The following is a 70499-nucleotide window of genomic DNA, read 5'->3' on the forward strand; positions in this document are numbered from 1 at the left end:
AAATGTACTGTTTTAACCTCAAAATAGCGTACCACATGCTACATTTCAATTGTCAACGCTGTGCCACACCACCGTCAATCCGGCAGCCACACAGCACAGAGAACACATAAAATACATTTAGTTGCAACTTTTCACCTCCCCCCCCCCCCCCCCCCCTCTCCATTGCTCCATAAGGTTGATTTGGTGACTTTTTAATTGAAATTACGATGTGTGTTTGTGTGCAATGGAATAAATTGTTTCCCTGTGTCTGATAGTCTCTCTATCGGACTGTGTTGGTGTATGTATCTCTATTTTTGGGGACGAAAATACACCACAGCAAAAGTAGTGAACACCACCAGTAAGTGGAACTTATTTTTCGGACAGTGAGGGAACGAGAATGTGTATCGCAGCGGCATGTCCTCCCCTGGTCCCCTGGATGGCACACAGACAGCAAAATTTCGATACAAATGGGAAAATTTTGTACAATTTCGCCCACCAATAGATCCGGGAGAGACATGGCACATATCGTAGCAGCAGCAGACACCACCGTGTGGTAAATGCATTCATCTGCCCGTGCACATTTAAATTCGACCGAAAACGGTCTGCGAGTGTGTGCATGGAGGGCGAACCCAGCGGACGGCTGAAAGGGCTGTCCATCACCAAGGGATAAAAAAGGGAAGAATCACAATTGAAATCAGTATCCGGAGTGGTTTTGCAAATTGAAGCAACACATATTCACACACACACCCTGGTTGGCTTTGACGTGGGCAGAAACAGTTCCCAGTTCCCGTTGACATGTTGTATATGCAGAGAGGCGGCAGAGGGATAAGGAACGGTTATGAATATTTCATTTCGTTCACCGAAATCAGAAACACGTAGAACGAAGCAGCAGAATTGTGGGCAGAGAAAAATCCAAAACCCCCAAAGCAGAAGAGCAGGGGTACGCGGTGGAAAATCGGAGCAAAACCACGGCGGACAGTTTTGTTGGGTTTTTCGGTATAAGTTGTGGTGCCGTGACAGGTTAGCCTGAACGGTTGTGGGAGTTGTTTAGCTGATTTTCGGCTTCCGAGAGTTTGTGGGTGGAGTATTGATATTGATTTTTCATTTAAATCAGTTCGAAATTGCATCTAGAAGTTTGTTTGCAACAAGTTGCAGTTGGCAAATTTGGATACTGCAACAGATAAATCATTCAAAGCTTTGGACAAATTTTCCCAAAATTAAACTTTATAATTTTCAATCTACAAAACAAATATCTGACCACGCTGTGTGTCATTGAGTTTACAGTAAAAACCAAAAAAGCTGTTCAATGGAGGAAAAAATCCCCCAAAACTGACAGCCGAAATAGAAATTTAATTCACCTTCAATCCAAAATGGACGCCAATCTGCCAAAGGGTCCATCCTGTACTACTGCCAGACAAATAGCATTCATTCTTCTCTTCTTTAAGATTTTTCCACATTTCAAACAAACCAAACCGCAAAACCAGTCCCCCTTCGACGAAAACGAGCCATCGGATCACGGAAACGTGAAATCTGTCGGCGTAATTTAATCCTTGCTCTCTCTCTATCGCCAATTGGAGACTGCCGGTTCCTGCAGGCACTGTTACCTGCCTTGGTTTTTGGTAAGAACTGTGCCGTTCCCTTTGGTTTGCGCCCTTTCAACAATTAAGCCTTTATTTTTTGTTGGATTGTTGCGCGCAATGAATCCGCTAACTGGGGCCGGGCTGCCTTTTTCCGCGGCAAATGCAATTGGTGAAACACAAACAAAAAACTGAAACACAATGAATGCCGCCATTTCTAACTAAAGGATATGGGATACGGGGAAAAGGATTTCCTGTTCACTGTTGTTTTGGGACGAAATGCTTTGCCATTCTTTTATGCCATTCGATCGCGATTCCGTGTCAAGTAGAGAATTGAATTATAAAAGCTCGTATGATAATAATGTATAATTATATATACCCTCGGGTGTAGGCAGTGCCCTACCGGGAGTGTCCTGTGTGATAAAAGCACCCAAAAATCCAGCCCATTCCTCCCATTCCCCGTAGAATGCTCACAAAGTCCCCCGAATGTCTCTTTGTTCGCTCTGTCTTCGACTAATTGTCACCTGCGAGTGAAAACAGGACGACCGGACTGTGACTGTGTTCGGCGGCTAGGACTCACCGGCCGTTCAGCCCTCGGTGTGTGTTGTGTGCATGCCAGCAACACCATTGGGCAAGCGAAAGGTGAACCCAAAGGCCCCGTGCTCTGCTTGCTTCATTTATTTTGTTTATATTTTTCCACACCGTACATAAGCCAAGCGCAAGCGGAAAGGGGAACAGCAGGCAAAAGTAGAGGGGGGGGGGGGGGGTGCTGTGGCACCACGCAACAACATTTCAACCCTCTCGATGGCACCAACCCACCACCGCTGCACTACAATGGCGTCTCGGGCGGTATCTCGGGGCGTAAGGGAGATCTCCATCTCGGTTGCGCTCCGTGCGCGCCCGTACGCCAATCGCAATCGCGCTGTCTCGCTCGCCGTTTGCGCGCCACACGGGCGCTCTCGTTCGCTCTCCCAAAAGCGGTTAGGAGCAACGGCAGCAGCAGCAGCAGCACAACACACACTCGCAGCACGCATTCGAACGAATCGGTGTATGGGCGCGAACCCCGGGCGAGACCGAGGGCCAAAAACCCGGCACACCGATTCGTGGTGCGCGTCGTCGGCAACGCTTTGGTGGCGTTCGCGTCCCAACAGGGCTCTCATTCACCTTTCGGCAAGGTTTAGGTGATGATGTTGCGCTTCGCTCTCCGGTCTGTGCTGCTGCCTGCGTGCTAGAGCCCGGGGATACACCACCTTGACTATCCTGTATATCGAGCTGGGTGACCTGTGAATGTGTGCGTTGGTGTATGTGTGTTGATGTGTGATACACAAGTGATGCTGCAGAGTGACTTCAACGGTGGCGTGTTTCGTTTGAGCGATTGATCAAAATTTTGCTGGGGAAAAAACAAAATTTTATTTTTCTCGATTTTTTCCCCTTTTCCCGAAAACCATTAGTGTCCTTATTTTGGGTGCCCTCCGTCGCGCGTTGCCTTTGTGTGTGTGTGTGTGTGTGTTGTTTTGTTAGCAGTTTTACTACAAGTGATCTCGTGAGTGTATTTCTTAGAGAATTTGTTTTACTATTTTACCAATGTTACTGTTACTTTGTTCCGTGTGTTGTGATTTGTGTTCGTTGTGAACGTTTACAAGTACAAGTTGTGAAGCGCCTTTTTGCCACATTTTTTGCTTGGCCCATCATGTTGTGGGTGCGTGCAGGTGGTCCCGCCTGGTTCTGTTACAACGATTCGGTACTGTGCTGTGTTTCCGTGTGCGCTGTTAACTCCGTGCGCCTCGCTCCGTTGCGATGGCGCTGAAGATGCTCTACCGTGGCCCGAGCACCAGACTGGAAACGTTGATCGAGAAGATACAGCAAAACACGAACGCTTTCGGTGTCGGCGGCATGATTGCGCCCGGTGCATTGGGTGGTGGTATCGGTGCAATGAAGGAGTTTTCCCTCGGACAAGGTAGGATTTGTAGGGTTGTAATTATGGCACAGAAAAGGTCCTCCGGTGTATTGTGGTGCGAGCTAAGGAAACATTCTAAATAGTGCAAAAGACTTCAATGCCCGATAAAAGAAGACATTAATTATGTTACAGGAAATTTTACTGAAAGTTTCCAATTTTTCACATCAAATAAAACACTATTAATTGAAGGTGACATCTAGCATGCAACTGATCATAAATAATCTCTTTGTCATTCGTGATTGGTCCAGGTTGTTTGTGGTCTTCACCTCACTTGGTCTGTGCAACTCGAGGCGAATGTTATACAGCCGGACGATACTGCCTTACGACCGATTCTATAGATCAAATTCCACATATAGGAATTTTCATATTCCATATTTGTGCAACTAGATCTAGTTGGTTTATCAGCATTGTTGATATGTCCAACTGTTTCTAATAAGAAAGGAATTGTTAATAGCTACACTCTTTCTTGTTCAATCGAATGCTATTATCTGAATAGGAAAGGATCGGTGATGTGATCAAAAGATGCGACGGCACATACCCAGAGCCGACCAGTTAGGTCGATTTATAGATCGAGCTAAGGAGAGATCTATTCATTACTAGGACTCTGAATATTTGGTATTTAGGCAAATGTGTACCTTCTACTTTTTCTTCTTTTGGTGTTACAACCTACTCGGTCAGGTCAGACTATTTTAGGCTTCGTAGACTTATTACCATTACATCATAACTGAAATAATAGTCACAGTGCTTCCGTACGAGAACAGGAAAAAATTGGAAGAATTCCTACCGGCCTTGTGAAAGTCGGCGCTGCTAGTTTATATCACGCTACTATCAGGCAGGCTCAATCTTAGAATTAAGGAGCCAGAGATACAGAAAGGAATGTCCGTTTAATTTACTCCAAAATGTGTTGCTTATTGTATAGTCAATATGTATTATTCTAATTATTGTGAAAATTGTTCTATGTATCATTGTCTACGTCTCTATTTTTAATATTTATTTACTTGTTAGGATTTAGGATCTATACAAATCACAACCTTGAAAGCAGACTATAGTATCCTCTCCTTTCATATTTTGTGTCACGTACATTCAAGGTATACATTTGCGTTCTTCAAACCGGCCTAACCATTATTGAAGGCAAGAAATCTCAAACAAATTTGGAGGTTCGTTTTTCGTTTTCTGTTTTCTCTTCTCCTTCCTTTTGAGTTGAGTTTATTTCTGCCTAATAGATATCTCATTGCGTCTAACAATAGGATCATGTGATGTCTTTGAAAAGTCAACTATTATGTCGTCAGTAACACAACTCAAACTCAAGGTTTTTGGCAGGATTAGATGAAGAGCTTAGGCACAGCATCATGGGTACACTTTGCAATTATGCTTTGATGTAATCGTGCTAGATCTGGGCGTACCAACATTTGTGATCAATCAGTATGTTTGAGGTAATACAAACCGTTATGTATTATTACAAAAAATATACAGGAATAATAAGTAGGATCCATTTTATGACGAAGAACGACATGAATCGTCTTTGTTTTAAATTTGTGAAACGAGGAGTAAAATAGCCGAAGTACCATAACTAAATAAATAGAGTGCAACAACTTCGTTTCCAAATAAAACAATTAATTTGTCCCAAATATTTAATCTAATGTGCCTCACTCCAAACACCGAACGACGCACTCGTTTCTTACCCTACTGAAAACCCTCTAATCATTTCTATCCACTACACCACAAAACCCTCGAAAAACTCCCATAAATCAGTTTAGCCCTTTATTAACCGGAGCGGGATTCATTTACACAAACGCCACACGACTTTAATAATGCCACTGTGTGGCGACAAAACTCGCCCTCTCTCGACACAACACAGATCCAACCAACCTCCTCGCGAGCAGTATGATGATAGGGACAAAATTTAAATAAAAAATTACCGCCCCACTGTAATTACACCACGCGGCAGGGTCCAGCCAGCCAGTGCCCAGCAGCACGCGAAAGGAAGTTTCAATTAAAACGCAAAGCAAAACGCTGTCATCGCAGCACCACCAGATGCGCCACGGCGCGACGGTCGACGACGGCTCAAAAAGATCCGTTCCGCTGATCGTATCGCGCCACGGTGTCCCTCCCTGGGACATGGGGCCAGTGGACGGTGGTCAGCAATCATCAGAGCAAGATCACTCGCACAGCCCCGATCGGTAGCCGGAGGGAGACGTTGCGAGTTTGAACATGAAACAATTGATAATTCCCCGCACTCGGAGCGTTTTATCCCACTTTGCCACTTGACTGACGGCTAGGGGGCAGCTTTCTGGGGGTGGGGAAGAGCAATTATGACATTAAGGTTTTAATATCAAGATTAAAGACGATTTATCGTCACATCAGCACACCCGGTCAAACATCGCTTTTGCACATCGCATCGCACTCCTCGGTGCCGCGTGTGTTCTGTCCGTCACCAATGGGATCGGGCACGGCGGGGCCCAACATGCCCAACATCAAAACCGGAAACAGGGGGGCCACCAGGAATTAGAGTGTCCACGCGTGGTTGCAAGGGAGCTGCTGCTGCCGCTTCATTAGCAATATGCAGCAGTAAGTGATAAAAAGAAAACCGGATATACCCTGTTGACCTTTCGGTGCTGCGCGGATTAACGAATCCCGGGCGGCCACAGCACCAGCTGCAGCTGGTGTGCTGTGGTGTGGTGGTGGCGGTGGCCTCCATGAACACATGCACACACATGAGCGCGCTCTCGGAGGCAATTAAATTAGAAGCGATTTTCATTAATTCATTTGCCTCCTGCGCGGGTAGCGTGTGGGGCGCGCAGACCATACGCATCATCAACACCTACTGTGCGCGTACACACATGCACGCCTACTACGATTGTTGTGGTTTTTGATGGAGAACAAACGAATAGTTTGAGGTTAATTCTGATCATTATTACAGGATTTTCCAGGAGTTCTCATAACTATGGGACACTTTATTGACTCTTTCTTATGCGAAATGAACTTAATGTAATGGGAATTGGACTATATAGTACCCTTGTTGGACAAATCTAACAGGAATTTCCAAGCAGCCTGTCCAAAAAGGGTTCATTTCCAATAAGAAAGAGTCAAGAAAGTGTCCCACAGCTATGAGAACCCCTGGAGAACCCTGTAAAATAATTATGATATCAGTTTACATGGATTAAATCTTGAAAGAGAAGAAAAATCCGTAAGTAATGCAATAATTTTAAAATGTTTGTACTTTTCCGAAGAACAAGACAATCATCTTCCACAACCAAAACCTCCACCAGAAGGCACCACTTTAGCGCACAATAAAACCCTCGCAACAAGGTTCGCCTTTTATCAAGCCACCCCTAATTGGCCTTAATGTGCGGAAAATGGGGCCTCTCTCCAACTGAAACGGGCGGGGGGGGGGGGGAGGGAAATGGGTTCACACTTAACCTCACACTTCCGAGGTCCCTTCCTTTTGGTATCGCGCGTTTTAGGGCGCACGCCAGCTCTTTGCGCATGGAAATGAGGCAGTTTAATTTGAACGAGCGAGAGAGGGCTGTTCGTGTTCGTCAATTGGCGGCAGTCCATCAGTTTTTTTTTTTACTTCGTGTCCCTGGTCCAAAGTGATACAATTAGGTGGTAATGAAGTGTGTGGGTGGGTGAGAAAAGTAAAGGGAAGAAGAAGGGGAATGGTTACTTAAGATTAATCAAGAGCGAAATCCCCACCCGAGCGGCGGATAAAGAACAGAGCACGGTGCAGTAGCTTGGTCGGGGCGGCCTCCAAACAGGATGTAAATAATTGTACTTGAGATGTGTGTTTGAATGAGTGTTTGTTTGTTGTAGGTGACGCGGGCCGGATAAGGAAATTAATTTACACTTGGAGTTTGGTGTGGTGCATCTGTGATCGGCGACTGTCCGTCAATGATAAGACAATATAAATTAAGGAAACATTTTGTAAGCTTTGTGCGATACTCAGCATACTGTGAAGGTCTTGAATCTTGAGTTCAACCGTCTGTTATACTCAGAGAGAGAGATTCAAAAAAATTTATGTATGCGAAAAATGATAAATCACTGTTAGCTTGCTGAACACATGCTGAAGCGTCCTCTGAAAGTAAAGCCAAATATGCTCCACAAATCAAGACATCAATTTTCATGTTAGCGTTAGGTTGTTAGTATCATGATCTCTTATCCTTTTACCGCCGCTAGCGATGCACATCAACAGGTCGTAAATTTAAATTTCTCCTGCTTTCGGTTCCGTAAAAGGTATTCTTTTTACTTCGCTCTTTCCACCCAATGACATCTTGAGGAAAGAAAACAACGCACGCTCGAGAAGAGCTCAAAAAACAAGCTCCAAATAACGAATACGAATGACTGGATGGATGGATAGATTGGTTGATGGGATATCATTTGTTGATGGCATTGCAAATGAGGGTGGAAGAGGAAAAGATACTCAAAACACATAAACTCACACACAAGAACAAAGTTGCAGAGGAGGAAAAATTGCAACTCTTACCTCCTTTCTTATCTTCCCCCTGTTTTTTTTGTTATATTTACAAGGATATAGGGCAGAGATTGAATTTATTATCCCATCGTATGAGCAGGAGACGAACCCCTTCCAATAGCATTGTTGCTGGTTGGAAGCACACAATAATAGAAATAATGCAAATTCATGCGTGAAGTGTGTTGCGAAAATTGTGATTGATAACATTAAGAAATGGTGTGTCATTATCCTTTGCCCTTTTCATTATTATGTGTGTGTGTGTGTGTTTGTGTGTGTGAATTTTTAATCTAATATCTAATCAATCAATTAACCTAATTTTTGAAAACAATCATTGAATTTTTCTTCACCCTCTCTTCACTTCTTTACAGAGCTATACTCGTCCCACACTTCGTCCAGCTTTTCGCCCTCGATTTCGGACGGCATGACAACGCCCAACTCGATACCCGAGCCAAACGATGGGCCAACTACGCTCGATTCGGGCGCCGCCGGTGAAAAGCAGTACCGGAACCATCACCCGCATCATCAGCTGCACCCGCGGCATGTGCATCATCTGCATCATCGCCGAGCCGGTGGCATTGGTGGACATTCTTCGACCGGCGGCAAGGAAGGTGGTGGCAAGTCGTCCTCGAAACACCATCAACAGCATAATAACAACAACAGTAGTAACCACCACAATCACAACAATAACAACAACGGCAAGGGCCTGGGTGGTGGTGCCGGCAGCAGCACCTACCATTGCCAGTTCTGCGAGAAAACGTTCCCGCGGCTCGGCTATCTCAAGAAGCACGAACAGGTAAGCGATGGTTTGCTTTGTAAAACTGATAAGAATTGTTGCTGGTTAGCTCGAAAAGGGTTGTACTGTGAATTCTTGCTGATAGGACGTCTTCCCAAGATGACTTGTTTCTCTGGGATATTGATCCCTGAAGTCTCTAACAGAAGTATGTTCTTCTGAGTTCAAAAAATGCAATAAGAGGTAATTTGCTTTAAAAGCTAAACAGAATTGTTACGTATAAGTACGAAACGTTATGAAGACTAGCTGGTCACTAGTTTCTCTAGGATGACTTGTTTCTCTGAGTTATTCATACCTGAAGTCTCTCTAAGGGTAAGTTCTCTCAGAAGTATGTTATTCTGAGTTCAAAAGATGCCATATTGTATCAAATCATACACAGGCTTGTTGAATGGAGCGTCGCTAAGCTGTAGTCTCCGCCAGATGGCTTGTTTCTTTGTGATATTCATCCCCAAAGTCATTCGAATTTCTCACCGAAATATGTTATTCTCAGGTCAACGGATTTATTCTTCAACAATATTGTCCCACTTAATTTACAGGGTTTTTGAAGATTATATAGACATGTTCAGCGAGTTCCAACGGGTACGAAAGTGACGGCTCTACAGTATAATCGAACATGTCAACGCCTACTGCCGAACAATTCTATATTTCGCTGAGAGAGTCTATTATATGCCTGAACAAAACTAAAACTCACTGAACATGTCTATATAATGCTCGAAAACCCTGTTTTGGATGCCTCACAGTACACCCTTCTGTAAGGTTCTCTACGATGAATGTCCCTCTATGCTGTAGAATCTTGTGAGGATCACCTTACCAAGACTAAACAGAAGATTCAGTTGTACTAGAAGAACTTACTTCAGCGTATTTAATTACCAAAACAATCATCCTCAAGGTTTCAAAGCAAAGACCTGCTGGACACTTATTACAAAGTCCACTAGAATGCCCTTCCCCGCTTTCGACCACCTCACAGAAAAGACACCTTATTGGGAAGTGTTTAAAAACCTGTTGCACGGTAATCGATCGATTAGTCGCTCTGATGCTCGGATCGGTAAAAGAGCATAATTGCGATTCGCGTGATTGCTGGTATTACCCCGGTGAAACAGGAACAAGAAGAAAAACCAGCCCGCTCAAAGTCAAGGTAACGTCCAAGCAGCCCTGTGTCCTGTCAATCCCTCAACACGTCTCCCGTGATGGTCTGGCGATTGGACATTGATTTGTGGTGGCGCTACCACCACTTAACCGTGACAAACGGATCAAAAGCTGTCGTCGTCGTCGTTCATGTTCCATCACACCCTGCCAGAAGCGATCCGGAGTTGATCATTTGGGTGACACAAAACAAACAACCGACGGAAAGGTGATGTGTCTGTGTACAGTGCGAATGGCATAGACGGGGTGCAAGGGGACGACAAGGACGCGACATGTTGTGGAGCGATTTAAGGAATTTGCAACCCTGTTGTCGGCTGTTGTGGTGGATATGTTGTCGAGCGGTGGAATTCAGACTTTCTTTGCTCACTCCTGCTGAGTGTGTGTGTGTGTGTGTGTCTCGGGTCACCTTAAGCCCCGCGGACGGGAGGGTTTGCACCTTTGGGACCCGCGCAGAGCACACGTTTTAACGACCGACGATGGACAATTAATTAACCTACCTTGCCAAGAGGGAAGGCAGGAAATTGCGATGCTCTTTTGAAATCGTCCGCCACCGATACAAATTCCACCCGTAGCGCTAAACGGGCCGCTCGGTCCCGGTCCCGGGGTCCGGTTCGAAAACGATCGATAAAATTGTCACCCCGAGTCACCCTCCAACAGTGGTTGGAAAGTTTGCACTGAACAACAGGTGGTCAATCAATCATGGCACAACCGTCCAACCATTATCGCCTTAGAGCGAAAGGAAAACGGAAGAGGATCTCTCCTGGGAAAACGGGACCTGCCAGATGCGCACTGCCCGTTGCATGTGTATAGGCGCGACGGGTAATTAAAAGAAGTAAAGCGCAACTCTTCTCCTTCTCAGAGCAAACAATTACACAAAATCTAAAGTCACAGACTGGGAAGAGGTCATCTTTCAAGTGCGAAACGGTGCGACTCATGGTCGCACCTTTGACGTGTACTAATGAGCGTAAGATCGAACCTTCTGTCCAGGAAGGTAGATATACTCGGGAATCGTCATTAGAGAGACAGCTCTTCGGAAGGAATGTGTCCCCCGTGAAGTATCAGATTACCTGACATTGATGGCTGGCTTGAGCACTTGTTGCTCAAACGTCTTATCAATGAGTGAAGGATGAGCAATTTTAGCATTCCTTAGCATAATTTACGACACTTGTTGTACGACAGCATTCTCCTGGTGTGTGTTTGCAATGTTCTCTGGAGGTTGAGTGAGCTAAACTGAGTGCATTAGAGTATGATTGAGTTCATTATGAAGGTATTGAATGTTGTGTTCCATCTATTTTGTCCATTCACTGGATATGTTTAACCGTTTTCTCTACTGGACTTTTTTTTACCTTTTTTTGCTTCAATTGTAAATTTTGTTTCCTTTTTAACGACTTTTATAGTTATTAATCACCTTGAATGTGATTTTTTTCAATCTTCTTCTATAAGCGTTGTCTTTCTTGCATGTTTTCTTTTCTTTTATTCTTTTGAATTCTTACTTGCGACTTTCCCCAAGTGACATTTGCACGAAATTCTTTTCCCATATCTGCTCGATTAGTACTCGATACGCTTGAAATTGTGAATTTGTGTGTGATCAAGTGTGTTGAAAGCGCCAAGATTTGGTGTGTTCGTAAATTAGAAGTTTCTCTATCGATGAACGATGCCGTCGAGCTCATTTTTCATTCATAGCTATGGTTTTTTTTTTATAAAAAAACAAAAGATAATTTTTTGTGACGTTTTTCTATAAAAAATTGGTATTTTTGAGTATAAAATGGGTACTTGAACAAATATGATGATAGGAAACATCATTTCCGAGCGAATATAGAAGAAAGTAACGAAAAAGCCGCACCACAGTTGATTTTAAAGGACTTTTTCTAAATTGCCTTAAACTGGTGCATTTTAAGGGAAGTTTAAGGCTCCAGTTTAAGGAATATGCTCGAATTCCCGATTATTCGTGCTCGAAAATGTCAATTGGGTTTTCATTGAAGTTCAAATTAAACCAATATGAATGATTTTAGTATGAAATACATATTGGATTTATTTGCTTTCCAATATACTTCTGGCGTAGTTCTACTCAGTTCTGATACATGGCGTTACTATCTATTATCACTGACACAAAATGATAAATTGCTTTCAATATCTTAAAGATTAAAAGATGTCCTGTTTGCAACTACTTAAATTCCGATCCCGAAGAACTACTCAAACTACCGGATCTACACATCAAAGAACGATCCAAAAACTACTCCAGCACAAGAAGTACAAGACGTCTTAACTGAACCGTTCCAAACACGGCATGTTTACACAATAGAGCCAGTAGTGTATAATTTATGTGACAGCCCCTAAGAAACTCTTCCCCGGGAAGCGGGGGAGGGGCTACATATCCTGTCCAATTTGTATCTTCATGCTCATGCCAATCCCAATGCCCTTCGGTCACTTCTTACGAAACAAGACACTGGAATTGGGGTGGCGTCAGGGAAGGAAAGTTTGCTTGTAAAGTTGTCTCTTGGAGTTACAGTCGTCTTGAGTCGTCGGCAGCGCCTTCGAAGCGGGGTCGATTGTTGTCTTGGGTTTTGTGTGCGTTACGTGTTTGTGTGCCTGGTGACTTCCAAAGTAAACCCCGGAAGCTGCTTTAGAAAGGGCAGTTAACGGCAAGCGCAACCAGTCACAAACCGGGGCAGCGACAGTTCGGTAAACGGCAACTGTGTTCCTCCTCTGTTCTCTCCTCCCCAAACAAAGGAGACGTCTTTTTCCAAGACACTTGTACCCTGCCCGGTAATGACCCGTTTGTTCAACTGTCTTCGACTTGAATGTTTCTAATGTCTAAAGATTCTAACCTTTACTTGTCCTCCCGTTAAACTCTTTCTTCTACGCTCCAAACAACTTGCAAATGAAAATCAAAGCAAAAGTCGTACACAAACCACCGGTGTTGGTCCCGTTTCGAAAGGACCAAGGTCTCCGGGCTTGCCTCTTGCCCCCGCGGTCCCAAGGCATGTGTGTGTGGGATACGACTTGCGTCCAAAGTTGTCCAAAGTTGTCCGTTGCTGGACACCAACTTGTCCTTCGCTGCCTGGTTGGTGTGTCTTAATGATTTCTTTATTAGGCATTGTGTTTACCAGTGTGACAAGCGCGCGAGACTGTAGCTCGATGATGTTGTGTAGCATTTCCCGGAAAATCGTACTATTCCACTCCGGAAACCGGCTGCCCATCCGAAGGGAGTCAGTCGAAGGGGGGCAACTTTACCACACAAACATGATTATCTGTGTTTGTTCGTGCTCATACTTCCACCCTGCAGCTGGAGAGAAAAAAAATGCACATAGGCTCACGTTTTGCTGCACTTTGTGCAGTGTGTAGGATAAGCGTCGTCGTGTAAGCATCAAAAGCATTGCAAATTATGAGAGCATTGCTGATCGCTGAGCGGCATAACTCTCCTGACCCTCTCCCATTCCTATAAGAAACGGTTCATTCCAATTTGAGATTCAAAGCCTGTGGTTGCTGCGATCGAAAAAAGGCATTAAATTCCAGGTTTTTTCCTCATTACTAGTTGAGACTTAGCGCAGTAGTTGGTGTAAGAAATGCGTGCCTTATTAGCACGTCCGAGAAGGATGAGACAGCAGGGGAATATTGTTACTTAATTATTCATTCCTCCCCCGAATGCTCGCTGTGCGCGGCACCAATCAGTGCTTCTCCATCGTGATAATTCATTGGACAACATCCCCGAAAAAGGGTAATAATTGTCCAATTCTTCACGCTCTCATAAAAACAGTCCGATTTGCCGAATGAACGATAACGAGCCCGTCAAGTGGCAAGTTCGAAACGAATTAATAAACCTCAGAACACAGCGCGTTACCGCAGTAAAACGCTTTTCAAACGCCTGCTCCGGTCCCAGGACGGACAGGTTTGTCGTCTCACTTCGCACCAAGTTACCGTATCCGGACCTAAACGGCACCCACTTGTTCTGCTGTCTCTTCTTTTTTTAAATGTCCCAATTTGGCATCGGTAATTAGCAATCCGTCAGTACGATCTCGCCGGGGAGCCATTTGCCAATCGTGTGTCCACCTCTCTCTATCTCTCTCCTTCCTGAAGGGGCAGCACTAATGGCGCATATCGTGGTGCACCACCGGTGTATTGCTTTAAGATTAGTTGTCCAAGATTGTGCTCGTTTTGGTGCGCATTTCGTTACCGTTCGACCGATCGGGCGTGGTGGCCCAGGCACCGTGGCTGCCGTTAACCGCGATTGGTGTGCCGCCCGCCTCATGTACGGGGTGGGGGGATTGACAGGCTAAAAGTGAATGCTAATGAGCGCACCACACGACAGAGTGATTCATGTGTTCGGCTGCGCTTGTTGGTTTTGCTTGGAAAGGAGGTTCCCGCGTTTGGGTGGTCGTTGGGTGTTCCGTCAGGGGGAGGGTGAGCATGAAGCGCGTGGTGTCACCGTCGTGGTAGCCATTTTTGTTTCTTTTTGTTTTGCAGTGCTGTCTTACTAAACCAGGTGCTTACCACAACGTTGCGTGTATGGGCGCTTTAGTGAAAACGGAAGGCATTTTCCAACATAACTAAATAACTAGCCACGATGGAGCTTTTAGGCTGGATCGTGCTTAGAAAGAGCTTTTGATCTTAAGTTTGACTATTTTAACATAATAATAGGTATTAAAAACCTTATTTTCAAGTAACAAATGTACAAAAATTGGCCTATACAGGGCTTTCGAGACTTTTTTCATTACCTCGCAGCTGGATAGTCAATCCTTGCTACGGGGGACGGTCCATTCTAAGCTTGAACCCATAACGAGCATGTTATTGAGTCGCTCGAGTTGACGACTGTACCACGGGACCGCCCCGTGACCAGTATTTGCCGCTTAATTTTGACTCTAACTCATCTATGTATGTCTCTGAAGCATTTTTAACTGTAAGTCAATTGCTTTGTTTATATAATTTAAGCTTTTGTTTTCAAAAACTATCCAATTTAAGATAAGCAAATAATAATTTAATTGATAGAATTTAATATACAATAGTTCTTATAACAAGTTTAAAAGTATTAATGGAATGAACTTAGTTGGCACGTATTTTCAAACATAAAAAATGTCTTGAGAATTTATCAAATTTTATTAGTTTTTTCACAACAATCAAATTCAAACGGATTGCACAAATTACATTACAATACAAGAAAATATATTTTTTTAAACCATTTGTACAAAATTGATTACAAAATAATGAAAAGGTACAAAAATGGAACAACACCAAAAAACTTTAGAACGTAAGCATTGATTTTTTTTCGTTATTTTTATTTTTATTTTAACTTAACTTAATTGTTACACGGTGAGTTGGAATACGGTTTGTTTTTGAAATCTTAAGTATTAGTAAGGTTTGGTTAAGTATAAGTAAGTAAGTTTTAAAAAAGTATATAAAAAGTAATATTGTTTTAAAAAGTATATAAGTGTAGTCATCTCCCTCTTATTTGAGAGGCGACGGGACTGTCGAATAAGAGGGGTTTTCAAATTACAGAGGTTGAATGTGAATGAAAAGTACATACAAACTAGAAAGAGACAGAACATTTAGTATGCAGCCTTAACTGTTGCTATAGGAAACTGCGAACACGATTGGCAATTTGAGCATACATCATTCAATAACCATGGCAACACCAGACACAATTAAGAGGGATACAGATTTCAGAGGTTTTCCAAATTAGAGGAACAAACATGTACTGGAAATGAAGGGACTGTGGAAAATGTTCAAATAAGAGAGGTTTTTCAAATTGGAGAGGTGTCCTATAAGAGAGGGTTTACTGTATATAATTATTATTATAATTATTTTTTGTATATTTCCGGTACTTCCTTAACTCACAAGTGGTTACACACTGATCAAACCGAAAGATTGTTCGCAAGAAACTCGTCCGTTGCTCAACTCGCAAAGAAAGCGAAACTTGAAATATCTCTGTTTCCGCAAAAGATTCCCATACTGTGTGTGTGAAAGCAATGGCGCAAACAAAAACAAACGCAAAGAAATGAAACGGTTCTGCACAAAGCTCAGGGTACCCGCGGGATTCGCAAAACCACCACCACCAATTCGCCCCCGGTCCAGAGAGATGTCATCTAGCTGATAAGAGAAGCTGTGGTGAACCGTATGCGCGCCGGATGCTTCTACTCGACACAACACCGAACGCACATTGCTCCGGTGCGCGGGGCCAGGTTCATCAACGGCCGATCATAAACAGCACACATTTTCACCTCAAACCGCCACCCTGTGAGCCCTATTGAAAGGTCCTCTTTCTTCTTCCGTGTATGAGACCTCGAAAAATGCCGCACACTCAAAGGTGGTGTTGTCGACGACGAACGGAACGGGAGAAGGGACACACAGATTCGTCTGGTTCTGGTCTCGCTGATCCAAAGGCGCGATAAGGGGCGCAAAAGATCGCAACCCAGCCCAGTTGCGCAATGCCTCGGTTGGTCCACCGAGAGAGTGAGAGAGAGCCCTTTTTGGGGTCGCCACAGGAACTTTGTTGGTTTGCCTGCCGCGATCAAAAGACGCGGGCCCATTTATGCATTCTTCCAGCCAATATGTATGACAACCCGACCAGTTGGGAGTTCTTCAGGCAAGAATGGTTACGGTTTCCCTGGTGCCCCGGTCCCCTGGTCCCCCCTCTCTCCATCCCTTGAGCCTGTCATAATTTGGAAGCAGCAACACTGCCAACAAAAATGCACCTGAAACGTGCAAAAATTTTGACAAGTGTGTGAGCGAAGGAGATCCGCTTTCCCGAGGACCGGGGGAGTGTGAATTCCACTGCTAGCGTTCTGGTGTTGTTCGCTTCATTCCTTCCCTAATTCCCGCCTGATCGCTCTTCATTCAGAGTGTTCCATTCTCTCACCTTTTTGCTTGCTGCCGGGCGCGAAGCGGGAAAAGGTCCACTGCCACCAAGACGAACTTCCTTTCTGATCATATCATCATCGAAGTGTCCTCTCTAGCTCCTCCGTTGTACAAACTTTCATGAGGGTTTCTTTTGCCACTGAGCGGTCTGGTACGCGTCATGCGCTCTTCAAGGGGGTGGTGGTGGTGAGTGTTTGGTGGTAGCATTCCATACGCGCACCTTTTCATCCCACTGTGTGTTCCCTCTTCCGTCGTCGCAGTAGGCGAGCGGAGCAGAAGGAGCGTGCAAAAGGTGGCACACTAAACTATGCGCGGCATGACTATATTCGCAGCAGCAGCAGCAGTAGGCCGTTTTGTGTCATATGTTTATTCAATTCGGTTTGCAAAGATCGAGCGCGGGCGCGAATCAAACGTACACCAGCAGCACCATCGCCATCATCATCGCTGAGGTGGGCTCAAGGGGTGTTTTGTGGCATTTTTAATAATTCATTAAAATACCAAGACCCTTCCTGAAACACGTGTACCCGTGATGGCATTCTCCTGAGCAGCGAAACTTCTTAGGTGTTCCTCTTTTAAAAGAATTCCTCTGGTTTGATTCCTATTTGATTTTTTGGAAATATCGGTTTCATGTTAAGGTTCATGAACATGAACACAAATTCTTTGGTTTTGAACTTCAAACATTTTGCAATTTCCCTTGCGCTAATTCTTTCTTCATTCTATTTTCTCGCCCCCAGAGCCACACGGAGCATATGCCATTCAAATGTGAGTACTGTGCTCGACTGTTCAAGCACAAACGATCGCGGGATCGCCATACGAAGCTGCATACCGGCGATCGACGCTATCGCTGTCTGCACTGTGAGGCTGCATTCTCCCGAAGGTAGTGTGTGGCACTGACACCAACTCATCAGCCAACTCCAATGCTCTAACACCATTTTTGGTCCACTTTCTTTGGCAGTGATCATCTGAAGATACACATGAAAACGCACGACAACCAGAAACCGTTCCAGTGTACGATCTGCAACCGAGGCTACAATACGGCCGCAGCGCTAACGAGCCATATGCAAAATCACAAGAAGCAGCTGGCCCTGACCGGGAGTCCCAACCTTACGTACAGTCCACGCTCCACCACAAGCTCCCTGTCGAGTGGAGGAGGAAGTGGTGGTGGTGGTAAGCGAGGGGCAAAGTTCTCGCCCTACTCCAACGACCCACTGATGCTGATGAGCCGCGGGAACTCCAAACTGTCCTCGTCCCTTTCCAAAGCCGCTAGTAATCGAACTCCAACACCTGGGAGTACGGCCGGCGGTGGTGGCAATGCAGCTCTGGGAGGTCTGGGAAGTGGTGCGGGAGGTGGTACCGGCCCCAACCATCATCAGCAGGATCTGCTCTCCTGTCCGTACTGTACGCGGACGGATTTTGGGACGCTCGAACAGCTCGGGCTCCATGTGCAGTCGATGCACGGGCATGGTGGTGCTGGTGCATTGGGATTGCTTGCTGGCGACTCCTCAATGTCTTACTTCACACCTGCCGGTGGACGACGTGCAGTGACACCCGATGGGAGCAACGTCCCGCTCTCACTCGGTGGTCTCAGTCCGTATCCACCGATTAGCTGCGAGTTCTGCACGATGAAGTTCCCAACCGTTCCGCTCATGTTTGCCCATCTCAAGACGGCTCATCTGGATCGGTTGGCTGGCAGTGGTGGTCATCAAAGAAGCTCACCATCGAATGGTACCGGCAGTCCGCTCGGGTCACGTCCTCCCAGTGGGTTCCATCCGCTAGACCAGCTGCACTTTAACAAGAGCCTGCTTGGAAGTGCTTTCCCCTCCTTCTACGGTGGTGGTGGTGGTGGTGGTGGTTCTTCCAACAGCCTTGCCGGAATGTCCGGAGGCAGTATTAAAGCGGAGCGCCGGCTAATGGCCGAACGTGATGAAAATGGAAATGAAGAAGAAGCGGGAGGTAGAAAGCGGCAGCGCAGAGGAGACGATGGAGCAGATGTTAGGGGGAGCATGTCAAAACGAGACAAGCAGGAAAAGGAGGAGGAACAAGCTATTGAAGGTGATGAGGAGGACGATGAGGATGATAATAATGATGTTGAAGGAGAAGATAATGAGGGGGGAGAAAGTGAGGCTCATCGAGCGGACAATCGATGTGAGGAGTCCGTTGACTACAAGGAAGAAGCGATCGATACGAAGATCACTCCGATCAAGCAGGAGCGAAAGGAAGAGCCTGCTGAGGGTGAGCCATCTCCTTCGACTTCTGCACGATCGTCTCCCTGTGGTGATTCCCTGGAGTTGGGAAGTGGACGTCCCAGAAGTCATCCATCGGGACGTACAAGTCCAGCAGAGCAACTCACCCCAACAGACCTGAGTCAGCCGAAGGTGAAGCGTCTCAAGCTGGAGACGCCCGAAGAAGACTCACTGACCGACGGGGCGGATAGGAAGAGGATGATGATGACGGGGTCAGCAGCATCTGTAAGATCTCAAACAACTCGCGAGCATCACAAGCATCGTGGTCCAGCAACAACCGCAACTGCAACAGGTCGTCGAGATAGTGAAGCGAAAGACTCACACCTCCAGCACGGCTCACTAATGCACTCCTCCTCTTCGGGCAGCAATGTGCAACACTCCCAGCAGATGGGTGCCCCTAATTCTTCTGGATCATCATCGCAGCACCACCATCAACCACCCGGCGCATACCTCTGCAATCAATGCAATGCCGCACTGCCCGATTTCGAATCGTTCCGCACGCACCTCAAGGCACATCTCGAGCAGAGTGCGGCCAGTGCGGCGGCAGCCGCTGCAATGCGACTGTCTGGGGAGCATGCCAACTCGGGCACTTCCGGAGCATCATCGTCCCTTTCGCTTACGACCTTCCTCTGTCAGCAGTGTGGTGTAACGTTGAGCTGTCAGGCGGAGTACGAACAGCACACGATTGGCCATTTTCTTGTGATGGCGGTCGAGTACCGTTGTCAGGGGTCAACCAGTACTGCAGGCCCTGCTAGTTGCAGTGGTAAGAGCACCTTTGGCAAGGTGGAGGACCTTCACAAACATCTGTACGAAGGGCATATGCAACTCCTCTACAAGTGTACGGTTTGTGGGGAGATGTTCGAATCCAAGGTTCAGGTGCAGGTACACTTTGCCGTGAGTCATTCAGTGGAGGTGAAGCTGTACCGCTGCTCAGCCTGTGCTGAAGTGTTCCGTTCGGAGCGTGATTTTAGGTACGTTAACCTCTAATTTGAACTTCTCATCACAATAGGCTTTAATTTTTACTTTTCTTCCAATTCCCAAAAAATAGGCAACACATTCGAAATCGCCACCTGACGGCAGGTGCCGTCCAGTGTATGTTCTGCCGGATGGTTTGCTCGTCCGAGCTTGAGATGCACTTCCATCTTGCGTCACACGCCAGGAAGTACAAGTAAGTCTTCCCTATCACACTCTTTCGTACGTTGTTAGATAATTCAGCTTAATTTCCTTAATGTGTCCTTTAGATGTCTAGCCTGCCCAGAGTCGTTCCATGTGGAGTTTCTGCTCGATCGGCATATTCAAACGCACCACAGCCAGAAGGAGACGTCCTCACCGAACCGAGGCCGAGAGTCGGCCAACGGTGGCCACAACCTGTCAACTACATCCTCCTGCTCCACCAACTCAACGCCCTCAACGGCCACCGCAGTGTCGTCTACAGCTCAACCGACCTCAACAACAACAACCGTCACCGGACTAGACTACCTTCACCTACACGGACAAATGGCGGCAATGGCAGCAGCTGCGGCTTGGCCCACACTGTACCAAACGGCCGCCAACAAGTTCTACAGCAGCAACCCGCTGCAAGTGGACACACTCTCCCAGCTGAAGCATCCACAGCAACTACTGCACGGTTTCTACGACACCATGCTCGGTAAAGCGCAACAGCAACAGCAGCAGCGTGGTGCATTCCTTCCCGAGCCATCCAGCGGTGGCAAGAAGAACCCCTTCGTTGCTGGCCATTCACCCAATGCCAGTGCGAACGCTACTGCTAATGCACTGCTTGGGCTAGGCTATGGAGGTGCATCACTTACTTCAGGAAACTCCCAACAACCAAGAACTTCCACGCTTAATGGTTCCTCTTCTGGGCTTTACTCCCCCGAGGAAGGTCCTAATGGTGGGTCGAGTGTGGCCACTAGTAGCTCAAAGCTTTACTCTCCCATTGCCATGATACAGCGGTACGGCGATGGTGGTGTACTACAATCCACAGCTGGCGCAGCGCCGCCTACTACTAGCGGTTGCCCTTCCCGCACGGAATCTCCTACACCGAGTGGGCAACAACTTCTTCTGGCAGCTCACTCCTCGCTAACTTCACTGCCTGAACATCATCCCGAACAGCAGCAGTCGAGTAATCGAAAGACAGCCCAACAGCAGTCAGGTCCTAAGACATCATCCGGTACAATCACACCACAGCTGATTGCACCCGGCTCGAACAGCTGCTACAGCTGCGGTATCTGCGAACGGTCCGACTTTAGCACGGAGAGTGAGGTCCAAACTCATCGCAAGATTGTGCACAACTTGAAAACGGGCGTTAGTTTGCGATGTGCGTACTGCAACGGAGACTTCCGGTCGAGGTAAGTGGAAGAGTCACCCTTTACTACTGTTTGTGCCCAGGATGATCACACACCTTTTTCTTTTCTTCGGGAAAACAGGAATGAGCTCGAGAACCACATGAAGGTCGCACACAATACGGGCGGTGGCAAGCACAAGTGTTTGATCTGTGACGAAATCTTCCCATCGCCGGCAGTACTTGCCGAGCATAAGCTAACGCACTGTAAGGTGGGTGCTTCGGGACGCTGTTCGCACTGCAGTTTGCCCCTGCCCGATGCTCACACCTTCAAGCAGCATCTGCCGGCTCATCAGCAGATCGGTGGATCATCTTCTGGATCGACAGGAGGAGGCACCACCACGAATGGCTCCTCAAACGGAGGTACGTCTGGTGCGGGTAACTCCTCCACTGGACAGAGTGCGTCTTCTTCTGCCGGTGCAAATTCGAGTGGCACGGGAACAAGTTCCAACTCGAATGCGGATCAGGATCGCTTCCCTCAGCAGTGCATCTGTTGCCGACAAACGCTCAACTCTGAATTTGAAATTAGTCTTCATGCCAAGTAAGTAGCAAAGACGAAAGACCTCTCTTCTTCCAAATGGACTACAAACTCCAAATAACACACTTTCAATGTTTAACACAGATTCCACACCAAAACCGCGGAGACTAACGAGCGCACGTGTGCTCTCTGCCTGGAGCCGTTACCTTCACAACCCGAGTCCAACACCAAGATCTGTGATCCCTGTCTGAAACGGCACAATTTCCCATCGAAGCTCCTATCGATGAACTTCCTGAAGCCAGCCACCCCATCTCTAGTGCCAACACCAACCCACGGTGGATCATCTGCAGCCGGTGTTGTTGTACCACCAACTCACGGTACAACCATTGGTAACAGTGTCGCAGCAGAAGGAAGACCACCACTACCACCACCACCGCCAACATCCTCGGGAAGTCTTCAACAAGACCCACAACACCCGGGCGGCGTACGGGATGGTTCATCCTCTGCACTGTTCCAGTGCAATCTGTGCAAGAAACCGTTACCCACCGCCCAAAAGCTCCAAGAACATCTGATCGATCATACGTTCGCGGGCTGTGAGGAGCGCGGCTACGTCTGCTACCTGTGCTCGGCCGTGTTTACCTCCTCGGCCGGACTGCAGACCCATCTGCCGCTGGCACATTCTAACGCGGCCGCCAAACCGTACGACTGTGAGCGGTGCGGTGTGGCGTACTTCTTCCGGGCCGAGCTGGAGCACCATCTGATCGATCATGAGCTGGGCAAGGCGATAAGGCCCTCCTCCTTTGAGCTAGCGTCGTCCGATGAGTGGCACACAATCGTACAACAGCGTTCTCCGATGGGTGAGGATGATGATGGTGGCCACACAGGCCACATCAAGCAGGAACAGTGTGAGCCTGAGCAGGAACAGGATGGATCATCATCACCGTATCATCACCAGAAAGATGAAGATTCTGATGATGGGAACGACTTCCAACAGGCTAGAAACGGAGAGGAAACAAATGAGGTGGATATGGAGCAGGAACAGGAGGACGAGGACAATGAACAGACTCACGCTGAGGTTAACAATGGAGGACAAGCTGAACAGGATGACGAGGATGGTGTTTGTGATGATGCAGCAGTAGGCACTGAAGAGTGTAACGATGCAGCCGACGATGATGATGACGATGACGATGGTGACGTAGAAGATGAGGAGCACCAGGAACGACAGGAAGAGCAGGAAGATGAAGAAGAGTACATTGAGGTAGAGCACACTACGCTGGATGATGGTGGACGAGGAGGCAAGCAAGCAAGCGACGAACGGCTCCGTCGAACATCGAACCTGTTGATCAATGGCGGGAAAGATTGCTCTGCGCTGACTGCTACCACGACGGCAACCACTCTTCCGGTTGTAACGGCTGCTGAGTGAGGAGGACTGGGAAGGAGAAGAACTATCACTGTTATCGATAGGAATAGATTAGTATTTGAGGAAAGTGAGCAATAATGATAGTGATGGGGGGGGGGGGGGGGTGGTAAATTCAACACACTAGGAACAATCATAGATCAATGGTTGCGCACTCTTTCGATCGATTTCGTCCTTTTTGGTAGATAACACCTAAAAGAGAAGGTACACATTGTAAGTTGATTGATTAGTAATTTGCTTACATTCCTTAACATATTAGCATATTAGTGAGCGTTAGAATGGACATTGTACATAGGGGGGGCAAGCGATAGCGAGAGAGCAGAGTATTGAGCTAGAAATTAAATTATAGCCGGAAAGGAGGAAGCAACAGAGGGTCAGAATCGTGTTCCTTTAATTCTTACAACAAAAAAATTTCGCTAAAAAAACCTTAGGGGCATTCAAACATACAAACACATACACACTTGATAATCCTAATAATCATATCAAAACAACACACCAAGACGCTTTTAGTGAAAATGTAGTAAAAGTAGTGCTAGTGGTAGTAGTAGTAGTAGTACCCAGTGGTTTTTATTGTATATTTATTATTGCGCACGTATGTAAAAATGTACACGATTCATGCAAATCAATAAAGAAAAGTAGTATAAAATATTATTAAACAGGTAAATGAATCTTATTTTCTCTGTTAATGGGTTAAATGAGATATAAAAGCACTTACCGAAGTAGTTGGAAGAGCGACGCGTCATCTCATTCGCTGTCCCGTCGTCAATATCAACGCCGTGTGATATTTTATCACAAATGTAAGTAATTTAAAATGAAAAAAAAATCATATTTTGTTTTTTTTTTACTCTTTTTTTGTAAAGTTCGTTCTCGTGTGTATATTGGGATTCGTTCGATTGATAGGTTTCGCATGCTGCTGCTGCTGCTGCTGCTGCTGCTAGATTAAGGCACATAATATATGCGGGCATTTCCGTCTACAAAGGGTAAATAATATAAATGGTTCTCCCATCCATTATTGTTTTTCGTTGCTCTTTTTTTTGCTTTTGCTGTTGATTGATTTTCAAAGTTGCATAATATTTGCGCACTATATAGCTCTGAGATACAAGTATTTAAAACATGAAATCTATATCGTTTTTAGTGTTTGCGATACTGGTGTTGGAGGATCTTTTTCTCTCTCTCGCTCTCGGTTTAATGTGTATAAGAAAGCACGCATAATAATAAGTTTTGTGTTTTGTTTTAAAACTATTAAAATATAGCATAACTACTCCGTTTAGTTTGTTAGAGAGTATATATGTATACCGTGCAATATAAACGCAGAAAGCAGATATATGAAAACCTCCTCAAAAACAGAACAAAAAAGATAATTACACTAACATTTGCCGATTTATGCCTCTATTGTGGTACTGACGTTTACTTTCGAGTTTACTAAACATGATAAAATATAAAAAAGTTACTATAAAAACGGAAGATTCAACCGACAAAAGCGTGCAATGGTTCATCACTGATGCGACTCATTCATATAAAAAAGAGGCAACGAAAAAGCAACAATCAAATCGCAACCTTTTATAGAAACGCCCTCTCTCTCTATCTCTCTCTCCCTCTCTCTTATAAAACTGGAAGGCACAACGCCACAAAGAAAAACAAGCATTTTCAGCTTCCTATTTACCCTTTTCCCGCTTGGAGGAGATGGAAGCGCACGCACAAACAAAGGCAGGCTCGTTTGTATTAAAAAAACACACACATATTTTCCTCCTTATCACAATTCAACACACTGCTAATACACATAAATAAGTGTTCTTCCTTTTCTATATATATATATAAATCATATATATGTAAAAAATGAACATAAATTGGCAAACAGTTTTCCGTAGGTTAGCTTCTCTGTTGTGTTTGTATATAAATTGTATATGTATCTATATGTATATATATATAGCTCGAGCTGCACATTTCAAGGCATATATCATAAGGTTTCAGCGGTTTCGTTTATCACAATCACAAGTCCACAACAAGTCTATGACTTGTTTAATGTTCCCTTCTCTTTCTCTCCCTCTCTCTCTCTCTCTTTCTTTAGTAGCTCCTGGCATTAGCCCAATCCATTCAAAATTTGGACCCTTTTTCCACTCATCGTCCATTATTGCCAGCCGGCAGGAGGAAGCACTGCAGTGTTTGTGAACTCCTTTTATTATCTCAACAAACCTTTCTTATCATCGTTTTTATGTTTTCATTTCCACAATAGCTAAAAAAACCGGCGCGAGCAAGTTATTGCCACCTATCTACTCAATATTCAAGGCTTTCCAACGCGTTTTTCCCACGTTTCATAATTCCACAATTGGCAAAATACGTTAAAATATAATCCTTCTCTTTAATCGCTTAATGAAAAGGTGCTTATCGTTGTTGTGTATCATATAAGATTATTGGTGTATAACAAAAAAAGAAGTATATGGAAAGCGCAATATTTAGGAGACAAAATTTTGGCAATTTTCGTTTCAAATTCTTAGCAGTAAATAGGTCGCACTCACTCACTCCCTTCTCCTCCGCCTCCTCCTCCTCCTTCACCGTCATTATACAGCTGGCCAAACGCCAAACTCTGCAGGCGTTTTGATTGTTTGTTTCTTTAATTCAAGTAAAAATCGAGTACATTCGTTACGATCAAATACGTAAATTCAGCGTAAATTACACGTGCGTTCTCCATCCACTTTCTCGCACTACCTTTCGATGGAGTGTAGTTGTAGCTAATAAAAATGAGGGGGGAAAGGAGAAAACAAAACGGTTCATAACCATTGGAAAGAGATGTAAATAAATATGAGAAAACAGACAGCGTTTCAATACCAAAAGCAAACGACCGTTTCCCGTTAGCATCCTTTGTAGCTTGTATTGTTGTTGTCCGTTCCGTACATTCATCTGGGAAAGGGGCCTCTTGCTACGCCAAGAGATGTTAGTTGGAAGTTCCATTTATAAAACCATAATTGTATCTGACGTGCAATTCTGTCTGCACAATTCGGCTGCTGCGCATCTTCGTACGCAAAATGCAGCGACATTTTCCGTTTCTGTAGTCTGCTGCGGTTTTCGCTAATAAATCTCTTCGAGTTCCTTTTGAATCAATCAAGGATAATAATAATTCATTACAATGGAATGCTACTAATCAATACGTTCAAAAACAACATCCTGCAACTGTTATCGTTGCTTCCTGACAAGCATATTTCATGCTTGCCGGTGCTTCCCTCCTATGCGCGAAAGCCTTTTTTCCATCATGCGTTAAGTATTTTTAAATCTCGGTGCGAATTAAATATGTGTTCCCATGGTGTGTGTGTGTGTGTGAGTGTGTTCGATGGCGTTGGCCTAGCAACGCTCACGCACGCACACACACACGCAATAAATATTCTCTCGTTCGTTTAACATCTAAAAAAGGGAAAATGGGGAAGGATAAACAACTTCAACAACAAACGACCCCTGCTTGGGGGGGAGGGGGGATCGTGATTTTCCCGTCTCTAGACGGTGTGCGCTTCGGCCGCATAAACGGCCCTGCCCTCGTCCACGAGTATTTTATGCAGCACTATATCGTCCTCCCCGGACACGTCGATCAGCTCGAGCTCGATCAGCTGCTCCTGCGGATTGAGCTCGTCCGGCTGGATGCTGCGCACGATGCTGGCAAAGTTGCTGTCAGCGGTCAGCTCCTTGAACCGCATCGCGTCCGATATGGTCCAATCGTGGTGCAGCGGTTTTACACCTACACGGGTGAGAAAGAGAGAGATTGGCATTAATAATTGATGTGTTTCTTTGGTTCACAATCAACGCCTACTAAAGGGGCCCTCCTTCCTTACCGTAAAGCTTGGCTTTAATGGCCTGCTGTGGCAGTACGCGAAACTCGGGCGGCAGTACACGCAGTGCACCGGCATCGAGCTGCTGCACCTGTCCGAAATCACAAAAGTAGGCGTGGATCGGCGTCGGTCCAAACGGATTAATGTTCACCACCAGGGCACTGTCGAACCGGAAATTAAACACATTCAAGTAATGGTTGAAATCGGCCCCAATTCTCCATCCCCCGCACTTACCGGTACCAGTGGCCGAGATTGTTGACGGCCGCGTACGCTTCACCCGGCCGGACCTGATCCTTCCGAACCGGTTGGGCTTTCGTCATGCAAAAGTCCTGCAGTTCGCGCATCAGCGTGTCCAGCTGCTCCAGGTAAGCGTACGGCTGGACGAAGAAAAACTTCGGATTGTTGGCGATCGTCACCTTCACGTTAAACACCTGCCCGACGGCGGGGAGCGTTATTTTCGCCAGCTTGGCGATTGCTTTCGAACCGGCGGTGGTCGTCGTTGGCGTGGTGTTCTTTTTCGCATCCGCCGCACCCTTGCTGAGGTGCAGCGCATCGAACCGGCTGGCCAGCTCCTTGCCATCCGAGCTGCTCATCGAGTAGCTGGTCCCCGTCGACTGCGAAACGGTGGTCGTGTCCGAGCCCGAATTGTTCACCGAACCGGGCCCCCCATCCTCGCCGAAACCGACGCGCGGCGAAAGGCTGATGCGTTCCGAGCCCATCTCGAGCTCCTTCTCGATCTTGATCGCTTCGTTCACGCACACCAGTATGTTGTTGCCGGCGTCGCGGTCCGACACGTGCACGTACAGCTTCACCAGCGGCAGGATGGCGGACGCCATCGAGAACACCTTCGCCATCGCCGGGACGGCCGGCTTCAGGAAGGCGCGCAGGCGGGATAGTACCTGCGGATCGGCACAGCCCGGCAGCTCGTACATGCGCATCCGGATGGCTTGCGGCGGGTAGCTGCGCAGCCCGAGGCTGAGCGAATCGAGCCGATAGATGTTTTGCACGTTCGCTCGCCGCCGGCAGCCGATGTCGACGTAGTGCATGCGGCAGTACGGGCCGGACTCTTCCGCCTCCCGCACCGCACGGTACCATTTGCCGTCGGTTTCGTCCTGCACCAGGTAGAGCTGCTGCTGGTCGGACGCTTTGGTGTTGTACAGGCCACGGTGCTGGTCCTCCAGTGCGTCCGATTGTGTCAGATTGGTGATCAGTTTCTGGAGTGGGAAATGAAGTCAATTAAAAAAGCATTGTAACGAAGATGCACCGCCCCCAACAGTCAAGGCACGCGCTACGTAACACACCAAATCGAGCGATTGCCCAATCCACTAACGGTGCAATCAAACAGTAAATAAAAAGCAAAAACTGCACGACTGCACAGCGTACTGACAAAAGTTGAACCCCTTTCACTGATCCTCGATCAAGCGTAACCACCAGGTGACTGACCCCCAAAACCACCGAACGAACTCTCAACGCCGCAACACCTACCTGTATGTAGTTCATCGCACCGTCCTTCTGACAGTACACGTCACCCTGGTCGTCCACGTACGTAATGCTTACGTAGTTGACCGACTTCCGGTTCAGCTCCGGCACCGGCATGCTCTTGCAGATCTGCTGCAGCAGTATCGGATTCACCACCTCGTCCTCCGCCGACGACGTATCGTACAGCACGACCTTCAACGAGCTCGACCCAATGCCGTCCCGCTGTTCGGCCTGCTCGTACTCCTCGCGCTTCGACAGTATCATCCCGATCAGCACGCGATGGTTGATGCGCTGGCCGAGGATGTGTTTGGCCGTCGGGTTTTCGCTAAAGTCTTCCAGCCCCTCGAGCGTAAAGCAGATGGCCTGGGCGGGCAGGTCCAGGTACTGCGGCTCGCAGCGGTACAGCTGATCCAGGGCCAGCTGCTCGCTGTCGCCGATGTCGATGAAGAAGCACTGGCACTGGTTCGTCTCGTAGTTGATCTCGACCACGCGCACCCGGAACCAGCAGTCGCTGATCGAGACGAGATAGTACTCGCCGACCGCGGCCGCCACGTCCTTTTTCGCGCTCGCCTGGTTCGTCATCATCGACATTTCGATGTCGGTAATGAGCGAGTCCATCTTGTCCTGTAGAAAGAGAGGTAAAGTGGTTAGTATACAAATTAAGTATATGGTTTAATCAACGAAAAGGGGAAACAATGTGCTCAGCTACTAGTTTTTCTGTACTAAATGTTCTAATAAATAATAGATTATTGTATTCTCTATGCCAAAAGAGACAGCATATGCTTTTTAACGCTTTTTAATTGATCTTTTCCATACAGGGCATTTCTAATTACTTACAAATATAAACGTTGTTGTTCACTGCGTGCAAGATGTTAATTCACATCAATCTGATATTTCATTTCCATTCTCATATTTTTTACAGGGTTTTCTAAATCATATTCGAATGTGCACACCATTATTCAACGCCTATCCGATGATTTTCAACAGCTGTCATACATTGTATTCGCATCACAATTTCACAAGTTTCAGCTCGCCGCACATGATTTTCAACACATCATAAAGAACTGTCAAATTCAATTCAGCTTGAAGCGTGTTGAAAATCATAAAGAAGAAACTGAACAATTAACGTGATGTAAATACAACATTTGACAGCCGTTGAAAAACATATTGCAAGCAATGAAAACAGTTGTTGACATTCTAAATTTTGACTCGGAAAACTCGGTAATTTCTACAGCTGATCCTCAACATGTCTCAAGCTAGATTGAGTTTGATAGTTCTTTGTGATGTGTTGAAAATCATACGTAAAAACTAAAATTTCATTTTGAAACAAATGCACCGTTTCACAGCTGTTGAAAAACATCTTAAAGACGGTGAATAAATAATGTGCACATTCGAAAGTGACTTGGAAACCCCTACATTAACGCCCTTGTTAGTTTTTTTAACAGCTGTCAAATGGTGTATTTGCATCACAATTAAATTTCAATTCTAACACATGATTTTCAACACATCACAAAGAACTGTCAAACTTAATCCAGCTTGAAACGTGATGAAAATCATGTGAAAAAACTGAACAATTATTGTGATGCAATTACAACATTGGACAACTGTTGAAAAACATCTCGCAAGCAATGAAAATTGTTGTAGATATTGGAAATTGAGTTGGAAAACCCTGTATTCACCGCTTCTAAGCTGTTTTCCAACAGTTGCCAAATTGGTATTTGCTTCATTTCATTTCATTCAATATAATTTCAATTCTTACACATGATTTTCAACACATTACATAGGACTGGCAAACTCAATCCAGCTTGAAACCTGTTGAAAATCATGTGGAAGTATTGAATCATTATTGTGATGGAAAGACAACATTTGACAACTGTTGAAAAACATCTCGCAAACAATGAAAAATGGTAATTTGACGAACATAACCAAAAGTAAGCGACATCAAACAACGTGTAATAATAATAAGACACCACCCAAAACCACTACTCACGCTATACTCCTTGCCGACGAGCCGCGCCCAAACCTCCACCGTCGAGACCGGATTCGTGACGTACAGATTCCAGTACTGGTCGTCCCACGGCAGCGTCAGCTGATTTACCGCCATCTGGCACGCCTCGGACGTGTTCGACTCCACGTCCGACCCGGACGGTTGCTCCCGCGCGTACACAATCCAGTCCCCGTTCGGGCCGTCCTCCAGCACGAACAGCTGGTTCGCGTACTGGTCGATGATCGCGAACCAGTGATCCGGCAGCAGCGCCCGGTGCGTCTCCTGGAACGCGTTCGGGATGTTCTTGCTGAACATGCCGTGCGGGCAGCTCGCCAGCAGCCCGTGGATGTGGTGCGCAATGTCGCGGTCCGAGTCCAAACACTTGCTGTACAGCTGGCGCGATTCGTCGCGCCGGATCGCCTCGATCGCGTTCATCGCCGCCGCAAACTGGCCCTCGAACTGGCTGACAAAGTCTTCCGGGTAGGTCGAGTAGGAGGAACCGTTCACCGTCACCAGGCACTGGTAGCGACCGCTCTTCAGCTTGTAGTAACCGTACTCCGGCCTTGCAAAGCCTTTGTGCTGGCTGTACCGCATCAGTATCTCGACCGGCGTAGCGTTCGGGTCGTCCCAGGTGAACACGCCGCCCGTTGCGGCTCCATTCACCATGCCCGATGCGGTGTACGATGAGCCGTTAGTGGGGTAGAAGCTGGTACCGCTTGGAAGGGTTGTTGTTTTGGACGGTAGTTTCGATTCCATTGGCGGTGTCGGTTCGGTGACGATCGGAGGAGAGGTCTGCAGTTTGGCCACCTTCTCCAGATCCTCGTCCGCCACCTCCTGGTTGATCTTTAGCCGATCCTGGAGCGACTTCTTGCCCGGCAGGGTGGGCAGTTTGGGCGGCTCGATGTAAGGCATCGCATTGGGCGGTACACGAGCGCCCTGGTAGGGATAGGCGGCGGTGGCGGCAGTGGACGTCCGTTCGTCCAGTGATTTCGCCCGCTGGTAGGCCGGAGCAGCAGCAGCAGGTGCTCGTGCGGGTGCTGGTGCGAACGCGGGAGTGGTGGGTGCACTGCTGCCCTCTCCCGGCACTGCTGCCTTCGCCACGTTCAGTCTTGAGTTTACACTTTTCGCTGGGGCGGTGGCGATCGGTGGCGGGACCGCGATCGACATCAGCGGCAGCGGGGCGGGCGGCATTGGTAACGAAACCACCCGACCGGATCCGGACAACACGACGTTCAGCCTGTTACTACCACCGTTGCGAGCGGCAGCTTCCTTCGCTTGCGATGCATTTCGTGCATTCGATCCCTGTTGCTGTTGCTGTTGTTGCTGCTGCTGCTGCTGCTGTGGCTTTTTAGCGCTTTTGTCTTCGACGCTAAACGGTAGCTGCTTTCGTGCAGTAGTACCACCACTCTGCCGGACGGCATTACCCACCCCGACCACGTTGGAGGAAACGGTTGCGAGCGCTTTGGCCGCCTGGCGCATCTCGACCGACGAGCGGCTGAGCGTGCTGTTCCGCTCGTTCAGCCTGTGTCGTAAATCGTTGGAAGAAAGCTGCTGCTGCTGCTGTCCGCCTCCATTGAGATTGTAATTCTTCGTCGAGCGGCTGTTATTGTTCGCCTCGGGCGAGGCTGAGTTTCCATTGCGCTGCGCGTTCTGCTGGGGCGAGCCAGCAGCTTTGCTCTTGGTAATTGCCCGCAACTGCTGTCCCTGTGCTTGCTGCTGACCACCTCCACCACTGTTCGTCGTCCAAAAGCCCTGGGACCGGAACCCTTTCGGCGATTGCTGCTGCTGCTGCTGCTGGGGCACCGCCCCGAACGTGACCGACTTCTTGGGCGAGTAGCCGCTGCCACTGTTCGTCGTGCGCCCCCCGCCCGACATCTGCTGGTAGATGCGGCTGTACGCGGTCGCCGGACTGGCGAAACCCTTCGCACTCCACGGTCCGGTCGGTTGGCGCAGCGCGACAAAGCTCGACTTCTTGCCCGAGCCGCCGCTCTTGGTCGTTTTCTGGGCCGCCACCATGTTCTGGATGTGGGCCGAGTCGCGGTTCGGCTTGATGTAGATGCGCGTCGATTCGCCCGCGCTCGCCTTGATCAGAAACTCGCCGCTCGCGAGCAGAAACTCCTCGACGGTGGAGAAACCAAACTTTCGGTAGGGCAGCGGATCGCCCTCGAGCTGTCGGTAGTCGCGCAGCACGCTCAGCACGTTGGACGTTTCTTTGCGCGAGGCCACAAGGGCCCGCACGACCGAGATGGCTGCCAGGGCTTCCTCCGATAGGGCACCACCACCACCGTTTGTTGGGGTGGCGGTGGCCGTTTTGGTGTTCCCACTGGGTGAAGGCATTTTGTGTGTGCGTGTCGTTCTGGGTTGGGGGGTTTCTGGGTTTTCGCGATCCCACTGTGGAAGACGCGCTGGGGGAAAGCGTCCACCGCGCACCGTTTACCGGTCGAATCGGACGTCAATCGGATTGGTTTAGTATACTTTTCCACGCACAATTAGCTACTTCTGTGAAAAGGAAAAGAATAAGAGAAAATGGAAATTAAAACAAGAGTGCAGAAAAAACAATCAAATCGATTTGTGGGCGATTGGTGCAAAGTGCAATAGAAATGTTTCACCGCTCAAAGTATCACCCACAAAAAAGGCAACTGCAACTGGCAATTGGGAAAACATTATTCCGCAACACACAGCAGAAGAAAAAACCGTCACTGCGTAACAGCAACAGCAGACAGGAAAGCTTCCTCGCAAATACACACGCATTTATTGGACCATTTTCTATTACGTTGCCTTGCCCCGTTCCGTTTCGATGATTACTTTTCTTGCACTGCGGCCTCCCCTTTGGTGCACCACTTCTTCGCCTGATATCTCGGTGGCACACCCTGATGATGATGGCCAAAAACGTTTGCCAGCGAGAAGCACACGGAGAGAACCACTGGAAGCAGAGGAAGGGGAGAGAGGCAAGCGCAATTAACTTCACTTTTTCCAACGGTACAACAACCCGTACAGGCCCGCTAACGCTAATGGAAACAAACAACTCTCGCCCCAAAAAGACGTTTTAGTCGATGCTGTTGGCGGGTGGTGGTTGCCGCCGAGAAGGGGAAGGTGGCAGCAAAAGCAACATAACACAGCAGTGCCAACACAACAGATGCTAGGGAGAGAGAGCGTGTGTGTGTGTTGTGGCTGCAGCAGCACAATTTTTCTGTGTTTTCGTGCAACTTTTCCTGCGGAGAGTTGCGTTTGAGAGTTGAATTTCATAATTTCTCGACCGTATCAGTTCGGTGCACAGTATTCTATCATTATAGGGTTTTCCAGGGGTTCTCATAGCTGTGGGATACTTCATTGACTCTTTCTTGTGTGACATGAACTTAATGTAATGGGAATTGAACTCTATAGCACTCTTGTTGGACACATCTAATAGGAATTTTCAAGGCGCCTATCCATAAAGGGTGCCATAAAGTCCAATTCCTATTACATTAAGTTCACTTCCAATAAGAAAGAGTCAAGGAAGTGTCCCTCAACTATGAGAACTCCTGAAAACCCCTGTATATCTTAGTATGTATTCTTCCATATATTTTTTTACCATCAAGACACGTATTTTTGTTTCACTTCCATCGATCGGAACGGAAACACAGTCGAGAAAGAATGTTTGAAATTGCGATCACATGATTAGAAAGAGGCAAAAGAAGGCTCTACCGTGGTGAAGAAGAGAAAATCAAGCAATATGCGTTTTCTTCTTGCCTGCCCGGAGAGAGAGAGAGAGAGAGAGAAGAAAGCACACTAAAAATATCGAAAAACGATACGCGATCGATTATGGCGATCGATGGTACAGTTAGGAGAGCAGCAGCTCATCTTCATCTTCGCATTTCGAGGTACTCTCGCTCCCGTTCGGTTGCTGTTAACGGCTATTAACGTCGTGAAATAATAGAGAAAAGCAATCTTTTAGCTAGCTGTTTAGTGTTTTACCACACAAAATTCACGATTACGTTTTGTCGAAGATGAGCGCTTAAAGGAATGCACCAAAGGTCGGTTTTGTTAATTTGTTTTTCTTCCCCTCTGATTTGCTATTGCGCCTTGTTTATTTCATCGCTTGAGTATTGATGAGCTAATCTCTTGCAAAGGATGGATGGCGTGTTGTAGCTAATTTATTGCGACACGTATCGACACTACTCGAGGCTCACTCGCCTGTTGAACGTGCGACGAACATGGTTTTAAGCTATGAATTAATCATAAAACCTAAAAGTAAAACATAAAACATTTCAAAAGAGTTATTTTTTATCATAAAATTTTAATAAAAGTACATCAAAATAGGACCCCGAATGGAGTGTTTTCAACCCTATTGTACAGGTGTGTTGGTAGAACCACACAGGTGTGTGGATCCAATTATGGAAATGAGAACCAAACCAGTCCCAGGCTCGTTAGTCGGTACGACTTTTTGAAACCTGAACCTTTTTACATTTTCAATTTTTTTTTCACTTTAAATCTCCGTTCCAGCCAGGAAGTAAAGTGGAACAACCGAAGCCACGGGGTCTAGAATGACAAAGCTTTCTACCTTTGCCTTAAATCCGATCATGTAAATTAACACTCAAAGGTGGGTGGGTGCCCGTTCTTTCAATGACCTTCGTATGATGCAGCCCACTGGCTGGCTGGCTGGCTGGCTGTCGGGCCAGTAAAGGCAACAAAAGGGTGCATCGTCCACCACTCCCCGGTAAGGCAGTTTGCAAATCGATCTCGAATTTCGTCGCCCCATCGTCATCGTCAACACAAACAATGATTGAATAACGTGCGCTTGCGCCAGCAGGGCCCAAAAACGGAGAGGGAAGTAGGTTGCTTTCTTTTGACACTGTTAGTCTGTTAGTGTTTGACGCATTCCGGTTTGCTGCTCTAATGCTCCATATTTTTGTATTTATCCGTGCGTCCGTTCGTTTCGCCACTTTCCAAACTTTTACGCGGCGGAATGCAAATCGTCTGTGCTCGAGGAACAATTAATGCATGCCTTGGACGTGGACGTCGGACGGGTTGGGCCGGACGTGAGGATTTTACGCTATTAGGCGGCGCAGAGGGGTGGCGTCGTTTTGCAGTTGCAAGTTTGTAATTTTGTCAAACTATTCACGTTTAATAACATAAACAATTGACTGCAACCAACAACCCTCGCCTTCCCCCCCCCCCCCCCCCCCCCCAACACAATGTGGCACAGATTTTGAGGTGCATGGGGGCGGGCACTGCACACAGAGGACGTGACATTCATGCTTTATTCCTTCCTGGGTGGTTTGCATGCCGCTTTCGGGGCATGGCGAGCCAGTTGATTTGAAGTTTTAAAAGTGAGGTAATTACAGCAATATTAGTTGCTTTCATCATGGGAAATTTTCAAACATTTTGCTGGCTCTAAACATCACCTAAAATCATGTAAACATATCATATTAAATCACAGATGATTTTTAATCACACGAATAACAAAGTTATTGGTCGAATAATCATTCTGGGGAGGTTAAAAACGGTTATTAAAGGTTTTGAAGCGAAAAAACATAATTTGCCCGGAACACGCCAAGCATAAAACATAAAAACATCTCATTTAAAGACTCTCCTGCAGCTATTTTCTTTTAAATTTGTTCCTTAATTGAATTTGGCTTTTCAATTGGCGTAAAATGTACAACTTTGTGGCCAGTTTCGATGGCGCAATTGTGAAAATGTCTGCTCAAACTTCATTAAACCCCTACAAGTATGTAAATTAACTAAATATCTTACAGCGAACACGAGGCGTGTAATTAAATTCCTTCATTTGCTGCTATGCGCTACTTTGGGTAAACAATTGTTATCACACGAAGCTGTCCCAAACAAACGGAAGAAGAAAAAAGAAAACCCTGACAACAGTAACATTGTTTTTCAGTAATAAAAAAATCGAGTGTTTTATGTTGGGCTAAGCAAGTTTGTACAATAATTTCCATTCAACCACAACATTTTAACCCAATTATGAGCGAGCTATTCCTGTTTTCAACATCCAAACATGGTTGAACGAAGAACATTGGAGTGGAGGTTGGAAGAGAAGGGTCCAAAAGTAAATCACAACATTATCGAGAAATTGCGCCAATGTCCCACGGCCAAAAGGGAAGCGCATGTGTTTAGAGCGAGAAAGAGGGACACAAAGAGGAAGGAAGCGAGGGGGTGTTCGTTGTATAAACAAACCCCCTTCCCTCTTTCCAACATCACCAGCCTCATCGCCCTCGCTCCGGTCTTCGAACCGTAGGTCGTACAACAGCATCGAAGCTGTTGGGTCCAACCCATTCGTAGTCATCATATTTTTACATTGTTTACAACACGCACACACACACACGCCCTTCGTCTCTCTTGCGTGCGTTTTCGCGCGGTTGCTACTACGGAGCAGGGTTTGCATTTTAAAATAGACGATGAAAATGTTATCGTCGACAAACACATAGAGAGGGGGCAAGGGGATGAAATGAGGGAAACTCAATGATCCGCACACGTTGTTTCTGGTGTTGCGTTTCTTAGCCGAACGAAGCAGCGCCAAGCAAAAGCACCCCAATGCACCCGCCAACACGTGCGGCTCGCACCGGATGAAGAGATTGATCTCGAACTAAGCAGAGATAGATAGAGAGAGAGGGAGAGAACATGAGAGATCTCTCTTCTTTGTGATAAAATCGTGCATTCGTGCGTCTGTGCTCTTGACACGGAATAAAGCGCGTATCAATGCGCATTCTTAGTGTGCCGTTGACCGTAACCATTTTTAGTGCGTGTGACTAATAAGCACAATCAGTGAAAGGGCGAGAGAGAGAGAGAGATCGGGTCATAGACAAACGGAGGCTAGAAAATTCCATCACAGCAATCGAGGAGCAAATCACGCTTGTTGGGGAGGAATTCCATCACATCACAAAACATTCTCTCTCTCTCCCTCTTTCTCTCGTGTCTTCGTTCTGCTTGCTTTCCCTGCTTCTCCTACAATCTCACTGCCCTTTGGTGATACTTTTCATTGCGACAATTGTCCATTTGTGCCTTCCCTTGCTTGATATTATTCAACTCCCTTCCTTTTCCGTGTTTTTCAGTGTCCACTTCATCTCTCTCTCTCTCTCTCTCTCATTCCTCCCGTGTGTGGGTGCGTTATCTTGTTATCATCTTTCCCTTCGCAAAACGTTCCTCCAAAGCTTCCCTTTACCATCTCTCCCTCTTATCAGTTTGTTTGCTTTCCATTCTGCACGAAACGCGAAAGTGAGGATGTATGTTACACGTCACTGCGTCACACACAACCAAACTGCATTGCGTACCCATACACACACGTGACAGAGAGAGAGAGACATAGTGGGAATAGCTGGGCCAACTCGTCGTGAATTGGTGATGCCCACACACTGTCACGGGATGTTGTGGAATGCAGCGGCATCGCCCCGAACACACACACGCATTTGGTGGTGCTCTTGTCGGTTATCTAAGCGGCGCGCGCACAACCGGTCAGCCACGTATGCAGCAGCAGTAGACACAGCACACAATGAGAAAATCATCACCCAAAAAAAACACACACACACACACATCTCCCTATGCACCGTGGTTCGATCTCGGCGTGCAAACCCCCCCGCATCAGACTGTAATAAAACAATGTTCAAGCTCCTTTTACGGGGAAATGCATTACGCTGCACATTAAACGAATTGTATGCTCCATTTTCACTCTTCACTCTTCACTCCATTTGTCCCTCAGTGAACCTGTTTTTAGCTGTCCCCTCGCTCTCTTTCCAGCCACTACTTAGCAACTGGCCATCTTCCACGACAGTTCCCGAACGACCTGCTGCGTGGTGGCCCAGTTTGCAGCAACCGATCTGGTTCGATCTCGCTCTCTTCCTTTCTCTTTCTTCCTCTAGCCTTCTTCACTGGTTGGCATATGAACGTGGGCCAACAATGCGATGATAGTAGCAGCAGCAACACAGCAAACACAGACACAGGTCCGCGAAAAGGGCAAGAATCCCTTACTCAGCACACACGCGCGCCACACTGCTGGACATACGGGGCATTGAATTACTTTTTAGCAGCATACATACACACACTGGCACCGTTCCATTTTTGCATGACCGTACAGAAGAAGAGCACTTCCACTTTCTACCACCGATCTACTCCAGCAGCAGTAGGCGAGACCACAGCACTTTTCGACCACGTTCCTGCGCCATTTTCCGATTAATTCTCCAGCAGCGCGCACACATACACAGCACAGCAACGGCGTTCTCGCATGGGACTCCACCTGTGCGGGGGCACACACAATCGTCAGGCACGCACACCCACTCTGTCGCCCTCCTCCTTGCACGGGGATTGCACTTTTTTCTTGCCCTTGTTGTCCCCTCACGAAAATTGTGATCGTTCCGGCAAAAAAAAAATTGAACTACACACAACGTTACACAAACCATTCATCGATCTCGCGCGGGTTTTGATTCTATTGCATCCTCCCCTTCTCGTCCTCCGCTCACACACACACACAAACGTACGAAAAACTCTGGAAAGTCGTCCGCCCGTAGCCCGTTTTGCTTACCTCTGCCGTACGAGACGGGGCGAAATTGTAGTGCGCTTTTTCACCAGCACGACCAGCATCGACGGAGCGGAGAGAAACGATTGATCGCGACCCGCCAGCGAGAGCGCTGATTAAGCAGAAAATCTGACAAAAACGGCCACACACACTACTGCAATGGGAGGGGGCCGTGTGTGGGTTTTTGGCGAAACGTCACACGGTGGGCGAATCTTTGATCATACAGTGGACAAAATTGCATATCGGTCGCGTATTGTTTTGTGTGATTTCAGTTTAAATTCGATGCTTTTGAGGAGCTGTACTTCACAAAAAGAACAGGAAAATATTGTGCAAATTTTAATACATGCATAGTGAAGTTAAATCGCATTCTTATTGGAATATTCTACTGTAAAAGTCTAAAAATAGACAAAGCTTCCAGTGTGCGGTGAGCTTGTTTACGCTGCAGAGGTGAAGAGTTGCAGCAGGATCGAACGAGCCGCGGTTTTTCTCGCTCGAAGTGTTTCAAGCTGGTTTTAAAAATTAAATTCAAAATGTTGACTAAATAAAAGCCAAACATTTGCTATTTCACATGGTAAAGCAAAGAATGTACAACTAAAGCTAAATAATATAGGCCTGTAGCAATTTATCGGATTTTGTGAAATATATTATCTGTTAAATGATTAAATTCAATGAACTAGAAGTGTGAACAGGCAGAATGGGCTTGGGCCATGCTTGCGAGAAAGCATTCCAGAGCCACATTTGATAACGAATGATAAACTAATTCTACCCCTCATATACTTCCCCATAAGGGCACAAACTCTTACAGAAGCCGTAGTCGCTCAATTGACGCTGACTCTACCTTTGCAATAAGCCGTTCGGCGGCCTCCACCTTCTGTTTCAGCAAATTCGGCTGGTCCAGCATCAAGGACAGCTGTGCATTATCAAACTCGAGCAGTAGTTGTACGATCTGTTCACGTTTCTCTGGAAAAACGCCTCGCACAGCCGTACTCAACCGGATGGCAAACGATTGTTTCTCGCGTGCGGCATCGTCCGACGTCGGAACTGAAAACAGACCCCCCCCCCAAAGAGGCTCGATTATTTACAGGAACATCTTGCAGCACCGTTAATCAAAGTTTGCGCTACCCACCGAGAGGAAGGGGAGACACATCGTTCAGTGTGGTTGCACTGGTGGACGAATCATCTGATTTAAAGTAGATGTCAAACTTTTCCTTCCGCAGTTCGCTCTTCGTTTTCACGTATTCCACCGTTAGACGATTCCCTAGCACGCGGGCACCATTTAGGTTCGCGATCGCAAGAGCGGCATGTTCGGACTTGTGGAAGCAGACGGTGGCCATGCCCGACGGGTAGCCCCGGTCGATGCCGCGCTCGTCCATTACCAAGTTCGCGTACTTGACGCTGCCCTGCGTCGCGAACAGCTGGAGCAGCTGCTTCCATGTTACATCTTCCGGAAGATGCTTAACGTACAGCACATTTTTCTGCACCACCGTCGCGTGAAGACGCTTCCCGTTCGGAAACTGGTGCTTGCCGTGCAGCTCCGCCACCGCTTTCACCGCATCTTCTTCGAGCTTGAAGTTGACAAAGCCAAAGCCGCGACTCTTGCCATCCCGCATGATGATGCGATGGCTGGTGATGCAGCCAAACCTCATGAACAGGTTACGCAGCTCCGAGGCTGTAAAGTTGTCTGGGAAATCCTTCACATACACCTGCGTATCGTTATCAGTGGGGGGATTTTCTGTAGGAATTCATGAACCATTTACCCCAATTAGATAGCTCACTCGAGATGGCAATCTTATGAGTGTTCAATACCTTTCGAAGTTCCGCTACTTTTGGGGCCGGTTTGGGAGGACAAAGTGTAGGATGGTCTGAGATAAATCCGCCATCCATCGGAACGGTCGACACGGTGGAAACGATGCATAAACATTTTATCAAAATTCGATAGATTTTTGGAATGCTGGTAATACTGAAACAAGAAGAATGATTCATAAGATGTTCGTATCTCAACACATATATAAACAACATTCGCGCATTCAAACATTACTTACATTGTTTCCGCTAGCACTGTGTGTTCAAACTGATGAACTAAGCACGGTCGGTGCAGATTGAAGTTCAGATAAGAGCCAACTTGCTCAGAGACCACTCGAGCGCACGCTGCTTTTCTTTATCAACGCAAGCGAGTTAGTTTTGAGAGCGCTCCAACAATGCGCGACAACTTGTAAGCACGGCTACACTTTTACAAGTGCCACAAGTTACAGGTCTCACTACCGCCCTCTAGCGGAGGTCTTCCGAGCACAAGATCTGTCAAAACGTTTTGGAATTACAGTTGTCTCCTTGCACTACAGTGGAGTTGTTAACTTCAATTCCTGATAGATGTCTTGTTGCCTTCAATTCCTGATTAGAAATTGGGATCTTGGAAAATGTGTCAACTCGGCTCTACCTCACGTACGTGCTTAATCTTGATACGAGAACAAATCCATAATCTGGCCATCGTTCAGTTTTGTGCCGACCATCTTCTACTCTTCTCAGACCCTACAAAGTCTGCTCTTGTCATCCGTAGTCATAACAACGATGTTCTTGTACGTCTGGAGTCAGTGCTTCCTTAGGTAGATATACTCACCTCAGATCTGTAGGTACATTCTTGTAATCCGAAATACATTAATTCTTTAATTAAACTCATCTAAAGACCTTTAAAGGACGAAAGGATTTTTCCATTCAAACAATTTATCCTATAAAAGTATGCATCTTTCTTTCGTATCAAAATAAGCTTTTGCGGTGAAAGCATTTCCGGATCTTATCGCTTTTTTTATTGAAATTGATAAACATTTTTGCGTTGGTATTTGTTGGAAAAAATTTCATCTCATACAATTTAGAGTAGCCCGGATATTTTAAATTTTCTTAACTGAAACACGTTATTATCCTTCTTCGCAGCGAGAGACCGTGCTGCCCGCTGTCCGACTGAGTTGCTTTTGGTTGCCGCACGCCACACTCGACGCACAGATCTAGTTAGCAATGATGCTACTACCAGTCAGCCAGGCAGCCAGCCAGCCAGCGGCAGCAGGATTGATCTTTCGATTCCAACTCGTTCTCTAAACTGATGTTGTTCTCCCGAAGAAGTGTGTTTGCTGTTGTTCTCGTCTGATGAAAACAGTTTTTCATCCCCATCCGCGTGGGTTTTGTCGTGCCTTTGCTGGCAACATTAACCTATCATCCGGATGGTTTTACTTCCCTGCACTCCTCTCTCTCTCTCTCTCACTGTGATGACCGCAGTGACACACAGTGCTGCGCAATAGCTCGCTGAAAGATGTTCGGTACAAACAGTCATCCATATCCATCCACGTGTCTCTCAAGCGCACACGTTCTTCCTGGCGAGAGATGTGAAATTTTGTGCACAGGTTGGAGGAGGAAACATTACTCTTTCCATCCCAAAAACAAATCCTGTGATTGCGTGCTTTGTTAAACGTAAAAATGGTTTGCCGCGACTTTCTTCTGCTGGGTCTTCTCTTTACTCTTGAAAAGTGAAATTTACGTGGATTCTTCGCGCCCTTCTCTCGTTCTCTTCTAATCTTTCAGTTTTAGTTGGTCTCATTTGTCTAGTGGTTGCTGCAAATAGCCATTGCAGAGTCATTATTGTGGTATTGTGTTTCCATGCACACCTTTTACACACTTCTGCCCTGCTTCACTCACTCGGGGTACACGCGGCAAGGAGTGTGTCGTCCTCTACTTGGTTGGAGAAAGAAGGTTTAAAAATCTAGATTTTGACAAAGCTACCTTGGGGGGCCTACGCGGGAATACTATTTTCATAGAAAAAAAGGGAAAAGATTCCATTTTGCTCATTTCTATCGGGAATATTAACCCTGAACTGAAAACTGTGTCTCTACTATCTCCAAACTATGATAATGGCGGGAGCCATCGAAAAGATCGAACCCTCAAAAAGCGTCGAAACCGATTCTCTCACGAAAGGAGATTCTACAACAAGCAAAAACCCTACAGTCAAACAAAAAAGGATGAACAAAATGCAAAGAATCCATTTGCGCTGACTAAGACAAGGAGACGACGATCACCTCGTCGTGTGATCTGCTTCAAACCGCACATAAAAAAGCACACGCCACCTATCGTTTTAATGAAGAACAGATACAAATTTCTCTCCTAATGTATCATACTCTCTTACTTTCGCTTTCACTCGTCCCGTGTTTCATCATATATGTCCCTTTTTTGTTTTGTAGAATTTTCTTCAGTTGCAAGTTTTTCAGTTTTTTTTTCTATTGTTATTTTTATCCCATTTTCTCGTGCCTAATTGTTGCATTTCTTCCGTCTGGCTGTAGTTCCCTAGTTTCTTGCTTCTATCATCCGCTTTCAACCCAACTCCTACTCCCTCTTCCTCCTCCTCCTCACGCGTGTTATCCTCATCGCGTGTTTACCACCACATACCACTCTTCTTCGTCCTCTTCTCTCTTTCTCTCTATCCGCTTCTTCCACACGTAAGTTTTTCTCTTTTTTGTTTTTATATATGTTTGTTTTCACTTTTTTTGTTATTTTTCAATTTTTTGCTTGTTTATTTCTCGTTTACATCATTTTAAAGACTGTCACATCGGTTGTTCCGTTGTATCTCTTTGAAATAAGGATCGCTTCTTTTTTTGTTTTGTTGCTGTTGCTGTTGCATAAGAACATTCCCAATCGTATGGTTGTGTTTGGCTCACATTTTTTGCGTTTTTGTTTTCTTCTTTTTGTAACCTTCTCTTCTCGCTAGTTGGTCGGATACTACCTACTACCCTACAGTACACGCGACTACACTGTACTGCTGTGCTTTTTTCACGTAAAAGTTCAGAATTGTTTTTCATAAACTTTTGCAATAATCTTCACACAACATATGCGCCTGCCTTGGCAGAGACAGAAAAGTTTAATTTCCATACTTTCTACTGCTGCTTCACGCATTTTTGTAGTAGTTTCTCCTTGTTGTTTCAAAAAGTGTTTCTGCAAGTTACTTTTAGCACATATCACTTGTCCTGACAAAGTTTTGTTTCCATGGTTCAATTATTGAAGGTACTCTCTCTTCTCTTTCAATCTTTGTAGACATTTTTTTCTGTTGTTTACTGTTTTTTTCCTCAATTTTCTGTTTTTCTCTTTTGCTACTGTGCTTGCTCTTGTGTCGCTTTTTTTGCTTTTTTCTCTTCTTCTACATCGACCACCACCCATCTCTCATTTGTTGTTTTCTTCTTTTTCTGCTCCATCGTGTCAAGAGGATGATGATTTCATTTCTATTTTGCAATCTTTTTTCAGTTACCTTTTTCATCAGTTACGATTTTTATAATTTGTTTTCCATTTTTTTGTAGATTTTTTCGTATATATATATATACTTCATACATATATTTTTGCATAATATATTTGATAGATTATATTATCTCATAATAAGAAGTTTTGCAGCATGTGCGCAAAGTGCTCCGCATAAAAAGCTGGGAAATCGTTTTAGCGCTGTTTACGAGTAAATGACATATTCAATATTATAGTATGAATAATGAAAAAAAAATTAAATCGAGCGCCATCTCCCCACCCTCATTCCATTCAGGTGAACACACAAAACCGAACCCCACTCATGTAACTTTTGTGGGTCCGTCCGTCGTGCCCATCAATTGCCCTCCGCTACAGAACACACGCAAGAATATTATACACACAATCCCGCAACCGTGAATATATAGTGCAAAAATGGGGTTCGTTTAATTGAATTTACCTAACATCCACCCGCGGCATGTGACATCTTCCATCATCGTACATACATCTGAGGGGGTGCGCGGCAATGTTGGATTGATTTGAAACGCCTCGACAAAACGAACGCACACACTAAATAATCATGAAGAGGAGGGTGGTTCTTCTCTAACAAGGGGCGGTGGTTGTGGTCCGTGTCCAACTGAGCCGCGAGCGGGGGGAGACGACGTCGCTTCCAGCTGCGCCGCTGCTGCTGCTAGGCGGAGGGTTCGTCGCTTAGTTGGTTTGGGCCGAAGACTTCTGGTGAGCCTGCAGCACAGCCACAGCCTCCTCAGCCTTCGCGTTGAGCGACTCCTTATGCTCCAGCATGTGCAGCAGCTCCGAGTTGTCGATCTCGAGCAACATGCCCGTGATTTTGCCGGCAAGGTTCGGATACATGAGCTCGATCAGCGGGAACAGCCGCTCGCCAAGCATCTGCTTCTGTTCAGCCGGCTGAGCAGCAGCCAGCATGCTGGTGGTAAGCGGTTCTTGACCTGGAGATGATACAGAAATGGGGAAATAGTGTAAATAAAAGGTTAAAAATAGAATAATAGAACCTTTTGCAAAAGCAATTGCGCTGCGAAAACATCTCTCGCCTCGAAAGGAAGCATTCTAAAGCTCCCCATTCTATCTAAAACAACCATCACTACCACTATGCGCTTACCTTTAACGATGACAGCCTGCTGAGCAACGGGTTGAGCTGGGATCGGCACCGGCTGCGGCACCTGCGGATTGCGCATGGACTGCGTGAACTTGTAGTTGGGCGTGCGGGCCTGTCCGGCGGCCAGCTGCGGCGCAACCGGGCGCGTCTGCATGTTGGCCGCGGTCTGCTGGCCGGTGATCGGGCGCGCCGCATTGCGCATGGCGGCCGAGTTGGCCTGGGCCGACTGGGCGTTCGGGGCCTGCTGGTTGGCGCCGCGCACGTTACCCGCCTGGCGGTACTGGTTGTTGGCGACGTGGGCCGCCGTCATGGCCGGGTAGCCGCCGGCCGGTGCATTGGCCGCCACGTTCTGGTTGCCCGCGTTCGGGCGCATCTGGGCGTTGGCGGACCAGCGGGGCGCGGTACGCACCGGCGCCACCTGCGGCCCGTAGAAGCGCTGCGGCTGGGCGATGGTCGGCATGAAGTAGCTGCCGCTCTGCTGGTACACCTGCCCGATGTGCTGCATGCGCAGGCTGTTCACGCGCTGGATGTACTGGCTGGCCAGGTGCGACTTGCGCTCCTCCTTGCGCTGGGCGAGCGCGACGTACAGTGGCTTGCTGCCGACGATGCGGCCGTTCATTTCCGTCACCGCCTTGGTCGCCTCGTCCGGCGCGGAGAAGCACACGAAGCCGAAGCCCTTCGAGCGGCCCTCGTCCAGCATCACCTTGGCCGAGGTGATCGTACCGTACGGGGCGAACTCCTTGCGCAGCCGCTCGTCGTCGATCGTGTCGTCCAGGTTCTTCACGTACAGGTTGACGCCGTGGTAGCGCGTCAGGCGCTCCATCTTCAGCTGCTCGAACCGGCGCTTCAGCTCCATCTGGCGCTCGTTCTTCTTCTGGGCGCGGCCCACGTACAGCACCTTGCCGTCGCTCAGCTCCTTGCCGTTCAGCTTCTGCACCGCCTCCTCCGCGTCCTCCGGCTTCTCGAACGCGACGAAGCCGAAGCCGCGGCTCTTGCCGTCCTTCGTCATCACGCGGTGGCTCGTGATCGGGCCGAACTTCTCGAACATGTCGCGCAGCGCCTCCTCGGTCAGATCCTCGCCGAAGTTCTTCACGTACACGTTCGTGAACAGCTTCGCCTTCTCGCCGAGCTCCTTCTCGCGCTCCTTGCGCGAGATGAAGCGGCCGACGTACACCTTCTTCTCGTTCAGCAGCATGCCGTTGACCTTCTCGATCGAGGTGTTGGCCGACTCCTCCGTCTCGAAGTGCACGAACCCGTACCCCTTGCTCTGGCCCTTCTCGTCCTGCGCCACCTTGCAGCTCAGGATGTTGCCGAACGCGGAGAACGTGTCGTACATCGCCTTGTTGTCGATCTTTTTGTCCAGGTTCTTGATGAACACGTTGCCGACGCCGGACTTGCGCAGCGACGGGTCACGCTGCGACCACATGATGCGGATCGGGCGGCCCTTGATCGGGTCGAAGTTCATCGTATCCAGTGCACGCTCGGCTGCAATTGATTGGGATAAGATACAAACAGCAGGATTAGTATTATGTGTCATCTCTCTTCAACTTCTCTCACGACAATGCAAAGAAAGGATTTTTATTTAATTTAAACGAGTTTGTTGATAAAAGTACATATTATCACAGCAACTTTATTCCAATAGCAAACATAAAAACCAAACAGGAAAAGGTATGAGTCACACAAAAAATGACATACACCTAACGGAAAAAAGCGACTGATAGCATCGACATTTATTTGATATACATCTACACAATGACACACACAAAAACACGGGGGACGGAAGTGATTGCAATGTTGTCGATGATGGAAGCGTTTCACAATCGAAGCATTAGCGCCACACACAGCACCATTTGCTCTACACTACCATCATACATGTAGCATAATTACTGCTGGCCAGTGTAGCAATTGCATCATTTACGGGACATACAAATGCACCATACAAATGTCCCCCCTGCCATCGTAAATAATCGCTCTTAGTGAATGGGGAAGCTGTAGGCCGACCCCATCATCCATCCCGCCATCATTTCCCCTATCGGGACATATAATTGAACAGCATATACACACACACACACACACACTCACACGCGCGCTAATGGTGTGATGGAAACTAATTATATCGATTCATTTTCCAATCCCAGGACATCACACGATCAAAATGTGCATTTGTACTCCGACATGAAGGTAACTCTGTCGCCTCTGCCCCACACCGGATCACATTCCATTGCGAATGCATATGTTTATGGATTGATTTTTCCCTTCTTCTTTTTTTCGCTAGAAATAACATATTTAGGGGGAGGCGATGTGTCTAGCTGCAGAAAAAGAACATCAACATGGTTGTGCGCACTGTGTATCCCTTTTTCATTCAGTTCAACATTCAACATCGGAACAGTGTAAAAACGGTTTCAAATTATGAAACTGACATTACCTTTAAATGGTTTTTAAGCGGACGAAGACCGATTAGTCTCTGCAACAATTATTTCAGCAAAAAAAAGAGTAGAATAAAAGCATTGCAAAACGCACATTCCTTAGATGTTTGTTTTACATTTAGAGAAAAAAGGCTCACGCATTTCAGTTCAAAAAGTGAAACCGTCACGTAACACAACAACAGCACACAATCCATTCCCCACACGAAACTATCGCTGTCCACATAAAGGCTTCACGCACCAGCCTGCGCGCCTCTCCCTTTCCCGTCATCTCTCATCCACGAACGACGAGCCAGCAACAAAACTCGCCACAAAGTTGTTGGAATGTGTGGCAGAGGCCAGCCAGCAGCGGCGTGCGGTTTTGAGACCGACAAACATGTTGAAAGTGAAGATTAATTCGTAGCCCCCCCCCCCCTGAGGGCGACACAACAGTCCTCCCCCCTCTTCCATTGGTCGCCGTCGTCCCGTGGTTGCAGCTTAGTCAGTCGGGGGATGGGTGTTCGAGGGCTCTCTCTTCGTTTGCACCACGATCATCATCACATACTTCTTCATGGATTGGGTTTTGAGGTCTTTTTTAATCCTAAAAATTGTAAAATAATTTACAAACAACAATTGTTTCATCTCCAAACACAGTCAGGACACATACACACGTCGCCGCGGGCATTTTGTCGTCATAAAGGTGCAATCGAGCGCGAGAGCGGGTGAATGTTGTTGACCAGCTCTCCCCCCCCCCCCTTCTTCTTTGGTTTGTCATTGATTGGCAGGCAGATCTCCCCCTCTCAATCTCACCTGCCTTCTTTTACCCTTTTTGCGCGCATTTATTGTATGGCTAAACTATTTCTAGCGGGAGGGAAAGGAGGCAGACTCCCTTCTCTCTTCGCCGCCCAAGGACAACCGCTTTTGGGTACGAATTTTCCCTCGACGCGCATTTTGTTGCGTTATTTGTGTACGCTGTGAATTTGTGGTTTAGTTGCATTTGTTTGATTTTGAATTAACGATTATTTTGTATTAAACTTTTGATAGAGAAGGAAATTTAAAAATTAAAGCCGAGAAAGGTCATTTTCCTTTGGCTTAAGGGAGCGTTACAAAGATAAAAATTGCAACCCTGATTCTCCATTGAAGTCGTCTCGATGGGTTTCTAAAACGAACCGACCACTAACCGAGTGCCAAGTTTAGCGCAATTGATAAAGCCCCCCCTGGGTGGTGGTGCCCCTGGAAACAGTGTGTGCTACACCCGTGTAAATCCATAACTCCGTTCCTTACACCCTTATCGCAACACAAAATGGTATTACACACCATTCGATAAGCGCAATGGTTGATTTTTATCGCAATGGGGATCGTAATTGGAAAATTATATTTTCTCATTGTTTGATTAGAAAACGGTCAGCAAGACTTTTGCTAAATGGTTTCACGTTTAAAAAGCAACGGATTTTGTTTTCCACCAACCGACAAATCTCAATGACGGCGATGTGGAATTTACAACCGATTTCCTGCAACGTGGTCCGAAACGATTTTCTCCCTGGTGTGTCTCACACGTTGTCACTTTCCTGTGCTCACCTGTTTTCTGGGGGAACAATCAACCCCCCCCCCCCCCCTTTTAGCCTACTCTGCCACGACACTTTCAACGTCCTTGTCATGTTTCTCTCTTTTCCCTGTACCTGTAAAATGTATTCCCCCCCCCCTCCCTCCCTCCCATCCAAACAAAACACAGGTTTATCCCCCACACTCCCCACTGGATGAATGTTGCGTCGTGGCAAAGAAATCCCCCCGTGTTTCGTGGCTCCTTCGATCGCATTGGAAAAGAAAACGAGAAATTTACCCACCAAAATGAGCTTCCCGTGCGACACGCCAGAGGGAGCCGCCTGAACAAAAACGAGCGAGCGAGACAGGGAAAAGCCCCCGTCACGATGACGATAGTACTGTACTGTGCGAGAGGGAGCGAGACACACATACACACATACGGGTTGCTTGCAACATGGCGGCGTAACAGTGTGCATGGGAATGAAAAAAAAAAACGACGGAATGACGTAGCCGTCGGATGTAGAGAAAGCACGTGTACCGGACGTTCATCATTCTGCTCCGGCGCTAACCCACACACACACTCACACCCGATTATGCCGGTTCTAGAGCGAAAAGGGCACAATGCTGCGAATAGAATGATGGGATGAAAAAAAACGGCATTATTACTCACCATCGGCGGGCTGCTGGAAGTTGACGTACGCGTAGCCGAGGGAGCGGCGTGTGATCAGGTCGCGGCAGACGCGAATCGACAGGACCGGGCCGGCCGACGAGAACTTCTCGAACAGCGTCGCCTCGGTAATGTCCGAGTGCAGGTCGCCCACGTACAGCGAGGCCATCTGGTAGTTCGGTGCGCCGGGATTCATCTTGTGTGCTGCTGCTGCTGATTACTGCCTTTTCTTTTCTATATCTGTGTTCAGAGGCTTTCACTCGACTTATTCAGCGGTGCGCACACAAACACACACACACACACACGTTCACGGGGCACGTGGGTTGCTCTCGTTCGATGACCACCGAACACACCACCGGAAATCCACGCAGAAGGGATCCGATTCGAAAAAATATTCCAATCACGAAGTACGCGCACTCACACTGTGTTTGTTGGTGTTGGTGGACACGTTGTTGCTGCTACGTTTCGCTTCTGGCCGAACCACACACGCAAGCGAGCGCCGTACCGTGGAGAAGAAGAAAGAGAGAAAGAGGGGAGGGAAAGTGTGTAAGTTTTGCTTTCGAAAAGAAAAACGGGGGCTACCGCGCCCGGTGATGGTGCTACTGCTGCTTGCTGCGGGCGCAGTGTGACAGCTTGCTGGATGAAGTACTTGATGGTGAGACAAGGTGGACGGAGGGGGGATGAGGTGGAGATGCTTACTTTTGATGCACCGCGCGTTGTCAACCACACGGAACTTCTTTTGCTTCTTGCTTCCAAATGCCGAGACGCTGAGAATGGTTCGCCGTAGTAGCAGGGTGCGGGGGGAGAGGGCTGAGCGCTGACGTCGACGGTCGAATTTTTTCTTTCTTTCAATTTCTCACGCACGACTTCGTTTGTTCGCACTGCACACACGCACACACGCACACTCGCACTGTTGGCAATCTCTTCTTTTTTTGCGAAATGAAAAAATACGGCTGGGTAAAAGTGGGGGGTTTTTGTGTGTTTTGCTTGGTTTTTCACAGTTTTGCGATTTTTTTGGGGGTAGATTTTTTGATTTTTTATGATTTTTTTGTGTATTTTTGTTGGTATTTTTTTTTATTCACAAAAAAATGTGAGTGGTTGTGCGATCCTGTTCCAGAAGCACAACCGCACAACTTCAGCGACACGAGCAAGATGGCAGCGGTACGGCCTGCGACGTGCCCAAGCACTGCCGACGGTGCTCGAAAAACTGCTCGAACGCGCGGCAGGCCACTTCCGCTCAGGTTGGTAAAGTACGGGCGGTCGAGTACGCAGTGACAGTACGCTGTGCGGCGGCCATGTTGGATGGTGTTTGAATTTGAACAGGAGGACCGTTTTTTTGGTCGAATGGTTTTATAGTTTTTGTGTTAATATTAGTAAAGGTTCCTGAGCGCTTTTTTAACAGCGTTTTTTTTTTTTAATAAATGCTTTGAATAATTCTACAATTAGTAAGAATTATCTCCATATCACGATGCAGTGATGTGCTCTCTGCAGCGCATCCACGACTCCGATCCGACTCCGACTATTATTAGTCCGATTCCGCCTCCATCAAAATGGGAACCACTTGACCCGCCCGGAGTCGTCCGGAGCAGTTTGGAGTCGTTCGAAGTCGTTCGAAGTCGTTCGGAGTCGGAGTCGCCCGGAGACACTTCGTATATGGGCCGGACGACTCCGGACAACTACGTATTCGAATGACTCCGGGCAACTCCGGATGACTCAGGACCACTCCGCATAATGCAGGGCGGACCTATCTTCCGGAGTCGGTTCCAAAATTATCAGAGTCGGATGGGAGTCGACTCTGAATTTTTGCCAAACTTTACCCTTCACTATCACGATGCTCTTTGTATATAAATGAACAAAAAAAGGATTTTTTAAAAATACATTTGATGCAAAATGTTGAATAAATGACAGCCATTAAAGAAAAACATTGAAAATTGTGAAGAATATTTCAAAAGTCGCTCAAATTATGGATCGATTTCTTGTCTGATGCCTCTCTGTTGGAAACCAAAGCATACTCAAATCCAAGCAAGCCTAAACACTACGACATCATGAAGTAAAGGTTGAGCTAATCATGCCACAGGAAGAAACCATTGTACCCATATTGCAAGTTTGGGTTTAAAAATGACAAATGAACCTCAACAAAAAATCCAACCGCAAGTAATTAGACAAAAAAAAAAAACACTTACCTTCCCTCCAACACCCGGTCTAATTTCGTAGCGCAAAATTCCACACACACGGGAACGTTCGCGTTTTTCTTTTCCACCTCAAAGTCTCTCCCCTTTTTGCAGCAACGATTTCGGTGGATATTCCCTCACACGTTCGTTTCAAACGGCGCATGAAACGAATGCATGAAGGGAACACACCACGATGGGACACGCGGACAGGGAATGGCCTTTCCTCCTAGTGATCACACACGCACACGCTGTTGGTTGGTGGTACACGCTTTTGGGGGGCAGTGAAATTTAATTAGCTGTTCCTAGTTGATGTTTTTTTCGCTTTTTTTTGGGTCCACGCGTCTCCTACTTCCGGGGTTGGAATTTCTGTTTTAAGGCACACACAAAATGCACGATCCACGTCTTGCTTCCAAAAAAACCGAAAAACGAATGCCGAACCACTGCAGCGGACTGCGGCAAACCACTTGGCTGCTGTGATCGATCGACAGGGAGTATAGCAACTGTGCGCCCACCTTGCTTTCATGCTGCACAAGTCGCCGTCGGTTGCCACGGGAAACGTCATCATGTGGGTACGGAAAGGGGACAGACACATCGGTTGAGAGGGATTTGGTTTCTGGGCCGTCCAGCTTCATTCCAGCATTTATCGGCATTTTCCAAACATTATTTTAATTGTGTATTGTTTCGTTTAAGTTAGCTGCACACGCACAATAAGGCTAAATGCTTGTTTGCTTGTTTGTTTGCGTTTCTGCTTGCCCCTTAGAGGTGATGACTATGACACGCACCCAATTTGTACCGCAAATCCAGCGTGTATGTCTTCCCATTTCTCATCTCTCACGATCATCACAAAATAAGGTAGAGTTTAACGGTGGAAAAAATAAAAATTATAAAAATAGGAATGATAAGAAGGCTGTTACACGATCATTTACCATTGGTTCTGATTATAAGCTCACAGTACGAACGGCTAAACGGCGTAAAGAAATTCGCACTAATACTAACATTTTGCCCTGCAAGTAACTGCTGTTGTCGGTTACCGTTTTTTGAAGCTTTACACACGCACTGATTTGGTTTGTTCGACAATAGTTTGGGTTTGTTTTGTTCTTGCTGCTACACTACTAACGGAATGTACAACCCACCCCACGCTGGGGATGCTTGAAAATATGAGATCCAAATGCCTTACCATTGCTAGCCTTACTACATACGTAACGAATTGTATCTTCCCCCTAACAAAGCACAATAGTAGGAAGAGTAGGGAAAGAGTTGATTTTCTTTTGGAAGCGAAACTAGAACGGTACAAATAAAACTAAAACAAAATTAAACTAAGCAGTCCCAGTCAGTTTCGTTAGGTTACAGGCGACACGCATACTGTATCTCGAATGGCTTCGTGCTTCCTCTTTCGCTATGGCCTACGCTCACAATAAACCTCTTCCCATTCATAATTGTATGGCAAAATATCGATATCTTGTAATCTAGTTAAGTTAATATGTCACGATTAGCATTTAGCATTAGCCTTTGCTTTGTGTGTGTGTGTTTTTTTTCTGGTGCACACCTCATTAGTTTAACGATTTGGTCATAACTAAAACACGCTCTGTTGTAACAAATACACACCCCTCCAGCGAGCTCATCGGCACGCACACTCGGGGACTTCTGATTATCCCTGGCATCCTCTCCTGGATAGGATTGAACTAACAACAAATGTTTTGCACCACCACGTTTGCTACTATTTCGACATAATCTTGCACATCTTAACTCTACAGCTCGCTTCCCCACTAAACGTAACCACCACTGGAACAACCACGGTGCGCCTCACCGTCAATAAGCGACACGGTAAGCGCTCCGGAGGATAATCGCTGGCGCAGAGAGCGTACGGGATCGCCGTCGTTGCGTGCCGGTGACTCCAACGATGACGACCCTGAATCCCCATGGCCGTACCAGCATTGGATGGCTTTCAGTGACGGTACGACATCGATCACTTCCGACAGGGTTGTATCGAAGCTGATTACAATCTCCCCGCCACTATCGTCCGCATCCTCTGGCGCATCGTTCCGAACGTCACTGCTAGCGTCATTTCCATTCGCATCGGGCGCCGTTCGTTGGGGCGCCATCTTCACGCAGTTCCCGTTCGCGCTATCGATCGTGCGTGGTGGTACCCACGGGCCGGCACGGTTCGGTGCGACTTGCTCCTTCGTCACACTCGTGCCCTGGCCTTGCAGCATCTGTATGAGGCGGCTTTCGAACGGTTTGACTAGTATCCGGTACGGATCGGGGCCCTCCTCCGTACTGCTCGAGACGACAGCGTCCGACAGCTGCTTGTGAGAGCGTTCGTTCCACCACCCATTGCCACCGACTTGCTGACCATTGCTTTCCTTCAGCGCAAGCGTTCCACGGCGTGCTGTGCACGGTGCGTGCAGCTTTTTCGCGTACGGATGGAGCTGCTGGGCCGGCCTTCCTTCCCAGCCTTCCTCCAAGCTGCCCGTGGTGGAAGATATCTGGCCGTGCTGGTCCGGTTGATGCACGGTACGTTTTTGGGGACGATTTTCCTTATCACCGGCCGGCGGAGGGTAAACGTGGCGATGCGGAGCTTTCGTGCGCGGCTTGTGGGCATGCTGGCGGCGACCGCCGGGCCGGCTGCTGTTGTTGCTGCTGTCGGCGGCGGCTGCCGAGGAGGAGCGGCTCGTCGATGGGGCCGGTTCGTAAGCGCGCGAGCTGCCCGACGAGGTATTCTGCAGCGAGTACCAATTGATCAGCCAGTTGTTGCAGCTGAAGCAGATGTGTTTGTCCGCGTTATCACCCCGCTCGGCCTGCAGAGTAGGGAATGTGTGTAAAGGTTAGTGGAGTGTTTTTTTTCCTCTTCGCTGTGTTCAGTAGCAGGTGAAAGTAGATGTGAAAAAGGGGGAGCGACACACAGAAAAAATGGAGGGATTCTGAGCGAGTTTAACGGCGGAATGGGAATTTTAAACCATTTTTTTTTAATTTCGTATCAATAAAGAGGAAGGCTAATAAGGTAAGTCTGTAAGACTAATTATTTAAATATTGTGAATATGTTTAACGGAAGAGGTTTGTTTGCTTTGGAATAAATAAGCTAGACCTTTTGAGTGAAGACTTAGGAAACTGTCAATTTAAAATTAGTTTATCTTTTCGAGGAATATTAATCTGTATTTATAATTAAACTGTTTCAAAACCAAAATAATGTGTTCTAATATTAGAGAATTTCTTCTTCTTCTTCTTCTTCTTCTTCTTCTTCTTCTTTTGGCTCAACAACCGTTGCCGGTCGGCCTCTGTACCACTTGTGGGGTTGGCTTTCAATGCAATTTCAGCACGGTCTATTTTTTGGGGCTTGAGCCCATGACGGGCATGCTGTTAAGTCGTACGAGTTGACGACTGTACCATGAGACCGGTTTATTCCTTGCAAAATTCCTTTCTATTTCCTGTCTAGAGAATTTCCTAGAAATTCAAATTAATTGCAAAATTCTTCAAAATTTGACCGTTTATTGGTTAGCCAAAAAATACGTCAATAGGACCGATACAGACCAGTTCGAAGGCCTGTGAGCTAGGAGACCTGTGCTACACTGGAATTGATTTTTTGAAGAATTGAAGTGCCTAGATATCAATCGTTCGAATTTGGGAACGATCGTATCGATTGTCAAAATGACATAAATTGGAGGTTTCCATGGATGTTTTTTTGAACATTTTGCATAACTGAGCAGGATACTCAAGAAATAAATTAAAGCAACCGTTGTATCTAGGCAACGGCAACTATCGTTCCTCTTCGATCGAGTTTGGGAAAGTAGCTGAAGAACATTCTTTGGGTATGCGCTCCACAAACATCCAAGATGCCTATGATTGTAGGAAATGCAAGAAGTTACTTCACAGGAAGTAACTGTCACTGCGATCGGACATCCTAGCCAATAATCCAATAACTGAAGATCCACTTCGAGGGCTAAAACATGGGTTCACAAGGATAGATACTGGAGTTGAAGAACTAAACCAGCGGATAGTGAGATTACGTAGTACAAAACGAACTCGAATAAAGCATTGAAACCTAAATATTGTGCATCCTGGAATTGAAGACTTCAGCAAGAGCTGTTCCAAACAAAAGATACATAGTTTTAAAACCATGGATCATGGACGACCCGAATCAAGAAAGACGTGTTGGCCAGGGACAGGGAATTTCTAAACAACCCCAGAAACACCTTTTCCCAAAAATGCATGTCCCCTGTCTGTCAATGTAATTGGATACAGCCCCAGACACACAGGCAAACACTTCCCAGTGCTGCCTACTCGTTCCCTTGGTTACGCACCCCTGCTCGATAATCCAATCCCCCCCTCGTTGGATGCGCTACCTGGCCCAATAATGTCGGTTGTAAATTAATAAAGCTAACCTTCAAAGGAAACGATCTTCTAACGGGATCTGCTCGCCGCGGTTATGATCGTCATTGAATGGATTTCCACCCCGCTTGAATGTACAGCTGAAAGGGAGGAGAAGGAGAGCATCACACACACAGCCCGGCACAAGAAGGCGGGAAAAGCCTGCCAGCTGTTCTTTTCCTGCGTTCTGTGTCGTTCGCGTTGTCTTCGCGCGCCACATCTTCCCGTGTCCATTCGGGCCACAAGGTGTGTGTGCGTGCGTGTGTGACATAAAATAATATCCTTCCCAGCGCTTACAGCACACCTCCACCCTATGCCTCCCTCCTAGCACCCTCTCCACGTGTTTGGTGGCCCACCGCAGAGGATAGAGACGGAGAGACAGAGCGTGCTACCTATACAACCGTAGGGCGCAGGTCATCAGCAGCGTGAATGGTGTGGAACAATAAAAAAGGGTCCGTTTACACAGACACACACACACACGCAAGGGAGTGCAAAAGAGCAAGTCGTTGTCGATGTAAGCGTATCCCTTCATCCTGTTCATCCCTACGCACAGCCCCGCCAGAAGCAGAAGAAGAAGGGAAAATCGATAATCAAGTCTTCACACAACCAGCCCGACCCATGCACGCCCGTAAAGGAATCCCACAGCCACCTTTTCACGTTTCTTCACCGTTTTCTTTTTGCTGTGTGTACCGTGGTGTACCCTGTGTGTCCGTGTCCTCCTCCAGAAAAAAAAATCCTCCACTTACCCGAAACTTGTACTTTTCGTAGATAACGTCCACAATGTTCGGCCCGTTGCGCGGCTCGAAGATGTTGAGGGACAGATTGGTGTAGATGCCGCAGATCAGACAAACGTTCGTCTTGCGCCGCAGCACCGTGCTGGTGGACGTCGTCGTCGTCCCACCGCCCTGGCCGCCCCCGTGCCGATGCTGATGGGCGGGTGAGGAGGCGTGCGGTTCGTGCGTGCCACCGCCCGCACTAGCACCACCACCACCGTTCGGCTGCTTTTCCACGATGTTTCCCTCCGGCCCGTTGGTGGCGGCGGACTGGCCACTTCCGTCCGATCCACGGTTCCCAACGTCCGCCGCCTGCCCAGGTTGGTTTGCTGCGGCCGTCGCACCACCCGCATTACTTCCGGCCGTTGAGGACGAGCCACCGCTGCTCATGGTTGTGTCCTTTCAGCACACTCTCCCTTTGCTCGGTGGGAATGCTTTGGAATGTGCGTGCCGCGGACGGTCGTTGCCCTCTGCCGCCTGGGAGCCTATACTTAAATTAAATTAAATCACACACTGCCGCTGGTCAGCACTGCCGTTTGCTGTAATCGTAGTAGCCTAATTTTTGCTTTTCGGTTCGGGCAGATTATTGAACCCGTGGCACGGTGACCGTCGTGGAGCGGCTCTCTCTTTTTCTCTCTCTCTCTCTCTCTCGCTGTCACTGCACTTGGTGGCCGCACTGCCTGGTCTGCTGTCCCGACGACACCGTTCGTCGTGTGAACTTCGACTACGGACGGAAAACGCGGTGCGGATTCGATCACGTTGTTACTCGCCTTTTTGCTACCGCTCTTGCGCACCGCGCACATAAACACACCGTTCGCTGTCCGTTGTGTGTGTGTATGTTTTTTTTATTATTTTGGCACAGAAAACGACCACTACTACGAAGACTACACGCGCACACCGAGAAACTGTTGTCCGAATTTGTACTCGGCACGCACGCACGCGAATCCTTCAAGCTGAAAGCGAAATTTCGATCCAACCTAATAAAGCGCCAATTGTATGCGCCGCATGATGTGTGTGTGCTGTTTTTTTTTGTTTGTTTGCTGCTGCTGCTGTTGAACTGGCAGACACACGGACCAGGCACGTCCCGCTAGAGCTTTTGCGGCAGCTTTGACTGGCTGTGTGCGGCGGCGGGCCTGCGACAAGGACGACTGAGGCAGGCTGCAGGCTCGCAGTGGCCTGCTGCTGCGGAAGCGACCGGGAACGTGCGGGGCGGGCAAAGGGACAGCAGCAAACAGCAGATGTTATTTTTGTGTGCGGCGCACACCGGGACCGGACTATCGTCGGTTTTGGTCATCGAAGTGACAGCTACGAAAAAAAAAGGTTAAATTGTTTATCAAAAATGTTTTAAATTGTAAATGTTTTAGAACTAGCACGTTAGCGTTAAAGTGAACAAGATACATTTTTAGCAGTGTTTAGAGTTAAATTTGGGAGAAAAAAATATCTGTTGTTTTCTTACCGATAAGCCACAACTACATCAATTAAATTAAAAAGAGTTTGGTAAATTCCGCAATCTAAAAAATAAACAAAATACTTATTTCAAACGACTTTTTCGTCAGGAAAGACATCTACCAACCACAAGGACATGTGCATAGTGATCGACCACAGTGAAAACGTTAAAACTCATCGCTCTGTGGAAGATTTTACGATACAACAATTAATTAAGGATTGCTATTTACAAATTCTAATATTAATAAACAGGAGAATGTGAGAATGTGAATGTCTGTATAGAACAATATACAACGCCGAAATAAAACTAATGAAAATATTAGTTTGGACCATGCTACGCACTGCGTGCGTTCAAGTAAAAGTTTACGCTAGACGCCCATAGATGGCGCTAGCAAAAGAATTCAAATTTCTGTCGTTGGCTCCACGTGCGCTGCAGTTCAAGATGATTGATTTTTATTAAAGAGAATGTAAACAGGAAAACTAATGTAAAATTTGAATCAAATTATCATGTTGAATCAAATAAAATAAAAAAAAGGTTATTCAATTGCTAATATACAATAATAGTAAAAGCAAAAGTCATTGGATTAAAGTATTTGATCACAAAGCATATTTTAATGCAAAAAAATGATTCACGTATCAAGACTCTTTTCGTGGTAAAATTATAATAATTAGCAAAAAACATGATGTTCATGAGATTACATTATTTTTCGATTTCTTTTGGTTATTTAAGTCGGAGACAAACATTTTCAAAATGGCTGTTTCTTGTGGAAAAGCGTAAAAACTCGATTTATACATCGTTTAAATTTTATTTAAATTCTCCACTTATTTAAAATTTATTTTCCCTTTATTACCATCCCGCTCCCGGCGCTGGCTTAAAGATAAGTTTCTCATTTAGTTCGTCGTTAAATGCAGCCGACATTAAACCACTCCATCACCACCCGCGGCATCACCGACTTTACTGGCAGCCATTTGCCGAGACGATAAGCCGGCACAGCAGCACCACCGGGAAAGGCATCGACCGGGCGGAATTGCATTTAAACGGTGGGTCAATTTGCTGGCCACTTGCAAGTGAAATGCATTCAGTTATAAACATAATATCTGTCCTGCCCTCCTCCTTCTACCCTCCCCCTTTTGCCGCACGAACTGTACATTCATTTGGGTGCGTAATTATTCCTCAACCTGGCCCGCCAATCCCCGTGTGCGTGGGAAATTGTTTGTTATTTGTTGATAAATAAAACACACTGCCGTGCCGTGCGAGGATACCCGGGGCACTACTCCAGTGGCACTCCGTACTGTCCGTGCGTGTGTGGGTGTGTGCGTGTATCCGGGAAAGAAAAAGGGCACATCCCGGATGTCCACTGTCCACGCACGGCACGGTACGGGAGCCCGACTGCCAGGCGGCCTGTGAAGCGTAAATACTTGCGCAACGTTGAGCAGCGGATTTCAATAAATGCACACATAGGGGAACTGGGGGTAGCTCCGACACCTTAAGGTTTTCCTCTGATTGCAATAGTTTTGCCAATGTAAAATTACTAGTAGACACCGAAAAAGCTTTTTTGGTGTATTATGTACCATCTTACGAGAAACTACGGTTCCTGGATTGATTTTGATATCATTTTGATAAAAATAAAAAAGTGTGTTTTTTGTTGCGTCACGACTGTAGTGCGGGTAAGTCCGACACAATGATGGGGTAAAATCGACACCTTGGGGGTGATTTCGACATATTGGTTTTAGCTTTTAAAATAACAAACTCTGATGGCCTGTAGTTTTCATTGAAGTTCAACAAAGTATTTCGTACCAATTTTATGAAAAATTAACACAAAACAGTTGTGAAATATACGAAAAAAATGAAGATACAAGCAAGAACAAAAATTTCATTACAAATAGCATCGGACCAGACTCCATATAGTAGAAGCTGCGGCGATAGCATCTGGTTTACGGAATAATTGGTTAAGATTCCTTTAAAAAAATAACCTGGCCATCTTCTAGTAATCTTTTTCTTTTTTTATAAAATCGAAGAGTGTTCAATTTTATTTTTCTCTGCCAACTCGAAAGCCAAAAGGCGAACATCGGTCAATGTGTTTCCAAACCAGCGACTATTTTTTTCTTCAGTTAAGCCTACCCGGCCTAAAATACGGTCAAAGCCATAACAATATTAATTTTCATAAGCCTAAACCATATACAAAGTACATGTTTTGAGTCCGAGTTTGGCAAACGTTCTGTGAGAGAATAATAGCTAAATTCCATAATTATAACTTCCTAGGTTTGTAGACATCTTGAATTTTAAAGCTTCTATGGTATTTTTAATTGCGTGTTTGTTCAGCTTGATTATTACGTTTGTCGTACATCGTTAAGGGACATCTTTATAAAATACAGGCACTTTCAAATTACGATATAAACAAAGTTAACATGCTACAAATAAGCATTACCAAGTGGGGTGTCGAATTTACCCCCATTGGCCGCACAAGTTTTAGTGACATTTTATATTATAAAGTTTAATATAAAAATTACGCCCTGTGATACAGAACTAATCAATAGTATTTATAAAACAATACTATTAACACGGAAACTATAATTTTGTTGAAATAACGCCACAATTCCTTAAGTCCCAGAAGTAAAAACTTACATCGGCTGTCAATCAGAACCACCATGTGTTTATTTTGTTGTTTTTTGACAATTGACAGGTTTCTGATCAGTGAAATGTGACTCAAATATTCGAAATAGTTGACATAAATAATATGTATAAGTTTTTTGTCTTCAAAAAGTTCTATAAATACAAAAACGGCAAGGTGTCGAACTTACCCGCAGTGTCACACCAACCCCGACTTCCCCTACCCTCAGTTGAGATGTGTGTGTGTGTGTACCCGATTGGGTGGAGTGGGTGGCAGGAGTGCATTACCAAAGTTGTGCAGCGATCCGCGCGAATTATTGGTCACCGCGGTCGCGTGAATGATGGTTCGCCCGAGTTGCGAGTGCGTGGCGAGTTTGTGCCAAGTGCCATCGCCATGTGCAGTTTGTCGATATTGATCTTTTCTATGGATCGTTTAGAGTTTAGATGCTTAACCGGGACGGTTGCACGAATTATAATGTTAGATAGCTTTAGCTGCTGCGGAAGTCAACCTGTTTGCGAGGATATGATAAACCCTTGGATGTATCTTTCAAAAATTGTTAGATGATGACTATTATTGAACTGATAACTTATTAACGTGGTTTAAATAATTTGTAACTAATGTAATAAATCCACACTAAACAAAATTACATTTCTAATTCTAAATACAGTTCCCCTTTTCATAGTTGCAAGGGTTTAAGGGTTCTATTTCACCCGGACAAATATAGGGCTACACTCCAATCGGCCCTTCATTCTCTTCTATCAATTGCCCCTTGACCTCTCTCCTTCTCTCTCTCTCTCTCTCTCTCTCTCTCTCTCTCCCATCCACAGCTCTGCCGTAGCCTGTTTGTGGTTAAGCAGATTTTTATTACTACCTCACGCAATGGCGGCGAAACACTCGGTCTGACCACTACCGAGGCGCACACTTTGGCATGATTAGTGGGTATTGGGTTTGGTTTTCACGCACCTACACACACACACACACACACACACACACCCCGGAAGTGCATTTCGGTTGCGCTTTCGATAGTGTGGGCGCAACACGAAGCGGCCCTCCCTGCCTTGTGCTGGGAGTTTTTCCGCACACAGCTGCAGCAATGGGGGTCCGGTGACCACCACCACCGGACCGGGTTATGCGATCGGGTGCGACCGATTTGCAAAAAGGATGCCATTTAGCACGCCCGTTCGTTTGTTGCCCGCGTTTTTCTTTGTCCCACGCCCCACCCTCCCCCTCCTTCTCTGGCTGGGCAATGGGGGTTTTCCAGTTCGATTTGCAGCACGTTTTCCCACCCTGATGCTGCAAAGCGCTCGGCGTTTTAAGCGTGTGCGTAGCCTTTGTGCCCACCGTATCGCGCGTGTGTGTGTGTGTGCAATATATTTATTTACCGACTGGGAAGTAAATTTAACGTCCAGTGGGAGAGTGATTACATTGGGCTGGTGGTGGGCGACGGCGTGAATAGAGTGAATTTTGTGGTCAGCTTTTAGGCATGTGCTTAAATCCGGAATTAAGCTGCAGGTGTGCATCCGATCGGGCGATGGGTTTACGTGCGTGGAATCGGTTGGTCCCTACCTCTGGTCCCTTGGGTCCTGGGTGTTTCGCTGGGCATTGTTCGGCATCCGAGTGGATAATAGATATTTGCATTAGGCGGTGAATGAAACAATAACAAGCTAGGGGTGAAAAAATCCCAATGCATTTATTCTAAAATAGATTGCCGGTTGAAGGAATGCGTTTGCGATTGAAGCCATGAATATTATGTTAGAAGCTTTCGAAGGGCAAAATATATTGTAGTTTTATGCATTCCTGGGCTTTCACGACGCAAGTTTTGTTTTCTCGTTTTGATGATTGTAACGGTACAAGTATTCCCCGTTCAAGTTTGTAAGCAAGTTTGTAGAAATCAAGGAGTCCAAATGAAGTTATGGAAATGTTGAAATCAAAGTAAATAATCAATAGTTAACATAGAAAAGAAGCAGTAATGTTAATGAATAAAAAAAAACTATAAATAGAAGTACAAGTAGAAATATGGACAATAGTACTTACATACTTACGTACTTAATCTGGCGCTATAACCGTTTGTGTCCGAAACCGCTCACGGTCTCGCGCCTTCGCCTGCCAGTCCGTTATCCCGGCCTTAATGGCGGACGTCTCCACGCCATCCTGCCACCTCAATTTGGGCATACCACGCCTCCTCTGCCCTTGTAGACGACCTAACAAGACTTTACGGGTTGGGTCGTTCGTTTCCATGCGTACAACAGGAGCGTGACGAGCTTGATACGCTGCACGACAGTGAGGTCGCCGTACATCTCGTATAGCTCGTCATTATAACGACTCTTTCATTGTCCTTCCACACATACGGGCCAAGGCTCCTTCTGAGCATCTTCCTAGGCGAACGCGGCTAAGAGGGTTTCGTCAGATTTGGACAGTGTCCATGTCTCAGAGGCGTAAGTGAGTACCCGTACTCTATAGGTGCTATATAGTCCCAGCTTCGTCCGTCGCGACAGGTTCTTTGAGGTAAACTGATTTTTTAGGCTGTAGAATGACCGGTTGGCAGCCAGCATCCTTGAGTGCAACTCAGCTTTCATGCTATTGTCGTTGCTGACCTTTGACCCAAGATAGGTGAATTCTGGGCATCTTCAAAAGTGCGTTCACCTATCTGTACGTCACGCCTACGTAGGTTCTGATTATCTATTGGTAGGGCAGCTGATGTTATCACCATCAGTTTGACCTTTGCCTCGTTTATCTGCAATCCGAGGCTCTCTGCCGCCTGCTCGATCCCTTGGTAGGCTTCTGCTACATAGGAGAGCCGCAGACCAATGATGTCTATATCATCAGCGTATGTCAGGATCTGGATTGACTTATAGAAGAACGTTCCCGCAGTCTCCACCCTCGAGTCGCGGATGGCCCTGTCTAGCGCCAGGTTGGATAGGAGACAGGCAAGTCCGTCCCCCTGGCGCAGACCCTTGGTGGTACCAAAAGGTCCTGAGAGTTTTCCATCCACCCTCATCTGGCAAGTGATGTTGGTCATAGTCATTTTAACTAGCCTTATCAGTTTGGCCGGGATTCCAAAAGAGCTTATAGCGTCGTACAGTTTTACCCTGGCTATGCTATCATATGCGGCTTTGTAGGCAATGAAGAGATGGTATGTGTCGTTTCTGTATTCAACCATCTTCTCCATGATTTGCCGCATGGATAATAGTAGAAAAGACAAATTAGAGATCGAAGAAGAGAGATAATGATAAGCTTTTTGGTATAATGATAAGATAATGGAGAAGAAGAAGAAAAAAAAAAGAAAAGAAAGAAGAAAGAGAGGTAGAATAAGAAAATGTAGGAGAAGACAAGTCACTGTTAGTCACTGAAAGCCAAGCCCACAAGTGGTACAGGCAGGCCTTGACCGACAACGGTTGTTGAGCCAAAGAAGAAGAAGGAGAAGACAAACAATGAGAGCTACAATAACAAGCACAGAAACAGAAACATACAGATGGAAACAAGCAACATATGTAAAACGAACGAATGTGTAGAAATTGAACAAAAAAAAAGAAGAAAACGATTGAGATATAGTTTAAAAAAATAGTAAAAGATGTGTGAAAGACGCAGAAAAATCAAATTTTGTTGTGTGAAATGTAAATAATAGTGTACGAAACTAACAGCACATTTGAATTAACATTATTTATTATTTTAACATTATCTTGTACATTCTTATTGCTTCCCTATAAGGTTTCATATCCCTACAACTGTAAAAAAAGATAAAATAATCCTTAATCCAATTGCCCGCAACGCACTAAACGGAATGCTTGTCAGGCACACGGTAAGATAGAGCTAGTGCTATAGACAACAGTATAGAAACTAGAATGTCTTTATTCGTCGACCTCTCCTCAGCACGTGCATACGTTAGCTGCTACTTAGAAACCAGTGCTGGATGACATGGTATGGCGCTCCTTCGCTCTAGACACAGACAACACTGTCAATCAAACCGGGAGCAGGATGTCTCGAAGGAGTCATACACACACACACATACACTATTCCCTCGATACGTATGTAGGTCGAGGGGTCGTACGGTGTACGGCGACAACGGCAGCCCCATCCCTCAAAGCCCAAAGACCCGGAAACGACCGCGGTGCGGTGCCGGGTGAATCTTTTTCCACACGCGCTTTGATGTCGGAAAATGTTATCGCCTGCGGCTTGTGAGCAATGTTTCGTTTGCGTACGGTTTTGTGCCATGCCGACTCTCTCTCTGTGTTCTCGACCAGGCCCCCTGCACGACCTCCGGGAGACAATGGCATTCCGGCTGGGTTGCAAGTGTCATGGAATAAGGGGAGAGGGGCCTGTCGAACCCGGGCAGGCAGGCAGACCCGGTCGGTGGGTGAAATGATCCCCGGAATGCTTGTTCGAGCCCCAGAAGGATTTCACTGATTTAGTTCGCTTGTTGAATTGGACTTTTCGGGTTTCGGAACCGAAGGATTCCGGTAACCATGTGTCCCACATTGCACACGGGGATGACACGTTTGTTTGTAGGAAGGGGTAGGAGAGAGCTGGCGGGCGAGTTGTTGGACACTTTGCCACTTCCCACCGTGCTCGGGAAAGATGTTTTCTGACAACTACGAGACCGGTACGAGCACGAAATGGGACAATGAGTTTGTCTTTTTTGGAAGCTTCCCTCTTCTTCAGAGGATTGCAGTGTAGCAAATCCAAAGTCCGAAATCTCAGCGCTCGGTTGTGTCAACCCCGGACAGTAAGAAGTGCTTGATATCCTTAGGTTGCTGGCCGTGTGTGTGTGTGTGTGTGTGTGTGAACGGGCCACGGTCCGGGTATCGTACACTAATCGACAAGATCGTTGAGCTACTACGGCCCGAGACCTGAGGTCAGGGATGCAATCGTTCGCAAATATTTAAGGACTCTTTTGGAACTGAAATTACTCACAAACGGATTGCGAGTGTTGTTTGTGATTGTGTGTCTGTGTGTGTTTGATAAGTGAAGTGCCACTGAGATATTCCGGCCTCGGCTGGACCACAAACTGCCGTAGGAAATGAGAGGCAAATTATGGGCCGCATACCAACAAAACAAAGCAAAGCAACACAAAAAACGCTCCCCGACAAGTAGCAACAAAACGACGGACAGCAAAAAAAAAGTGGCAAAGGCCACTGCAAAACTATTCCCGGCCGTTGGAGTTGAAGTTTTTCAATGTTCGTCTCGGGGGAAATGTGTCCGAGAACGATCGAGCCAAGCCGGATGGCAGACCGACAGACCAAAGTCGGCTGCCCACAAACGGACAGAACCGCCAGCCGAGACCAGACAGGGACGTTGGACCGTGACACTCACACACACACACACACACACACACACACACACACAAACAGGCACACAGCGACACAGAGAGAGAGCGATTCGTTTGAATCGAGAAGTTTCAGAAAGTGAACAAAACTGACCACTGAACCGGACCTGAAGCCTCAAGACCTGTCGGGCCTATGCCGCAGCCGCCAACGAGTGATATTGTTGTTGGTGGGGAGGTGGGTTTATTGTGTGTGTGTGTGTGCCTTTTATTTTCAATGTTCTCTTCCGCACGCTACCCAGCCGGCCTGGAGCGTTTTGAAAAGTCGTGCAAAGGACGGACGTTATTTCCGTTTCGGTCAAAAGTCTGAAGCCCCGAGTACCGTTTCGTGCCCAGGAGTTGTCCGGTTTGGTTTGGTTTCGGTATTCCAGTTCGCTCGGTGTCTCATTAGCGACAGAGAGTTTGGGAGGAAGGGGCTAAGGAGTGGAGATTGCGGACGTAAAGTCTAGATGATTTATTGTAGGAGAGTACGAGACACGCGGAAGTACTTGCAAGAATTGTAATAATTGTGATTGTTAACGTTAAGTCAGTTGGTTTAGTTGGTAGAACATACTGTTGGGTTTAAGTTACACAACCAAATGAGCCGTTGCAGTTGTACATTGTAGACCCTTGTTGTAGAACCTAGAACTCAAAAAGGAGCAAAATGGATTTAATTGTTTTGTGAAAAGGAATTCAGAAATTATTTGATAATAAACTTCTTCTTTTTCTTTTGGCTCAACAACCGTTGTCGGTCAAGGCCTGCCTTGTAACACTACTTGTGGACTTCGCTTTCAGTGACTTACAGGGTTTTCTCACGATTTATTGGTTGGCTTCCATCAATTTTTGGTTGGTTCTCATATTTTTTTGGTGCGTTCCCACAATTTTTCGGCCGTTTCCCAGATTGTTTGGGTTCAATTGTATTGATATCCAATTGGACGATACCAATAAATTATGGGAACGAACCAAAAATCCATGAGATACGATGAATAAATCGTGAGACGAGCCTAAAAAATTATGGGAACTGACCAATAAATGGGAATAAGTGGGAAACCCTGTATTGATTCCCTCCATGGCAGGTTAGTCTGTCCTACGTATGGCGGTGCGCTCCATTTGGGGCTTGAACCCATGACGGATATGTTGTTAAGTCGTACGAGTTGACGACTGTAGTACAAGACCGGTGGAGAATAAACTAAATAATTAAATAATGGATTCTTCATAATTCAATCATAATTACAGGAAAGAATAAGAACTAATGAGAATAAAAAGCGCATAAGAGTACAGTAGTCTCAGAATAGATGACAACTGATGTAAACCATTTAGACAAAAAGGAGCCTTTCAGACGCGACTTGTACTCATCCATACCTTAAGTGAAGAGGCAAAATGCTGTATAACAATACACTGTATAGAGTAAGAGAATTTCACCTTTCATCCTAATATTTATCTTAATTTTGCTCCATTTAACAAATAAACAAAATTTTGGTTTCCAACTACACAAACAACGACTAATTCAAAAGAAGAGCGTACTAATTTACTACCCCCCAAAAGCGTTTACACCACTCAGTTCAAAGCTGTCAACAGCTTTTGAACGGTTGTGAGTGTATGTGTGTGTGTGAAAAAGTGCCACCTTTATGCCACCAATTGTGTGGCACGAGCACGAGCGTGCAAAAACCTTAGACCCATACCCGCGCTCATGAGCATCCGAATCGGAACAGCGCCTATAAAATATGCATTACAAAATAACAGCATTATGGGTTTTGTCGAAATTGCAGGTGAAATTAAAATTTCATGACCGTTGTGCTACGGATCACTTGACATCAGTGCAGTGTGAGTGACAGAGAGAGAGAGAGAGAAAGAGAGAGATAGCGACGACAGTACGGTGTTGATTTAGAGCAGGAATGAGAAAGGCTGAGCTGATGATGGAAAACCAATGTTCGGAATATGCTCCCGGAAGACTTTCATCACATTCGTTACCCCAGGTGGGATTGTGGACGAAGGTTTTTCTCGTACCAAAAATTGGTCCCCAGGAGGTACCGATTCCGCAATTGTGGGATATATTAATTTAAGCCCCCCCTCCTCCGTCCCTCATCCCATTTGCGACATTCACAGAATCTATGAGCACTTAAAAAGCGAGGTTTTGTGGGTGTTCCAATTTCGGTGAAGCTTGAAAATGAGTTAAGAGGCCTCTTCAATGGGCCTTTTTCTGGGACTTGCTGAAGTGCAGATGCAGTGTGCTGCACTATCGAAGATGGAATGTACGGGTTAGCAACAATTCGTAGTGAAATTCACACAAGGAGACCGGAATTCCAGGCCAGCACCGTGCACTGGGAGATTGTTATCGCTTAGGTGCTTTTACCGATATACATATATTTTCTATACCCAATTTCAAATACCCGAGTACCTCACGCGGTTGCAGCTGCAGGCCCCATTTTCTGGGCCACATTTCGGCACAGGCCCCGAAAACGGTGTGTCGTGTGGCAAGAAGTATGAAATCCGATAAATTATTGGTGCATATTAAATGTCAGCGGCAGATTTTGCAGTTGGAAAAACGGAAAATTTATTAAAATGCTACTCCATACCAAGCAAAACCGGTCGTCGTTACAGGCAGCCAGATAATGGAACGCTCACTGCACGTCTCCTCCGAGGATGGCGACGAGAGGGTGGGCTGGCTTTCGGCTTAAGGTGAGCGTGAAGAACGTGAGCGTAAAAGGGACGAACGGGTGGAAGTTAAAATTTGCAAGTCCCTACGGGTTCTCGCTACACTCCCTCTTCCCTCTTTCCAACGCCATACTGAATCAAAATGGAGATGAAACAAATGTTTCAGACTGAAACACCTACTACCCTACAGTTTCCCAACGAAACCCAGTCACCCGAAATGTGCCCGAAACAGATGCAGCCTGTGGATCGCTGGATCGGGGCTCTGTACGGGATGCACTTTTTTCCTCTTGCCTGTTTTCTGCAGCGATTCGCGTTCGCGCTGAACTTCTTAAACCACTCCAATGTACATTGTGGGCTTTGGAAAGTGGGAAAGCGAGACACACGCGCCCGGGAATCCAAATGACAGTGAGCAATCGAAAGAGGGGTGGATAAGAAAAATTGTGCTCGTTTCAGGGCGCAGCAAGGCTTGGACAGGGTACGAAATTGGCGCTTCTGTTATGAAAATTAAACGATTTGCTTGAAACGGGGCCCGTGCGCCAGCCGCCCTTTTTGTGCCTGATGAAAACGGGCTTGCTGCAGAATGAAAAATACGCAGAGGGACATCCGCGCTTGACGGTTATGTGCAATTGTAGCGAAATTGTCGCCGGAAAATTAGCCCACCGGAACGTGACTGCGCTAAAGGAGCGTTGGATAGATGTTTCGAAATTCGATTGGAATTTTTGTTGCACAGTGGAAATATAGCTATTCTGGATTCTGGATTTCATTGATTTCAGCGAATTGAAGAGTCGTTTTAGCGAAATGTATATTCTATTTCTTGAACGTTCTTAGACCCATATCCCATACATTATAGAGACTTATCTGCATCTATGTGGAGTTAGTCGTGAGAAATTGGAGCTTTACACCCAAGTTCCAAGCAACAAGAAAGGCATCAATTTGAAGTGTTAGATTATTATGACTTCAAATTTTGTATGGATCGTACATCTATCATAAGGCTAGACTGTTTCACACTTGGAGGTTCCACAGTTGAGGTAGATAAATTGTCCAGATAACGTCTCAGCTAGACATTCTGACACTACTCTGTAGAGTTCATCTCGAGGATATTGAAACCCAAGTTCAATATAGACTACCGTATGCTAAA

At 46.5% G+C, this 70499-nt stretch overlaps 5 protein-coding genes across 7 annotated transcripts; 1 reads left to right on the top strand and 4 right to left on the bottom strand.

Annotated features, from left to right (window-relative positions):
• The first annotated feature begins 1942 nt into the window (after positions 1–1942).
• On the top strand, positions 1943–23346 carry LOC120959870 (zinc finger protein 423 homolog). Its single transcript, XM_040383582.2, has 8 exons — positions 1943–3513; positions 8353–8777; positions 17504–17646; positions 17725–19983; positions 20061–20180; positions 20254–21360; positions 21439–21894; positions 21976–23346. Exons 1-8 carry the CDS (start codon positions 3354–3356, stop codon positions 23252–23254), a joined length of 5949 nt encoding a protein of 1982 aa, XP_040239516.2. The 5' UTR covers positions 1943–3353; the 3' UTR covers positions 23255–23346.
• Positions 23347–24076: 730 nt separating this feature from the next.
• LOC120956732 (uncharacterized) lies at positions 24077–39176 on the bottom strand. Of its 2 annotated transcripts, none has more exons than XM_040378442.2 (6): positions 39039–39176; positions 30533–33028; positions 28549–29166; positions 27298–28277; positions 27067–27224; positions 24077–26972 (listed from the first exon to the last, which is right to left on the bottom strand). In XM_040378442.2, exons 2-6 carry the CDS (start codon positions 32864–32866, stop codon positions 26734–26736), a joined length of 4329 nt encoding a protein of 1442 aa, XP_040234376.2. In that variant the 5' UTR covers positions 32867–33028; positions 39039–39176; the 3' UTR covers positions 24077–26733. The 2 variants fall into 2 exon arrangements, with proteins under 2 accessions (XP_040234376.2, XP_049466309.1); XM_049610352.1 differs by lacking the exon at positions 39039–39176 and adding an exon at positions 33335–33828.
• Positions 39177–39653: 477 nt separating this feature from the next.
• Positions 39654–41267, bottom strand: LOC120956734 (polyadenylate-binding protein-like). The gene is made up of 4 exons (XM_040378447.2): positions 41075–41267; positions 40839–40992; positions 40159–40764; positions 39654–40073 (listed from the first exon to the last, which is right to left on the bottom strand). Exons 2-4 carry the CDS (start codon positions 40951–40953, stop codon positions 39832–39834), a joined length of 963 nt encoding a protein of 320 aa, XP_040234381.2. The 5' UTR covers positions 40954–40992; positions 41075–41267; the 3' UTR covers positions 39654–39831.
• Positions 41268–41810: 543 nt separating this feature from the next.
• Positions 41811–51221, bottom strand: LOC120956733 (polyadenylate-binding protein). Of its 2 annotated transcripts, none has more exons than XM_040378446.2 (4): positions 50740–51221; positions 50044–50508; positions 45433–46914; positions 41811–45262 (listed from the first exon to the last, which is right to left on the bottom strand). In XM_040378446.2, the coding sequence occupies exons 2-4, from the start codon at positions 50234–50236 to the stop codon at positions 45006–45008; spliced, it is 1932 nt and encodes a 643-aa protein (XP_040234380.1). In that variant the 5' UTR covers positions 50237–50508; positions 50740–51221; the 3' UTR covers positions 41811–45005. The 2 variants fall into 2 exon arrangements, with proteins under 2 accessions (XP_040234380.1, XP_040234378.1); XM_040378444.2 differs by having other exon boundaries at positions 50044–50511.
• Positions 51222–52806: 1585 nt separating this feature from the next.
• LOC120958528 (protein phyllopod) lies at positions 52807–58628 on the bottom strand. The gene is made up of 2 exons (XM_040381398.2): positions 57323–58628; positions 52807–55009 (listed from the first exon to the last, which is right to left on the bottom strand). The coding sequence occupies exons 1-2, from the start codon at positions 57737–57739 to the stop codon at positions 53978–53980; spliced, it is 1449 nt and encodes a 482-aa protein (XP_040237332.2). The 5' UTR covers positions 57740–58628; the 3' UTR covers positions 52807–53977.
• Between the last annotated feature and the right edge of the window lie 11871 nt (positions 58629–70499).

Source organism: Anopheles coluzzii, chromosome 3 (assembly GCF_943734685.1).
Source record: "Anopheles coluzzii chromosome 3, AcolN3, whole genome shotgun sequence".
NCBI classification, from domain to species: domain Eukaryota; kingdom Metazoa; phylum Arthropoda; class Insecta; order Diptera; family Culicidae; genus Anopheles; species Anopheles coluzzii.

Coding starts and splice junctions, on each gene's coding strand:
- LOC120956732 (XM_040378442.2), bottom strand. CDS start 32,866: ATGCCTTCACCCAGTGGGAACACCAAAACGGCCACCGCCACCCCAACA. Junction 27,225..27,297: donor AATCTCGGCCACTGGTACCG/GTAAGTGCGGGG, acceptor CCGGTTCGACAG/TGCCCTGGTGGTGAACATTA. Junction 26,973..27,066: donor CATTAAAGCCAAGCTTTACG/GTAAGGAAGGAG, acceptor TCACCCGTGTAG/GTGTAAAACCGCTGCACCAC.
- LOC120956734 (XM_040378447.2), bottom strand. CDS start 40,953: ATGTTTATGCATCGTTTCCACCGTGTCGACCGTTCCGATGGATGGCGG. Junction 40,765..40,838: donor AAGTAGCGGAACTTCGAAAG/GTATTGAACACT, acceptor GAATTCCTACAG/AAAATCCCCCCACTGATAAC. Junction 40,074..40,158: donor TGTGTCTCCCCTTCCTCTCG/GTGGGTAGCGCA, acceptor GTCTGTTTTCAG/TTCCGACGTCGGACGATGCC.
- LOC120959870 (XM_040383582.2), top strand. CDS start 3,354: ATGGCGCTGAAGATGCTCTACCGTGGCCCGAGCACCAGACTGGAAACG. Junction 8,778..17,503: donor ATCTCAAGAAGCACGAACAG/GTAAGCGATGGT, acceptor TCTCGCCCCCAG/AGCCACACGGAGCATATGCC. Junction 19,984..20,060: donor CGTTCGGAGCGTGATTTTAG/GTACGTTAACCT, acceptor CCCAAAAAATAG/GCAACACATTCGAAATCGCC.
- LOC120956733 (XM_040378446.2), bottom strand. CDS start 50,236: ATGAATCCCGGCGCACCGAACTACCAGATGGCCTCGCTGTACGTGGGC. Junction 46,915..50,043: donor CTTCCAGCAGCCCGCCGATG/GTGAGTAATAAT, acceptor AATCAATTGCAG/CCGAGCGTGCACTGGATACG. Junction 45,263..45,432: donor GCAGGCTGTCATCGTTAAAG/GTAAGCGCATAG, acceptor TATCATCTCCAG/GTCAAGAACCGCTTACCACC.
- LOC120958528 (XM_040381398.2), bottom strand. CDS start 57,739: ATGAGCAGCGGTGGCTCGTCCTCAACGGCCGGAAGTAATGCGGGTGGT. Junction 55,010..57,322: donor ACGAAAAGTACAAGTTTCGG/GTAAGTGGAGGA, acceptor CCTACTCTGCAG/GCCGAGCGGGGTGATAACGC.